Here is a 72,089-nt window from a genome sequence, read left to right on the forward strand (position 1 = left end):
CGGGACGAAGACGGGCGCGTGCTTGGACGGCCTGAACGAGCTCGCGTCGGGCCTGGACGACGCCCTCGCGGTCCTGCTCGCCAGCCTCGCCTCCCGCCTGCCGGGCTTCACCTACTCGCTCGCCGACTACTACGGCCTGTCGATGGCCACCTTCGACGACCCGGGGGCGTCGGGGTACACGGACGTCGCCGACGCGTGCTGCGGGGGCGGGAGGTTCGGCGCCGAGGCGGACTGCCTGCCCAACGCCACGGTGTGCAGCAACCGCGACCAGCACGCGTTCTGGGACAGGGTGCACCCTTGCCAGCGCGGGGCGATGCTCACCGCGCAAAACTTCTACGACAGCCGCCCGGGCCGATACACAGCGCCCATCAACTTCAAGCAGCTGGCTTCCACCAGTTTATGAATTATGATGATCTTCATATGGATAGAACAAAGGAAAACCACCGTACGTCGAGTATATACACAGGGCCTATCCTTAATTATTATCCCTTAATTAATTTATTTTCCAACCTTCAAGTTTATACGTATAGTATATTTAATGTCTATGGAACACTATGTAACAATAATATGAAAGTTTTTTTGACCTGAAATTGTAAGAGAAACCCTCAAGCTCAAAGCATGCGGTGGATTTAATTTTCACAGACGGATTCAGTCGCCAGTGTTATTTGTAATAGCGGTTACTTAATAAAACCGACACTAGAAATCATATTTCTACATACGGTTCGTTAAGAAGACCGTCTATTGAAATTCATGAATTCTAGTGGCGATTTTTTATGAAACCGTCACTAGAAATCGAATTCTAGTGACGGTTTTCATAAGAAACCGTAGCCACAAACAACCTCGAATGATAAAACTAACAATATAAAAGTTGTAAATCTTGAAAAGTTATAAAACTTTGTAGTTGACAACCTTTTCATTTGAAATCACCTCGGCTCTCAAAAATTGCATTCGAATTTGTGAAATTCAAAATGCAAATTTTGCAAACAACCTCGGATAGAAAAAGTATCAAAATAAAAGTTATAGAACTTCAAAAGTTTTAAAACTTTGTAGTTGAGAACTTTTTCGTTTGAATTCGTTTACAACCTCAAATAGTCAATTTATAGTTGGATTGTTCTAATATATGGGCAACAAAACTGCAATATAGACAGAAATCACGTCATAGGTGGAGGGTGAGGTTGTGGGTTTGATTCCCACCTACCACGTCACAAAAGATGATGTGACTTCCTCCATAGTTGATGCATAAACGAAAGTATATTTTGTTAACCATCCTTATTTCTGGACCTACACAATCTGGAGTTGACATGGATGTATTTTTGAAGCCCTTAATGGAGGATATGAAAATATCGTGGGAAACTGGTGTTCAAATATTGAATGAGTAACGTAAAGATTCATTCACGTTGAAAGCAAATCTTTTGTTACGATCAACGATTACCCTACCTTCTTCACATTATCAGACCAGATTAAGGGAAAGGTTGGTTGCATAGTATACATTGATGGAACTACTTATGTGTCCCTTTCTGCATTTAAGAAGATATTGTACATGCAGCACAACCAATTTTTATTGGAAGGACACAGGTACTGCATGAGAAAAATGGATAAGTACTTCGACAATAATGATGAACTACATTCTACTGCTCCATCGGGTAACAATAAAGGTCAAAGAGTTTTTGAAATAGTCAGGAATATTATATTTGTTTTCGAAACCAAAGGAAGTAGAATGCCAAACCAAAGACGGAAATAAAAGAAAGGATGCCAAACCAGCTCCTGGGGTTACTGTCACGGAACCTCCCAAGGTATTAGACCCACCTACAGATGTCCTTGTCCTAAGGACCTCAGACAGTCATGCAGGTGCGCATAATGACTCGGCAAGTTCGATTATCTGTATCTTCATCATATCGCCCAAGAGCGCTTAACCCGTCACACGGACATTACACATAATCGGAGAAGAGAACGAGCGGAAAGGATTACAATAATATAATTTACATTCATATCAAAATATAGAGAGAGTAATTATTACATAGCCAGGTGTACGAGTGTGGAACTTATTATTACATAACTGGGAGGCAAAACATCCCCCCAAATAAGTTTATTGATCTTCCTCCTGCTTTGGCACCACCTTTGAGCAGGAACAACAAAACTCGGTTGTTTCATCACCTACAACAACATGGGTTCGAAAACCCTGAGTACGGAGTGTACTTTCGCAAGTCTTACGTGTCAAAGGAAAAAGACTCTCAAGGATATGCTGGCTTTTGGGAATCAAGGTAAAGTTTAACAAGATTCAAAGACTGTTTGCAGAAAAGCTTACTATACGTGGATCCTTAAAAATCCATTTTTATTATTAGGTTAAGTAGTTACCTGCATCTAGAGTTCTTTCTATCCTAGATCAGGCACTTAGCCTATGCTAGCCGTCTTTTATCATTCCTTCGATTCACTTGATTGCTACGTGTAGGGCAGTGACCAAGTCTTCATGTCCGAGAAGTAACGGCGATCTGAATCGATTAATACCCAGATGGGGATCTCCAACCACATGACATATGTAGCACTTAACCCTTACATATGTCAACTCACCACCAGGTTTCTCAAGACCAGAATGGGTTCACGCCAACCGAGAGCACAGATACTCCACCGTCCAGCCTCTTGCCACGGAGGGTACACTCTACTCTCGCCATCTCTCCACTCCCATTACGTGGTGGCCTTTCTGGTATTGGTCCGACCGAGGCAAAGCTTACCCATGACGAGGCATGTGGCCAGTTAAAAGGTCCTCGATCATCAAGCCTACATCGGCTCGGTCCTTAAGCGACTCAGACGGAGACACTACACCGAGACTTCCTTCTCGTGCAAGTCACCCGCCCGGTCTCATCTTTATCATTTACATCCCAAAGTTTGGTACCTAACAGAGGTACATCTTTTCTGATGTTGAACCCATCATGGCCATGATGGATTCACCATCATAAGTCTTTTCTTTGTAAAAATTCTCATCCCATATGAAGCATCACCTTTTGTTTAAAACAAAGCATTTTTTTGTTTTCTAAAGCAAAGCTAAGCATCAAAAAGCTTTAAGTAAATCAGGTAGCAAGGAATGGTAATCAGTTCCAAGGAAGGGAATGCATCAATTGTTTAGCACACAACTCTTATCACCTAATGCATCATATAAGGTGATAAAGTTTTTAAAACATCAAGGAAAGGGGATAATGCACCGGGGCTTGCCTTGTGTTGCAGGAGGTTCCAGGTCTATTCCACAAATGTCGAAGTAGAAGTTATTCTCGGCTGGTGGATTCTCAGCTTGAGGGACAACTTCTTTTTCAACTAGAGTCTCTTCCTCGTTTTCTATACATAACAGTACATATACATGAATGCTTATGTGATGCTATGAATATGCAGTTACATAATAGAAACATACTAAGTTGTATCTTGAATACAACTTTCCTTCATGGTACACACTAATCACTAGGGTTTCCTAAGTTAGTATTCTATCAGTATTAGGCAATTAAACCCTAGGAGGCTAGTTTATTGGGTTTGGGACCAAACATTGTCCCAATCATTTCAAACTTCACCCAAGGTCTTTAATCATCATACTAAACCTACCCAAAATGTTTTACCATTTTTGGAGCTACTAAATTATTTCTAAAATTCTAAAAGGCTTAGTTTGAGCATCTTTAAATGCTAAATAATTCTAGGCTTGGGATAAAAACCTTGGAACTATTTTTATTGAATACTAGATGATTTTAGAAGTCTAACAAAATTAGTCTCATATTTTTACCAATTTTCTATTATTTTCTACATTTTTTCTAATCTGGCCGTAAAAAGAAAACGAAAAAGAATGAACAGTGATGTGCCGAATCTGGCCCAAGTCAGCCTGCGAACAGGGAGAAGCGTCCGCGCTGGCGGCTTTGTGCAGAGGCCCATGGCCCTTTTAAATAACTGGTAAAGAATCCGTGGCACTATTCATGTGTCTCTCTGACATTTGCACAAAACCCCTTGCACTTCTATCTCTTCATGACTTGAATCCCCGACCACGCACAGGTTGAACACCTGGCCGAAATTGTGCATACTCACCGGCGGGGACCTGTTCCACTGGCGTTGAACGTACGGGATCAATCACTGATGCTATCCGAACATCTCTCTATACTTAATTTGACTAGTCCGTCACTTATTCATGCTAGTCCGCGACGACCGCGGAACAAATGCTCCGGTGAACCCGTTCTGGGTTACATGAACTGGTAGCGTTCAATCAAGCGCCTAGGAAAGAGTAAGTGGCTTGCTAGAACTACTTTGTTTGCGTGAACTTGGATAGAAACACCCTGGAACGACCGGTCGACGGAAGCCATGTCCGCGTCGGCGTTCCCGGGTAATACAGTCCCGTTCATGATGCTACGACGCGGTAGAGTTCATACGGTGGAGCCGATGAGCATCACAAGCGCAAGAGGGTGTAAAAACACGAACGAGATGGACGCGAACGGACTTGTGGGTCACTGGCCACGACGCGGTGTCTCACGGCGGCGTAGATGACCAATTTGGGGGAAATTCCAAATTCGGGGGCTGTGGTGGTTAATCGGCGGTGAGGAGCAGTGTACTGGGTTCGTAACGAGATAACGTAGCAGGCCGAATAGTCAATTTATAGCGATCGCTTGAGTATTTCGCGAATTTGGGATGGGATGAGCTGGAGGTTGGAGAGGAGGTGAGTCACCAGAGCATAACTACCGTGGCGCTCATCGGGGCAAAGGCTCAGGCGGCAGATGGGCTATCTACTGCGATCTACTGTGACGTGGTAACGCCTCAAAATACGTGGCATCCTTGCGGCAAGCGGCAAACTCCAGCGATGGCATCTCGACCGGTCGCGGGGCAAGTGGGTATGACGGCCAGCTCACAATCTCATCCGCGGTCAAGATCTTTTCACTGGTCCGGTAATATCCACGCCGCGCCGTGCACAAATCACAGCGGCCGACACGAATCCACATGCAGAGATCACCAGCGGCGAGTTCACTGAATCTGGATTTTTATTCATTTACTGTACCATCGCGATCCAATTCAGTGGTTCTGACAGAGCAACTTGCAGGGCCTCATTCTCTAATTTTCGTGTGGCAACCCACTAATCTGTTCGTAGCAAACTTGTTCTTCTATAAACTAGCTTTAATTTTGTTATAACACCCTCAATCAAACATCCACTGGATCCTATGCAAAATCGATCTCAAAGTTCATCCCAGTTCATTGACACTCAAATTTCAGCATTGGAGTTGACTGACCGTCCAACTTCAAGTCCATTTTTCTTCCATTTCCATGTAGCTCCAAGGCTTAGTCACTTAATCATACTTGAACTACTAACATGGCTCTACCAATTTGTTGTAATGACTTGGGGCAAAATCTTCATGGATTAAGAGATATAAGGGCATAAACTTGGCCTGATCACACTGATTTCAGAGTTAGCCATATGGGTGCTCTTGGGGCTTTTTTCAAATTACTCCAATTTGTTCCACTACACTTGAAACTCTTCCAATGTAAAAGTTGCTTAGTTTTTGATGCTCTACTACTTTGATATATGCACTTTGGTCCAAAAGTGTATTGAAATTGAAATCACCTTATAGGGCACAAATTAGGGTTTCTACGGTTCTTATTAGAGTTTTGAGTGCTCTAGGGTTTATGTGCCACTCAAATCCATCAAGCTTAGTCTCTTATGAACATTTCCACTAACTTTTGAGATAATACTCAATTTGGTATCACACACACCCACATACCTCTATCCCTTGGTTAAGTACCCTATCCTAGGGTTAAGGATTCATTTCAAGCCATCACATCACACTTGTTTTGAACTTTTAGCCTTATGGATGCACTCTAGGTGTAACGTACATAATGAAATGTCAATGCATATGATGTTATGCCCAAGTTTTAGTTCTTGTAACACTAGGGGTGTTACAGTTACATTCAAGAAGTCTATTTTCTTCGACTATTTGCCTTACTAGAAAGAGTTAGATGTGCGACACACAATTGATGGTATGCACGTTCAGAAGAACGTGTTTGAAAGAATAATTGGCACCTTGCTAGACATAAAGGGCAAAACAAAAGAATGGCTCAATTCACGCATGGACTTGGTAAATTTAGGTATAAAAAAAGAACTACATCCTATTTTTTAAGAAAATGGGAAGTACCATCTCCCAGCAACAAGCTACAGTCTCAATGTAGATGAGAAACATGCGATGTGTGTTTGGCTCAAGAATTTGAAAGTCACATTCGGATTCTGCTCTAGCATACAGAGTATTGTGTCAATGAAAGACCTGTCAGTCACCAACTACAACTCACATGATTTTTATGTCGTGCTGACTACATTCCTAGGTATTGCCATTAGGGCTATAAATCCTTTGTTCTTAAAGATGGCAATCACACGGTTGTGCTACTTTTTCAATGGGATTTCATAAAAGGTAATTAATCGTGATGAGTTAGCATCTCTTTAGGAATTCTTAGTGGGGACAATATCACAGTTTGAGATGCGTTTCCCTCCACCATTCTTTGATATTATGGTGCACCTTATGGTGCACTTGGTGCCACAAATAGAGGCATTGGGTCTCATGTATTTGCATGAATTGTGGACGTATGAGTGTTTCATGTCAATACTGAGTGGCTATGTATCAACCCGTGCTCGTCTCGAGGCATCCGTGATAGATGGGGTATTGTACCAAAGAGGCCATTGAGTCTAGAGGTCCATTCTGCAATAGTATCCTAAAAGACCAAGCTGCAATAGGTTTACCTCCATCATGACACGAGGGTAGATTGTTGTCACACCCAGTTTTAGAAGGCAAACCGAATGTGAACCATGTACGTGCCAGGATCAGCAATTCACGTGCACATCAGCTACATAACTGGACATCATCACACAGTGCTCAAATAATAGCATAAAAGGGTAATAATAGTCGATTACATCATGATGTCCAAGACATCCACATAGTCTTTAACAATAATCAAAGTGCGAAAAAGAAATGTAGATACACACGGCCTACATAGGTAGCCGACTAGGGGTTTGCCGCTAACCCACGCCTAGAACTCATCGTACTCTTGGAACTCCTGGAAGTCCTCCTCCACGACTTCATCTTCACCTAAGCAGTGGTTCCAACACGGACAACCTGGGAGGTTTGGTGTGTAAAGCAATGGTGAGTACACATCAACATACTCAGCAATATGTCCCGTTTGGCTGTAGTGGACTAGCTTTATGTGGAGTTAAGTCAAGCAGTTGCTTTTAGTTGGTCAGGTTATTATTACTAGTAGAAAGCCAGGTTTTAGCATTAACCCAAGTTATTAACCCAAAGTACCCTTTCCAAACGGAAAGAATACCACTTACCATTACCATAAGCATAATCATAACCATCCTCCTCATCACCACCTGTAAACCATGCATCTCTGATCAAGTATCTCTAATCAATGGAGCTCCCTTGGCCGCTCATAACCGCGAGCATGGCTGATATATCTGTTTCATAACACTCTACAGAGGTTGCGCACTTTACCCACAAGCCATGATTCCCTCTTGCCTCAGGCCGATCAAACCCTTAAACACTACCAAGGTGAATAGGCAGGGTCTCACTACGTAGACTTTACAAAGATTCCCTGGGGTTGTAGCCGCCCGTTAGGTTTCCTAAATGCACCGCACTCCTCCCCAAGGGGCGAACCAACCTTGGCAGAGCGAGCCGCATACACTGAGCCACATTAACGGCACAACAACGAAGCGAACTACACCCCAGTTCCTCTAATTACTCAGCTAAGGGCGTCCCACTCCACCCTCATGGTTGCACTGTTTTCCCGGGCGGTCATCCAACGAACCAGTCCTTACGGAGAGGCACTCGAGAAACAGCTCGAGTCCCCTTAAATGTCACAGTACCATCATCATAATCAAAAGGGAAAACAACGTATCATAGATAATCTCATCATGTTCATTGATTAATGTAAAGCACTAGCATATAGCTAAACCAAAATAAACCAACAAAAATAGGTAAACAAGGACAAGATAAACAAAAGCTAGTCAATCCTTAGGTACAAACTGTGTAAATGCGGGGAGTGAATTATAAAATGTATAGGACATAGATGGGTCAAGGGACACTTGCCTTCACCAACCGACTGTTGCTTAGGGTCTTCACCTGCAACTCATTCGGACTCCACCAACTGACCGTTACGGAGGCCTTAGTCGTCTCCACTTGTGCACCCAAAGCCCCACCCGAGCCAGTGATCACCGGAGTTCATCGTGGAAGGCAAGCACCACCGCCCGCCACCACTGCCCGAGCACGGCCGCCGTGGCCAGCCATTCCCGTTGACCCTTAGCCTCGCCCGAGCCCTTGGACGGCTTCCCCGTGAAGCTGTGAAGCTTTCCCAAGCTTGAGCCGAGACCCTGCCTCGCCGGAGAAGCGAGCGTAACCTCGCTGGACTTTGGCCGCCCGCCACCGCATGTAGACCGGGCTACCAGGTAAACCATTTTCCAATTACTTGCGCCTACAACCTCCCTGACCTCCCATGAAGCTCCCCAACTCACTGGATTGAGCTATCCCGCCGTGATTAGGCTGGAATCCTCACCGCCGACGAGCTCCCCCGCCTGCGCACAAGGTCCGACCAACTCCGGCCATCCCCGACGCCGACCCGCACATCGACGTGACCATCGCGACCTCCCCAACGTCATCGACCACTTCACCAGAGCTATTTCGCCGCTGGTGAGTCTTGCCGCCATAATCTCTGCCCCGGTCACTGTTACGAAAGTCCAGGGTTCCGAAAGTCCACAGACTTAGAATACGGTTCCCCGAGGACAAAGGCGTACGACGACCGAAGCAACCAGACCAGCCGAGAAGACTCGCTGGACCAGCTGGGAGAGGCTCGGGACATGGCCTTACTACACTCGGAGCGGTATCAGCAGTCTCTGCGATGCTACCACGCCCAAGGGGTTTGGCCCCGAGACTTCCAGGTGGGAGACTTGGTACTTCAGCTACGGCAGGACGCCCGAGGGCGCAACAAGCTTACTCCTCCCTGGGAGGGGCCATTCATCATCGCCAAGATTTTGAAGCCCGGAACATACAAGCTGGCCAACAATCAAGGCGAGGTCTACAACAACACTTGGAACATCCGACAGCTAGGTCGCTTTTACCCTTAAGATGTTTTCAAGTCGTTCATATACCCCGTTCTCTTTACATACACAAATAAAGTCAAACCATCAAGGAAGGGTCTGCCTTGCCTCAGCAAAACCCGACCCTCCCTCGGGGGCTAGAAGGGGGGAACCCCCTCTGCGTCAAAATTTTCCTCGGAAAAAGTCTTTCTGCCAGAGCATCTTTCGCGCTTTTCGACTCCTTCGATAGCGGGATCCTGAAAATGACGGAGTACACGTAAGCGGCAAGGCCGATCGAGCCGAGGGATTCCTACGCCTCTGGGATACGGATACCTCACTCATCACCTTCCGTGATAAGTAACTCACGCTCAGATAAGCGATTCTGCTGCCGAACAAGTCTTAACGCTCGAAAACTTTTCTGCCAGAACGATTTTCGTGCCTTCTCGACTATATCGATGACAGGATCCTACAAACGAGTAAGAGTGCACGTAAGCGGCGAGGCCGACCGAGCCGAGGGACTCCTACGCCTCTGGGATACGGATACCTCACTCATCACCTCCCACGAAAAGTAACTCTCGCTCGGATAAACAATTCTGCTACCGACGAACAAGTCCTGATACTCAAAACAAGAGGAAAGGAAACACAACTTTATAACACAACAATAATATGTTTGGGCCTCGGTGGCCGCAAAAAACATACGCATACTACAGACAAACTGTCCCTACAGGTTCAGACATCAACAGAGGGAGCAGCAGCACCCTCGGCGTCGTCTCCACCTTCGGCGGAATCTGGCCCGACCTCGGACGACGACACAGGCGGAAGGATCTCCACCTCGAAGGAGGACGCCAGCACCACGCTCGGGCCATCATAGCCAAGGTCTCCGCAAGTGTCCCGGCTCGGGCAGACACCTCGACCGGCCGCTCCGTAGCCTCAGCCAGCTGTCCCCCGAGGACATCAGCCCAGCTCACAGCCTCGGCAGCGTGACTCCGGGGTTGGTCCCGCTAGCGAGCGACCTGGCCAAGCTCCAGCTGCCGCTGCTGCACCTCCTCGGCAAGGGAGGCCACGTGCTCCTGGGCTGACGAAGCTTCTTCTCGAGCCGACTCCGCCTCTGTCCACGCTGACACCGCTGCCTCCGGCTCCGGCTCATCGCAGAGTAGCCGAGGGTTCTATAACTGAGCAAGGGAAGCCTTATGCGGCAAGGCCGACCGAGCCGAGGGACTCCTACGCCTCTGGGATACGGATACCTCACTCGTCACCTTCCACACAGGGCAACTCATGCTCGGTTAAGCGGTTCAGCTAACCGACAGGCGAGTCCTAGTGCTCGAAATGAGGAAGAAACACGGTATTGCACTCAAATACCTAGATGTTCAGGCCTCGACAGCCATAATGAACAAACATCGGCACTCAAGGTGCCATCACAAACGGAACTCCGGTTCCACTTTCGCGGGTATGAACAACCTCCACATCGGAGGGCCTGCGGGACGACAAACTCCAGGTGGCTCACCGCCGACCGCTGCACCAGCAGCGACAACGACCTCCGCTCCGTGCGGCTAAACAGCAGCAGCGATGACCTTAGGGCAGACGCTGCTGTGGCAAGGCCCTCGCCCACGTCCCCACTCGAGGGGCGAGGACAAGCTATCAAAGCCAAAGAGCCGGAGTTCCGACCGCAGGTGGCGCCGACAGTCTTGTCGGCGGAGAAACCTCCTCTGGTGACCACCACCTCCAGCATCGACGACAGCGGCCACCTGCGCGTCGGCGCTACGCCAACGAAATGGCGGCCGCCCCAGCCTACACCGGTAGATCCCCACTCAAGTACTCGCGGAAAGGCAGGCACTGACCTCCGCGCGGAGGCGTCGTGCCGGAGTGAGGACAGGACAATCCGAGAACACGAACGCCGCCCTAGCGGTGTGCGACGTCTTGGACGGCGCACGGCGCAACAGCCGCCCGTACGGTGGGCGGACAGCCACGCTCCGCCCCAGCGGTGGGAGGTGGCACCGGAAGCAGCGCCAGAGCCAGCTGAGCCAACGAGCCAGGCATGCTGGACCTGACGACGCTTGCGACCGGCCGGCCCCATGTTGTCGAAGTCCGCCCCCTCCGCTAGGCCGGTGAGCACCCTCTCCCCTGAATGTTGAAGGAAGAGGTGGCCCGCTGGCCCATGCGGAAGGTAGAACTCCGGCTCAGCTCGCCCCCCGCCACAGCAAGGATGATGAAGATCCTTGAAGCTGAGGGCGGGGCAGAGCCCGCAGCCCGGCTTGCTTCTCCCCACCAACGAACTGGTGGTCACCATCCTGGGTGACCATTGGTGAGGGAATGCAGCCGGGCTACCTGATGAAAATCCTTGAAGCCGAGCGATGGCTGAAGGGTGCCCACCTCCGTGAGGTTGCGCTCCTCCAACAACAAGACGAAGGCAACGCGGGCGCTCCCCGTCCGGGGGCTCAGAAGGTGGAAGGACGCGATGCATGAGGGGAGTGCGAAGGCATGGCTACCACCCGGGGGGTCGATCCCTTTTTAAAGGCGGCTCTCCCCACTCGCGTCCTCAGGCGTCGCAGACTAAGTCTTCACCGACGTGCTCCAGGGTCCTCCCCCTATGACACGGGGGCTGGGTCCCACACGTCATGCAAGCTGGCCTAGAACAGAAGAAGCCAAACCGCCGCGCGCGGAGCGTGTAACCGCCCCGCGGTTACAAGCACTCCTCCGTCCTCGCCGAAACCAGCGGTTGAAAGGGCGGACCGCCATGCAGGTGGCGTGCAACCGCACCACGGGGACGTACCCCTTCGACTTCGGCGCATCCAGCATGGAGGCCCAGGCCAACACGTCATGTAACCGACGCGCCGGTTACTACGTGCGAGAAACTGCACCGCCACTTGCGCCAATGTCGCGCCTTCTCGACTGCGGAACCAGTGCCGTGACTCGAGGCAACCCTGCGCATGGCCCAACAGTGCCAATCGGCACATCGGTCATGGGTCAGTCAGCCGTGGGAGAAGGCGCAACGGTCGATATGGCCAAAAGTGGGCCAGCAGTAATGGCGGCAGCAGGCGAGCGGAAGTAGTAGTCAAATCGTCTGCAGGCTCACTTCCCCTCCTGGAGCAGCAGGGGAGCCCTCTCCCACGGCGTGAAGACGACGCGCTCGTGTTCCATCCCTCGAACGGCTCGCGCAACGACCGCCCCGCGAACCACCCGTCCCATCGCATTAACTTCGCGGTAGGGCAAGCGACACCTTTGGCAGGCGAAGCGGGCGACGTTTCACCTCCGCCATGATGACCGCGTCAAAAAAGGTGCGCCACACCGTTTAAATTAATATCCTTTTCTTCTTCCCCTTTCTCTCTCTTGCTACAGGGACCGGGAAAGGGGATATTTTGAAAGGGATCCTTCTCCGCGAAGGAAGCGGGCCCCGAGCCCTCCTACTGATCAGGGGTTCGAAGGCTGGCCCCTCAGAAGGGTTCGACAGCCGCCCCAGAGCACTCGGGCTTCAGGCTCATTACTGATCAGAGGTTCGAATGCTGGTCCCTCGGAAGGTTTCGACAGCCGTTTCAGAGCACTCGGGCTCCGCGCCCACTACTGATTAGGGGTTCGAAGGCTGGCCCCTCGGAAGGGTTCGACAGCCGCCCCAGAGCACGCAGAGCGAGGGATGACTCTGGGTACGTCTGATACATGGCCGAGGCTCGGGCTACGCTCTCGAGGTACCCTAGGACATTTCCGAGACCAGCAGGAGCGATTTTGTAACGGAATCCCATCGGAGGGAGGCATCGAGCCCTCGGACCCTATCGAACGGGACCGGGTCTGGCAAATCACCTGCAGGTACTTTTGGAGCGTGCCTCTGGGCCACCAGCCGACCCTTATCAAACGGGGCACGAGCGTCCACTCGGATCACCCGTTAGCAACTCACTGGAGACACCATGTTTGGTGCCCTCCGAGGGCAACATGGTGTTTTCCCCCCTTTCCTCCTTGCGGAAAGGTGACGAAGGGGCGTATGATAAAAGTCGAGTCAGTCCTTGATCATCCTCTTGCTCCGTGCAGAGGCTCGGAGGTTGCTCTCGCAAACCCGGCTACGACCAAACCGTTGACAGCGTCAACAAACCAGCCTGAAAACTCGGAATCTGACCATGCACCCGGGCTACGATCAGATTGCATGAGGGAACAACCAGACTGGCCGAGGCATCACGAAAGGCATTAAGACCTCAGAGGAGTCAAACCACTCCTCCGAGGCCTCGGGGGCTACACCCGGCGGGTGCGCTCGCACGCACCCACCGGAACAAAGTGTAACCGAGAAGGGCCGGTCCCCTTGCAAAAAAGCGCGACAAAGCCTCCAAGCGAGTACCAACACTCCCTTTGAGGCTCGGGGGCTACTGTCGGGTACCGTAATTAGGGGTACCCCCAACACTCCTAAACACGGCTGGTAATCGCCATCAGCACAAGCTGCAGAGACTGATGGGCGCAATTCAGGCCAAGGCTTCGTATACTCAAGGGACGCGATCTCGCCTCGCCCGAGCCTAGCGTCGGGCGGGAACAGTAGTCCAGGCGAATTCACGCCTCGCCCGAGGGCCTCCTCAAGCAACAGGCGCGCCCTCAACTCGCCCGAAGCCCAGCTCGGGCAGGCTTCGTTGTGAAGCAACCTTGGCCAAATCGCCTCACCAACCGATCGCATCGCAGGCGCATTCAATGCGAGGATCGCCTGACACCTTATCCTGACACACGCGCCTCAGTCGGCAAGGTCGAAGTGACCGCAGTCACTTCGCCCTTCCACTGACCGACCTAACAGGAAAGCAACGTCGCTCGCCCCTCTCCGACTGTTGTGCCACTCGCCAGGGTAAGGCTGACAAAAGCTAAGTCCAGCCTCAGGTGCAACAGGAAGCTCCGCCTCGCCTGACCTTGGGCCTCGGCCTCAGGAGGAGGTCTCCGCCTCGCCCGACCCCAGGGCTCGACCTCACCCTCAGCATCGGAAGGTGGCCTCCGCCTCGCCTGACCCCAGGGCTCGGCCTCACCCTCGGCCTCAGAAGGTGGTCTCCGCCTCGCCCGACCCTAGGGCTCGGCCTCACCTCGACCTCGGGAGGAATCGCGTCCTCGCCTGACCTCGGCCTCAGGAGGAGTCTCCGCCTCGCCCGACCTTGGGCTCGGACCGACCGTGCCACGGAGGATACATCATTACCCTACCCCTAGCTAGCTCAGGCTACGGGGGAACAAGACCGGCGTCCCATCCAGGCTCGCCCCGGTAACAAGTAATGATGGCTCCCCGCGTGCGTCCATGACGACGGCAGTTCTTAGCCCCATACGGAAACAAGGAGACGTCAGCAAGGTCCCAGCAGCCCAGACAGCTGTGCTTCTACAGGGCTCAAACGCTCCTCCGACGGCCATGACACCACGTACACACGGCTCTAGCACCTCTCCGACAGCCACGTTGGCATGTACATAGGGCTCTGGCTCCTCTCTGTCGGACACGTTAGCGTATTGCTACCCCCCCATTGTACACCTGGACCCTCTCCTTGCATCTATAAAAGGAAGGGCCAGGGCCCTCATACGCAAGGGTGGTCGCGCGGGAGCACGGGCCGACGAGCAAGCTCGCTCTCTCTCCCTCGCGAACGCTTGTAACCCCTACTGCAAGCGCATCCCCCCTTGGCGCAGGATAACACGAGCCGCGTTCTTCCCCCCTTGTGTTCCATCTCATGCCAACCCATCTGGGCTAGGACACGCAGCGACATTTTTACTCGTCGGTCTAGGGACCCCCCAGGGTCGAAACGCCGATAGAAACCATTTGATGCATTGGCTACATTGAAATCTATTCCTTTTATAGATACTTTTGGTGAAGTATCAAATATGATTTACAAAATTGCTTAGCCCTGCCTAGAGGTAAATCTTGTAGATAGAGTTTGTCCTTTGAACTAATGCCTAGCTCAGGTTTATCCTGAGGAAGGATGGCTCTACCTACAAGAATATTTTCACCGGGATCATTGGGAGATCTAATGCAAGGTTCCCTATGATGTTTTAATCATCCTAAGGAAGACAAACAATCCTAAGGATGGAAGTACTTAAATCGAGACTTGGGCTAGGAACAGGTGATGTTCTACCCAGGTTTATTAGGATTATAGGGAATGTAGGCCTGCTGACCGAGGACCTTTTAATTGGCCATATGTCTCGTCATGGGTAAGCTTTGCCTCGATCAGACCAATACCAGAAAGGCCACCACACAATGGGAGTGGAGAGATAGCGAGAGTAGCGTGTACCCTCCATGGCAAGAGGCTGGACGGTGGAGTATCTGTGCTCTCGGTTGGCGTGAACCCATTCTGGTCTTGAGAAACCCGGTGGCGAGTTGACATATGCAAGGGTTAAGTGCTACATATGTCGTGTGGTTGGAGATCCCCAGCTGGGTATTAATCGATTCGGATCGCCGTTACTTCTCGGATATGAAGACTTGGTCATTGACCTGCAATCTAAGTCATGGATGGAATCATAATGAGCAAAAATCATGTTGTATGGATTAATGTGATGATGAAATTAGACTAGAAGCCAACAAGGTCTATTAATACTTAATCTAGCATTAAAATGTTGAAAGTAAGGAGTCATTTTAGTAAGCTTTCTGCAAACTATTAATGTTGATTCTTGCTAAAAGCCTTTCCTTGATTCCCAAATCCAGCATATCCTTGAGAGTCTTTTTCCTTAGTCGAGTAAGACTTGCGAAAGTACACTCCGTACTCAAGGTTTTCGAACCCATGTTGTTGCAGGTACTAGATTTGTGTTGTTGTGGATGGTGTTAAGCGCCGGTGGGCACGACCTTCTTATAGGTTAAAGTAGCTCTTCTATGCTTCTTATTGAGGATTGTCATTGAGCTAGCATATATTTCAAACTTATAAATAATTTATAACATTTCAAAGTTTATTTCTTTGAATCACTTTTGTAATCACTCCGATAAATATAATGTAAATTTGTTGTAATCTATAACTTTTTGTAATAAAGAAATTCCACTGCAAAATGTTGGTGTGTGATTTGTGTTTACTTAATCTTGCGATCCTGGTTGTAAGTGGTTTATCCGGGGTCCATGGGACACTCGGACGGATCCTGTTAAGTTATCTAGTGCACATGCATAGTCGTCTGAGGTCCTTGAGACAAGGGCAGGTGCATGTGGGCCCAATAACTTGGGAGGTTCTGCCACACTTCTCGTCCACCATTGTCCTCACGTGGACATGGTGCTACAGCGAGGAGGATGGGGATGGCCTCAAACAATGTCAGTGACAGTGGCTGTGCTATTGGTACGTCTACGCAGGTGGCCTTATGGAAGTAGATAATGTTTTGGATCCTAGGTACAAATTGAAATTCATGAAAGCTTTCTATAGCACCATTTATGGGGAAGAGAGTCCAATCAAAAGTAGTGAGTTGTCTAGAGTTCGGAGTTAGTTGTATGAGCTTGTATTGGAGTACCAAGTATCTATGGAGGGTGTGGCAACAACTGATGGTGTAGGTGCAGCTACTAAGAATGTTGCCCTTAATGAAGGTGATGACCTTATGTTTGGCATATTTGATAAGTTCTTGTCTGAGGAACCAGAATCATCTTCAACCTATATGTGCACTGAATTATGTTTGTATTTGGAAGAGCCAACACTACCAAGAACTCAAGAGCTTGACATCATTACTTGGTGGCAACATGCATGAGTGAAGTATCCAACTCTTAGAAAAATTGCTCAGGATATCATGACAATACCTCTAACAACAGTGGCATCAGAATCTGCTTTTAGTATTGGAGGGAGGGTAATTAGCCCACATCAAAGTAGACTTGCACCAAAAACAGTTGAAGGTTTGATGTGTATGTAAGCTTGGTCTCGTGCAGACATGTTAGGTGATCAATCTTTTTTTATAAATGCACTAACAATTTGTTTGGAGGATGAAAAGGAACAAATGGTAATAGTGAATTTTTAGCATTCATTTGTTTCCTTTGACTAAATACTTATATTCACTATTTTTTAGGATGAACCAGATTGTTGATAAGTTGATAGATTTGAAGTTTATGGCTCGACGTTGAGCCAAGGTAATAATATTTTTTAGTATCATTTTATTTGCTTTGATTAACTACTAAATACTTACATTTCCTTAATTTCTTTGCTTTGTTGTCTGGTGCCCAAGTGTTGTCTGTTGTTGTCTATCCAAGTGACCAAGATCAAGTATTCAAGTGTGAAGTTGTTGTGCAAGTGAAGTGTTGTTGGCGCCTGTGCAAGTGACAGCCTATGATGATGTCGCCTTGTTGTCTGGTGCCCATGTGAAGTGTCGCTGTTGCATGTAACCTGTTGGCTCTGTATTAGTCATGGGCATTGCCTGTTCCTGTCCCTATGGAGTACCGACTGTTCTCATTCGCCTGTTCATGTTCGTGAGTGAAGTCATGGGTAGTGTTGCCGTATTGGCTTGGGCGATTGGCTGTATTCTTAATTAAACCTACATCATCTTATATGTGAGGTGTCAACTCAGTTACAATTCCTAGAATTTTTGTGAACAAAAGTTCCTTTGTTATGATTGTTGCACACGTTCAAATCATTTCCTCAGTTTTCAGTGATGAGTACAACTATTCCTTATATCGTATTGTCTAACAAATGCAGCTTTGTGAACTTAGTTGCTTGTGGTACTGTGCTGTTAAGTTTTCTAATATATGTATCCGCAGGTGTCGGCGTTTCGGACCCGCGAGGACCGTCAACCGACCAGTGAATTTGTTGCTGCGTGCCCCTGCCCAGATGGGTTGATGCAAGATGGAACACAAGAGGGAAATGAGGCTTATGTTATCCTGCACCGGGGTGCTCGTAGTAGGGGTTACAAGCGTTGCGAGAGAGCGAGAGCGAGAGCGAGAGAGATAGAGAGTCCCTGCGTGCGTCCGTCTCTGCCTATCTCATCTGCCCTGCCTCCCTCTATGTCAACGTGTGTCCACGTCGTCAACGTCTGTCAACATGTGAACCTGAACGTCTGTCAACGTGTGTCCACGTGAACGTGAACCTCCTAGGAAGGCCCTAGACATCCCCTTTTATAGATACAAGGAGATGCCCAGCTGTACAATGGGGTCTAACTATGTGCTAACGTGGCTGACGGAGAAGCGCCTTGAGCCCTATACGTGTGCTAACGTGGGTATCGAAGAAGTGCCTTGAGCCCTGTAGAAGCATAGCTGGCAGTACGGCATTGATCCTGCTGACGTTTGCTTGCTTTCGTAGGGGGGTTGAGAGCAACCGACGTCATGGACGCACGCGGGGGACCATCATTACCTGTTACCGGAGTAACCTTAGATGGGACACCGGTCTTGTTCCTTCGTAGCCTGAGGCAGCTAGCTAGGGGTAGGGTAATTGTTGGGGACTTGTTCTCAAATGCTATGAATTAAGAACAAGGCAACATAAAATGTTAAATATCAATGCCCTTCGTCCGCCGAAACATTATCTCCATAAGGATTTAATGAACTTCGGACGAAGGTCACGAGCATAGTATTACGAAGGTTTCACCTTCGTAATTAAACTCATAAAGATAATATAAAGTAAAGTAAAACATGAAACATTTAAAGGTAAATATATTGAAAACAAATGACATCATTCACATATCTTATTATATGAATTTAAGATCTTTGAATACAACGTTTAAGTACATTTATACCTTTGCCTTGACAAACAATAATTCCCGAGTGATGCGTTAGCAATTACAGGAATGCGTGAACAGTAAAGGAATAATGTTCACTATTTATAGGCACGGGACACAGCTCATGAGGAATTACAATTATGCCCCTCATAAAAGTTTACAACAATGACTCAGACCCTTACGGGTTAAAAGGTCATTCTATCTTTAAGTCGGTTCGACCCTTCAGCTTCGGATATGCTGTAGTTCCGAAGCTTTGTAAACGGTGTCTTCGTCATCATGTTCAAGCAGCTTCAGCCAAAGCTGTTTCTTTCCGCAGGACCTTCGGCGACGAAGCATGGTCCCAAAAGTAGCCCCTTCACGGTGCTAGATCGTTTTTCGTAACGAGCTTGATCCGTGAAAAAAGTCTCTTAGGCTTCAGGAAGCCGAAGGTCCGAAAAACACCTTCCCTGAGCTCGTTGTCGAGAAACGATACAGTTTCCGAGCGCAGAGCGGTCCCACCGTGCAGGTTCACTATTCTGGTTTTTGCGGCCCACCGTTCAGCGGGTGCGAGCAACTGTTTGCCTGGTGTAAAAATTCTGACGATTCACCTTCTTACCTGCAGCACTATATAAACAGACGGGTAGGTGTGAAGTTACCACAGCATTCATTGCTATTGCACTGTTTTGCTGCTAAAATTTTTAACCATAGCCGAAGCTTGACTTTCGCATTCAAACGAAGCTCCAGTTTGGTGTTTGCTTCGTCAGAAGAAGAGCTTCGGAAGAAAAAGGTTATTAATTTCCAAGAAATTTTTCAAGAAATTCAAAATTAAATGGCCAGAGTGCGCTCTACTGCTAGAGTTGAACGCGAGGGAGACGAAGCCGAAGGTGCAGAAACTGTTCCTATCTTTGAAGCAATGAAGCGATCTGGATTGATGACATCGAAAGACATCCCTGCTGCTGAAGCAGAACAAGCAGATATTGAGGAGGCTGATTCTGACGGTGATTACAATATCGCAGTACCGAGCAAGCCTAGCCATCTGGACTTCAGAAAGTCGACCATCTCGAAGGCTGATTTCCCAAAGATGGTGAAGTTGGGCTACTTTAACGAAGATGAGAAAAAGCTGATTCGCTTTGGTGGAGAAGAAATTACCCTGAAGCCTCAGAAAGATGAAATAGTGATTTTCAAGAGTTTCCTCAAAGCTGGTTTGAGATTTCCTTTGAATAGGATGATTGCTGATGTGCTAAAAAAAGTTCAGGATCTATTTTCATCAACTAACTCCTAACGCTATTGTTAGGCTTAGTGTTTATATTTGGGCTCTCCGAAGCCAGGGGTGGAGCCATTTGCCGAAGGTTTCTGCCGAGTACACGAGTTACACTACCAAACCAAGGCCAGAAAGGATGGACTTCATGAAAATTTTGGTTGTTACAATTTCGCCTATCGGAAAACTACAAAATTTCCTGTGATCAGCTACCGAAGCAAGTGGCCGGCAGGCTGGAAATCGGAATGGTTCTACATCAAAGTTGATGACGACAAGGAGAAGCTTGTACAGAGTCCGCTTGAACTAATCTTCGGAGAAACCCGACCCCAGTGCAATATGACACCAGAAGGTCCAACCCAAACAGCGTTGGCTGAATTCAGAATTATTGCAGAGCACATTGGCACTAGGGATTTGGTGCAGGAATTTCTGGCTTTCAAAGTATTTCCAACTATGAAGGAATGGGCTATACCGAAGCTTAAAGGAGAGAAGAAAGAGGGAGAGCTTGTCCGACTACCCTATCATTATAAATTCAAGAAATATTTTAAGGCACCCTGCCAAGAATGGCTCGAAACAATCGAAATAATGAGCACTGAAATTCTTGGAAATTACTCTAAAAAAGAGGACCAATTGATGACAGCAGCCTTCGGCACCCGGCCGAAACGAAGGCTAAACAGAGTACTTGATGCTATAGGCTTTGAATATCCTGATTATGGTCGATTGGGCGGAGATGCTGGAGGTCCGAAAAGAAAAAGAATTACCAGCGCCGTTGACGAAGAAAGCACCAAAGTGGCCAAAAAGAAAAAGGAAACTTCTGAAAAGCTGAGCCCTGAGCCGAAGGTGGCTGCTGCAAGAAAAAGGAAAACTGCATCTCCAGAACCGAAAGCATTGGTTCAAGAAGAAGAAACTCCTGCGACACCTTCTGCTGCCGAAGTAGAAGAGATTCTGAAGGTAATGACTGAACCCTTGCCTGTCAAGCTAAGTCCGCTGGCGCCGGAACTGACGAAGTTTTTTCAGAAGGACAAAGAAGCTTCGGCAGCAGAAAGTCCTGCACTGCCGAAGAAACGAAGAATTATTCAAATAGCAGATGTGATTCATCAGACACCGCCACCGGCGATAGTGTCAAAAATGGTTTCTGCCGAGACCGCTGAAGCCGAAGGTGCCACAGCCGAAGCCACCAGAGTGGAAACCACTGAAGCTGAAACCGGCGAAGCCGAAGCTACCGGGGCCGAAGCCGAGACCACGGAAGGTTCAAATCTGGAAACCACTCTTGAAGTTATTGACAATATACTCCTGAAAATGGCTGAAGAAGAAGTTGCTGTGGCTGCGGTAAACACGGCAACTAAAAAGGGAAAAGAGCAGATCGACAATATTTTAGAAGAAGAAAATTTTAACTTTCAAGATTTGCTTGGACAAGAGCTAACAGGCGCGAAAAAAGAAGAGCTGAAAAAATATGCCATATCTTGCGGGTATAAGCCAGGGGCTACGCTATTTGGTGGGGTCAACGAAGGGAAGTTAAGATGCCTTCGGAACCGCACCGAGGCCAAAGTTGTTAGAACCCTCTCCAAAAGCGTTGGCCTGCCGAAACTAGAAGCGGACCTCTGCAGATATCAACGACACCATATCGCCGGAAGCCTGCTCTATGCTAATTTTAAGGTAACAAATTTTATTATTATTATTATATTTATTTATTTTTTAGGTCGTTTTCTGACAAAGATTGTTTTGGCAGAGTATACTTTTGAGTAAGGTTCTAAAAATGCAACAAGATCTCGAAGAAGAGAAGAACAAAACTAACATCAAAGATTTGGAAAAAAAGTTGAAAATTACGAAGCTGTTTTGAAAAAGAAGGACTTCACCATCCAGGACCTTGAAATCATGGCTAAAGAACACGAAGGTGCATTGGAAAAGAAAGACTTTGTTATTCAGTCTATGGAAGGCTCCTTGGTTGAGGTCCAAGCCGAGAATAACAGTTTAAAGAATGAATTGCTCAAACAACTAGAAAAATATGAGCAGGAGAAGAAACACCTTGAAGCAAGTCTTAAAACTGAGATGGAAAAGAATTCAAATTTACAAAAAACCTTGAAGGAGCTTCAAGAAAAATGCCTAAGCTTCGGCAGCCGATGCGTGCAGCGGCTGAAGGATGTGTTTCATTCTATTGGAGTCAGCTCTGAAAAATTTACACCTTCAGCTGAAAACTTGCCCAGCACATTAGAATATATTGAAGGCGAGGTTGATGCTCTTGACGAAGTTATTGGTGGCCATGCTGACTTCTGCGCCCTGGTAGCTTCTCGGGGCACAGCTACCGCTTTTCTGAAGGCTGGCTGCACGCACGGAAAAATTGTGAATAGGCCAAACTTCAGCTTATCATCATCAGATCTGATAGATATTCCAAGCCTAGCCCGAAGTATCGGAAATAGATTTATGACCCAGATTTGGGTAAACGGCGGGCGGAAAATGGCGGGTGACGAAGCTCGAAGTCATCTTAAGCCGGTAAGAAGCTTATATTTGTTACTTTTACCTTCTCCTTGAAATTTGCACCTTTCTTATTCTATTCTTTAATATACATAGGATGACGAAGCTGAAGTATAACGAAGCTGAAGTATGACAAAGCTGAAGCTGAAGTATGACGACCTGAAGCTTGATAGTTGCTACAATATTCTTTCCTGCAAAAATTCTGGAGAGAATTTTGTAATATCATTATGGAAAAACTTATGTAAATTTGTACATACCTTGTAATATATTTTGTTTCCGCTATCTGTGTACAATCTGCTTTGTTGTGGACGAAACTTCTTTTTTGAGTCGAAGGCGAAAAACACCTTCCCTTCTTTTTGTACATAACGAAGCATAGAAAATTTTCCTTTTTCGAAGTCTTTCCTCATTGTCGAAGCACCTATCTTTTTTATGTGGTATGATGATGATTCTATATATGTCTAAATGAATGTTTATGAATGCAAATGACATGATGGAATGTATTGTGGAGATGAATATTGGGAATGATTCAAATCCTTTCACTTTTCAGCTTCATCGTTTACTTTTTGGTGTATCAGCGTTGACTTTTCGCTGTAAGCCTCCCTTAGGAGCTGCTTCGCCTTTTACTTTCAGTGGAATCAGCATTGACTTTTCGCTGTAAGCCTCCCTTAGGAGCTTCTTCGCCTTTTACTTTCAGCGGAATCAGCGTTGACTTTTCGCTGTAAGCTCTGCATTCCCTTAGGAACGACTTTTGAGCTTCTCCCTGTTTTCTTTTCTTTTCCCTTGGCATTTACATTTACATTTTTTGGGGGATATCACTTTTATAGAATTGAAATAAGGAAAAGAAGAAATACATGTTGTGGCCCCATTTAAAACCTTTCTCCCCCTTTGGAAAGGAAAAGGGTGCCACAAAAAAGAATAGAAAAAATTACATCAAATTAAACATAATATCGCCGAAGCTCATCCGCATTCCATGACCTAGGGATGTCGTTGCCGTCCATATCCTTCAATCTATAGGAACCGGGTCTTGACGAAGATATTACCAAAAAAGGACCTTCCCACTTCAGCTGTAATTTGCCCACTGTCTCAAGGTTGGCTACTCTTCGAAGCACCAGATGTCCTGGTTCAATGTTCTTCAGCTTAACCTTTTTGTCCCGCCATTTTATTATTTCGGCTTGATATTTATTGATGTTTTCCACAGCTTGAAGTCTGATCCCTTCTATGGCATCTTTTTCCACAGAGCAATCAGCTTCGTCTTCACCTTCTGCCGAAGCTACCGTTCTTATTGATCCTGCTTTGGCCTCTTCCGGGGTTATTGCTTCATCCCCAAACAATAGTTTGAAAGGCGTAAAGCCTGTTGATCTTGACATGGGTGTGTTATGGCTCCACACCACTTTGATTAACTCGTCTGGCCACTTTCCCCTGGGCTGATTGAAGATTGACTTCATTATTCCTGTCATTATGATCTCGTTAGCTCGTTCGACAAGTCCGTTTGACTCCGGATGTCGAACTGATGCAAAATGGATCTTCGTGCCAATTTGATTACAAAATTCTCTGAAAGCTTCAGAATCAAACTGTGTCCCATTATCCATAGTAATGGCCTTCAGCACTCCGAAGCGACAAACAATATTTTGCCAGAAAAACTTTTGAATAGTAACCGAAGTTATTGTGGCTAGAGGCTTTGCCTCAATCCACTTAGAAAAATATTCCACTGCCACTACAACATATCTTAAGTTCTCCTGTGCTGGTGGTAATGGACCTAGTAAATCAAGGCCCCACCTTTGCAACGGCCAAGTGGGCTGTATTAATTGAGTTAAAGACGAAGGTTGTTTTTGATCTCTTGCACATTTCTGACAACCTTCGCACTTTTGGACTAAATCCGCTGCATCTGAAGCTGCCTTTGGCCAATAGAATCCTTGACGAAAAACTTTCCCGAGCAAAGGCCTAGATCCAATGTGAGATCCACACAGGCCTGCGTGTATTTCCTTCATTAATTCTATACCTTCGGATCTGGATAAACACTTGAGCAACGGGGAACAGACCCCACGCTTGTATAGCTCCCCTTCTATTATGACATATGGTCGAGCTCTTGCTTCTATCCTTCTGTTATAAGCTTCATCGTCTGAAAGAAAATTACCCTGAAGGAAAGAGATAATTTCAGTTCTCTAGTCTTCACTATACACAGGGGATATGTTGAGGATCGCTCTTTCAAGAAGCTCGACCGAAGGTGCTTTTATTATTTCAAAAAATACTTCCGAAGGTAAAGGCAGCCCCTGTGCTGCTGACTTGGCCAATAGATCAGCATATTCATTTTCTCCACGAGGAATATTTTTAATAGAGAATCCCTCAAAGGAAGCCTCAATCCTTCAGACTGTATCTAGATATTTTTCAAGCTTCGGATCTCTTGCTTTATAGCTCTTGTCAATATGACCAGAAATAACTTGGGAATCAGTTTTAAGGATGGCCCTTCTGATCCCCATTGCTTTTAACTTCTGAAGACCCAAGAGCAGAGCTTCGTATTCAGCAATATTGTTTGTACAACTGAAATCAAGTCTTGCCGCATAACAAGTTTTAACTTTGGAAGGTGAAACCAACACAGCAGCTGCCCCTACTCCGAAGGTTCCCCAAGACCCATCACAAAACACTGTCCATGCTTCGGCATCTTTATTCGTTTCTTCCATTTAAGCCCCTGGCGTCCAGTCAGCAATGAAGTCTGCCAACGCTTGGGACTGAATCGAAGATCTATGGACATAATCAATACAAAATTCATTGAGCTCTGCAGCCCATTTTCCGATCCTTCCAGTAGCTTCTCGATTTCTCATAATAACCTTCAACGGTTGTGAAGAAGGAACAACTATGTTGTAAGCTTGAAAATAATGCCGAAGCTTCCTGGAGGCCACCAAAACAGCATACAGTACTTTCTCCAATTCTGTATAATTTTTCTTTGATAAACTAAGAACTTTGGATACAAAATATATTGGGGCCTGCTTCTTGACTTGGCCTTCAAGCTTCTCCTGGACAAGCGCTGCACTTACCGCTGAGTGCGAAGCTGCCACATATAATAACAAAGGAGCCCCTTGTGTTGGTGGAGTTAGTGTTGTTAGATCTATCAAATATTGCTTCAGTTCTTCGAAGGCTCTTTGCTGGACTGGTCCCCATTGAAAAACTTCGGCTGACTTCAGCACTTCGAAAAATGGTAAATTTCTCTCTGCTGATCTAGATATGAATCTGTTGAGAGATGCCAGCCTTCCTGTCAATCTTTGAGCCCCCTTCTTTATGCTTGGTGGTTCCATTCGAAGTATAGCTTCGATTTTGCTTGGATTAGCCTCAATTCCCTTTGTTGAAACTAGGTGAAAGTCGCCTAGAGGGGGGGTGAATAGGCGGAACCTGAAAATTAAAACTTTATCCCCCAACTAGATCCCTTGATTAGTGGTTAGAACAAGATATACAAATATCGGAGAATAGAAACTAAGTTCTTGCTTGAAAAGAGTATTGCTAAATAATGCGGAAGTGATAAATCAATACAACTAGTAAGTTATAGAATAACTGAGCAAGAAGCCTTAGATGAGAAGAGCACTAGGACAAGTTCTTTCTTGCAACGTGTTGCTTCACTAAATGGGAATTTAACTTGAAGCAAAACTGAATGATATTAGCAAATAAAGGTGCAAGAAAACTTAGAGCAAGGGAAAACAAACAAATCACAAGTAATAAAAACAATGGACACGGGTGATTTGTTTTACCGAGGTTCGGCCCTCGAAGGCCTAGTCCCCGTTGAGGAGTCCACTTAAGGACGGGTCTTTTTCAACCCTTTCCCTCTCTCCCCCGATCACACAAGGATCGGTGAGCTCTTCTTCTTCTCAAGGATCACTCTTGATCCCACAAGGACCACCACACTATTTGGTGTCTCTTGCTAGCTTTTACAAGCCTCCAACACTTTGGAGGAAGTTTGAATGGGAGTCAAAACTCCACACGCAAATAAACACAAGGATGAAGCACACACTATCTCTCAATGTATCTCACAAGGCACTAGGGCTAAACTCAATTGAGTAGCTCTCAATTGCTCGCTCTTTTTTTTGGCACTTGTGTTGGTTGTAGTGGACTAGATCTTGTGTATAGGATGTATCAATGAATATAGGTGGTTGGGAGGGCTTGAGTATGTCAACTAGATGACTTGGAATGTTGCTTGGACTCCCACACCTTGAAGTGGCCGGTTGGGGTGGTATTTATAGCCACCATCCAAATTTGTAGCCGTTGGAGAAGCTGCTGGCGATGGGCGCACCGGACAGTCCGGTGCACACCGGACATGTCCGGTGCGCCAGCCACGTCATCCTATCCGTTGAGATTGAAGCTGGTCGACCGTTGGAGGCTTTGTCCTCATGTGGCACCGGACAGTCCGGTGCAGCACCGGACAGTCCGGTGCCCCTCTGACTTCTGCTCTGACATTCTGAATTCAACTGTACACTTTGCAGAGTCGACCGTTGCGCGCAGATGACCGTTGCTCCGCTGGCACACCGGACAGTCCGGTGTACACCGGACAGTCCGGTGAATTTTAGCGGAGCGACCTCCCACTTTCCCGAAGCTGGCCAGTTCAGAGCCGCTTCACTCTGGAGCACCGGACACTGTCCGGTGGTGCACCGGACAGTCCGGTGAATTATAGTGGGCTGCGCCTGAGAAACCCGAAGGTGAAGAGTTTGAAGGCAATCCTCCCTGGTGCACCGGACATGGTCCGGTGGTGCACCGGACACTGTCCGGTGGCACACCGGACAGTCCGGTGCGCCATACCAGGGAGCACTTCGGTTTCTCTTTGCTCCTTCCTTTTGAACCTTGTCTTGTTCTTTTTATTGGTTTTGAGTTGAATCTTTGGCACCTGTAGAACATGTAATCTAGAGCAAACTAATTAGTCCAATTGTTTGTGTTGGACATTCAACCACCAAAATCATTTAGGAAAAGGTTTAAAGCCTATTTCCCTTTCAATCTCCCCCTTTTTGGTGATTGATGCCAACACAAACCAAAGCAAATATATAAGAGAATAATTGAACTAGTTTGCATAGGATAGGTGCAAAGATTGCTTGAATTAAACCAATATTCATTTCATAAAATATGCATGGATGCTCTTCTTTGTTTTTAACATTTTGGACCATGCTTGCACCTCAAGTTTTGTTTTTGCAAATGTTTTGGAAATTCTTTTTCAAAGTCTTTTGTAAATAGTCAAAGGTAAATGAATCATAAGATTTGGAAATTTCTCACCCTGTTTCAAATGCTTTTCCTTTGACTAAACAAAACTCCCCCTAGATTAAATTCTCCTCTTAGAGTTCAAGAGGGTTTTAAGATATTGATTTTTTGAAATACTACTTTCTCCCCCTTTTGAACACAATAAGATACCAATTTGAAATTTACCAATTGAAAATCACTAATTTTAAAAATTAGGGTGGTGGTGCGGTCGTGCGGTCCTTTTGCTTTGGGCCAATACTTTCTCCCCCTTTGGCATGAATCGCCAAAAACGGAGTCATCAGAGCCCATTCCTTTGGTAAATAAAACATATGAGTGAAGGATTATACCAATGTGGAGAGATGGTATGGAGTGATGGCGAAGGGAGATAATACCAATAGAGTTGAGTGGAAGCCTTGTCTTCGCCGAAGACTCCATTTCCCTTTCAATCTACGACTTAGCATAGTAATATACTTGGAAACATATTAGTCGTAGTCATGGTACGGGAATAATAGGATATATGCATTTGTACCAAAATGAAAGAGATATGATCAAGAGATATGTCAATTAAGCCTGATCATAGTTCTATATAATATAGATTTCTCCTCCTAAATATGTGCCTTGAGAGGAATACATATTTTGGCCTTAAATGCCAAGTGCACATAATTAGATTAATGAGAACAAGTCTATATCATAGAGAAAGTGAAGTGCATTGTATATGTGAGATGCTCAAGACAGTTTATGCACTTATGAAAGCATGTTGTAAACATTTTAAGCATTTTCCTTTAAAGATTTCAAAGAGACTTAAGGACCATCCACCTTTGGAACAAAGGTAGCTTATCCTCGTTACAAGGTTAAGCTTTAAGCTCTTTGACAATAGAACCACTTCATCTAGTTTTAGCAAAGATGCAATAATGCATGAGTGAAATTTTAAGAGGTTAAACTAGGTATGAAGCAGGGATAAATGCTAAGGACATGCTTTCTCTTCCTTTTATACAAGATATGCAAAGAGTGTATATAAGAGGAAGATTTTAGGTACATATGTAAATGATAGGAATAAGTTTTACCCATTTTGTACCTTTACTCGTAGATGCTCTCTTCATTGTGCTTTTGTCCTTAGTCTTGTTTGCTTAAGACCTATGCTCAATGACAATGTGTGAAAGTATTTTGCACAAGAGAGAGTTCTTACAACTAGTGATCCTTTTCTAAGTCATGGTTAACATATATTAAGTGGATCACAAATTGTATAAATGAATCATGAATTCTCCTTTTAACTTAGTGCATATCAAGAGAGGTATCGATTGGAAAGAATATGAGGCACTAAGTGTCATTTGATGTTATTCTATGATCAAACAAACAATGGATGCGATCAAGAGAGTAACATATTGAAATAGGAATTAAGCTTAAAATAGGAGAATCCAATAAGCATGCTACTTTAGTAATGAGAGCAACAATCCTTGATAAAAGCAACATTATTTTAACAAGATGGATTGATGTGTAGTAGCATACTTCATGAGAAACTTATTCTTATGCAAGAGACTATATGAAATTACTGAGATAAAGCAATAGTCTCAACATAATCAAGATAAAAAGGCTCCCCCTAAAGATATGCATCAAGTATTTGAATGAATTGAATGGATGCATTCACTTTAAAGACAAATAGAGAGAAGCATTATACATCTTGATCAAGGCTCATTAAATTTGTAATGAACAACTTGAGCCTAGTATTCTCAATATGAAAGGGTTTATAATACTCACAACCACACCATTGATTGTTTCGTAGAAGTAGGTGGTGTTGTTCTTGATGTTCTCTTCTTTCATTTGAGAGTCCTTCCTTTGTAGTGGCTTCTTTTTCCTTTCAAACTTATTGAAAATACTCAAGAAGAATGTTAGTAATGCAAGGGAGTATAAAGTGATGAATGATTTCTAGGAAATAAGCATAATTCATCATCCATGAGTCACATAGGCATGAAGTAAATTCCTTAACTTTAGTGCACATTAACAGAAAAGAGGAATGAGCACCATTTTAATCATTTTTGATCAATCAAAGGAATTTTACTTTTTCATATTGAATTTATTATCATGACTTAGAAGCGCATCAATATGAAAATGGATATAGCAAAGGCATGAATTAGATTCTAATGGACAAGCGCATTTATGAAAATGATATTGAATGCACACTTAGTTAATTTCGGTCCAATAAAGAATCTATTCCTCACAAGGGTAGAATATGATAATTTAGATTAAATACCCATTGAGATGGGAACCAAACTTAAGAAGATGAGTTCCCATACCTTTGCTTTTTACCTTTCTTCCTTTGGGTGAAGATCAACCCATGAGGCTTGTGCACTTTCTTTCTTGTAGATTTTCATAATTGAACTCAAGAGAAATGTTAGTAGCAACACAAGCACTAGTTTCCATTTAGTAATCATTTTTGATAGGGAATGAAAAGCTATATTACTAAAAGCATGGAAACTTCATAGCATGAACTAGATTATCCATAGATGATGTTATGCTCAATTTTAACTCATAAAACAAGCATAAATAATCCTTTAAGATTATGGGAATAAATCTAATTCATGATTTGGAAAGCGATAAATGTGAAAGAATCATATCCAATTTTAAGCAAGTAGAAATACATCATAAAACATTGGATTGATTTTTCTTTTCATGCTAGATTACACGCTTCCAAAGAGAAACTTATTCTCTACAAGTGAGACTACTTTGGGTTACTTAAATAAAATCAATAGTCTCACTAATCTAGTTATAGAGAGAGTTTTCCTTTTATAAGTGTCCTAAGGATTTGAATTCCTTACATAACACCTTGTTCTTTTAGGAACTTGAAAAATCTCTCTATATCTAGATACATGGCAATAATAGAATAACTTAGCGAAAAACATGCCATGTGGTACTTCCAACAATTTAAAGCATGTAGATTGTCATAGGATGGAAATGATGAGTATGCAATCTACCATATGATAGAAAATTCTTCAAAGAATGGTAACATAAATTTAAAGGTATTTGAAGTGCTTCAATTTTTCTATGTGACTACACAAGACGCATAAGAAATGATATTCTAAAATACTTGCACTTAAAAAATAAGTGTTACTATCCTTTGGCTTTCCTCCATGTTGTAGGCCTTGATTTTTGCACATGATATCTCTTCACTTCCTACAACATATAATAACTTCCTCGAGATGATATGAGTTTAAGACATAGCAATTTGAAAAATAACCTTGGGTCAATCATATATATAGATCATTGAAGATTGATAGCTTGAGTTGATAACAATTGGATGAACTCTCTCAAGCACCCCAAAGACTTCATATCATCTCCTTCTCCTACAAATCTTGTCAAGCATATTTTGGTACCCATCGCTTGATGGGTCCATCATGGTTAGTTAACAGAGATCTAGGAACCCAAAAGTCCTTTGTGTTAGCACTAGGTAAAATTTCCTTTCTAGCACAAGTTGCAATTTTGGGTTGCCTAGTTATATGAGAATTAATTGACAAGTTAGGAGTGGAATTGTTACCAATTGGACAATCCTTGCATTGATGTCCCTTCTTTCGGCATGTATAGCATAGGCGTTTTTCAAGTTTTGAAGTTTTCTTCTTTCCTTGTTTGTTGCTTGCTATATGGTTAGTAAAAACTTTCTTTTCTAACCCTATGCCTTTTTGTTTTAAATGGGGACAAGATCTAAGCAAGTGTCCCTTCTTGGAGCATTTAAAACAAGGTCTATCATCCTTGTTAATGATCAAGCCATTTTTAATGTAGGGACATGACCTAATCAAGTGCCCCTCTTCAAAGCATTCACTACACCTCTTAATGTGAAGTGTGGCTTGATCATTACCTTGGATGTTACCTTTTGTGGAGGCGTAGTTGAGGCTTTTGTAGGAGGTGTTGAAATTCATCTTTTGTTTCTTCCTCATGGCAATCCTCAATTCCTTGACATTTTCTTCAAGAGATGTAGTGCATGCCACGGTTGTTCCCGTCTCAAGCTTCTTCACCATGTGATCACGGTTATCTTGAGAAGGTTGGGCAATGCATTTCCCTTTTAGTTGTGTCAAGCTCTTCTTTAGCCTCTCATTTTCTTCTATGAGCTTTTGATATGAATCATCATTTGTTCCTGCAAATTCTAGCTCAAAGGAAGATTTGCTTGTCGACAAACAACAAGCATTAGCACATGGTAATATAGTATCAATTTGAATACATGTGCATGAGTGAGGTTGTTGGGATTTTAAGTTTTCTATCACAACCTCATGAGCAATGTTTAATATGATATGATCATCCTTAAGATTTTCATGAGAACATAGAAGCATATCATATTTTTCTTGAAAAGCTAGATTTTCAACTTTTAGCTTTTCCACTTGGTCCTTAAGCAAGGTATTCTTATTTACTAATTGAGCGATACAATGTAAAGCGTTATCTTGCTCAATTGAAATAGTTTCATACCTTTGGACCAAATCAACATGAGAGCACTTTAGCTCCTCATGTTCTTTAGTCAACTCGTCAAAGTGTAGCATTTTCATGGAGAGAATATCTTCTAGCCTTTGACGAGCTTCGCTTTGCTCTCTCGCTCTTTCTAGAAGTTTGAGCATGACCGCCTTATCTTCTTGGCTTAGGCGAGCGTAGAGATGCAAGAAGCTTCTTTCTTCCTCCTCATCCTCATTTGTCCTTCCGCTATCATTTGCATTAGCCACACAACACATGTGGGAATCGAAATGGGAAGACAAACCTTTTGGAGAGGTGGATTCATCGTTTGGTCTCCATCGTTCATTTTCTTCTTCTTCCTTGCAAGGGTTAGTATCACAAATACCAAAGGAAGTAGAAGCACAAAATGGACTATCATAATAGGACTCATCAAATTTGCTTCTAATTCTAGTCCAAATATCATGCGCATCATGGATTGATTCGTCATGATTTGATATGAAGGCACGATAATCTTCTTTACTAAGAGATTTAGTTAAGATGTCAAAAGCTAGATAGTTTAAGCGATAACATCTTTGATCCTCCTCGGAATTAATTTTTCCATTGAAATTAGAGGGAAAAATACTCTTGTCTATAATTTGTTCTAATCGTGGATCTATGGTTCTAAAAGCATTTATCATACTAGAGGACCATGAGTCATAATTAGAACAATCATCAGATAATACTTCAAGAGTTACCTCCTGTTGAGTTGCGTTTGATGAAGGAGTCTTCTTGTTCTTTTGGGATCTTCTACGAGCCATCACTTCGAGTTGTTAGACTCAAGATGAAGTGCCTAGCTTTGATACCAATTGAAAGTCGCCTAGAGGGGGGGTGAATAGGCGGAACCTGAAAATTAAAACTTTATCCCCCAACTAGATCCCTTGATTAGTGGTTAGAACAAGATATACAAATATCGGAGAATAGAAACTAAGTTCTTGCTTGAAAAGAGTATTGCTAAATAATGCGGAAGTGATAAATCAATACAACTAGTAAGTTATAGAATAACTGAGCAAGAAGCCTTAGATGAGAAGAGCACTAGGACAAGTTCTTTCTTGCAACGTGTTGCTTCACTAAATGGGAATTTAACTTGAAGCAAAACTGAATGATATTAGCAAATAAAGGTGCAAGAAAACTTAGAGCAAGGGAAAACAAACAAATCACAAGTAATAAAAACAATGGACACGGGTGATTTGTTTTACCGAGGTTCGGCCCTCGAAGGCCTAGTCCCCGTTGAGGAGTCCACTTAAGGACGGGTCTTTTTCAACCCTTTCCCTCTCTCCCCCGATCACACAAGGATCGGTGAGCTCTTCTTCTTCTCAAGGATCACTCTTGATCCCACAAGGACCACCACACTATTTGGTGTCTCTTGCTAGCTTTTACAAGCCTCCAACACTTTGGAGGAAGTTTGAATGGGAGTCAAAACTCCACGCGCAAATAAACACAAGGATGAAGCACACACTATCTCTCAATGTATCTCACAAGGCACTAGGGCTAAACTCAATTGAGTAGCTCTCAATTGCTCGCTCTTTTTTTTTGGCACTTGTGTTGGTTGTAGTGGACTAGATCTTGTGTATAGGATGTATCAATGAATATAGGTGGTTGGGAGGGCTTGAGTATGTCAACTAGATGACTTGGAATGTTGCTTGGACTCCCACACCTTGAAGTGGCCGGTTGGGGTGGTATTTATAGCCACCATCCAAATTTGTAGCCGTTGGAGAAGCTGCTGGCGATGGGCGCACCGGACAGTCCGGTGCACACCGGACATGTCCGGTGCGCCAGCCACGTCATCCTATCCGTTGAGATTGAAGCTGGTCGACCGTTGGAGGCTTTGTCCTCATGTGGCACCGGACAGTCCGGTGCAGCACCGGACAGTCCGGTGCCCCTCTGACTTCTGCTCTGACATTCTAAATTCAACTGTACACTTTGCAGAGTCGACCGTTGCGCGCAGATGACCGTTGCTCCGCTGGCACACCGGACAGTCCGGTGTACACCAGACAGTCCGGTGAATTTTAGCGGAGCGACCTCCCACTTTCCCGAAGCTGGCCAGTTCAGAGCCGCTTCACTCTGGAGCACCGGACACTGTCCGGTGGTGCACCGGACAGTCCGGTGAATTATAGTGGGCTGCGCCTGAGAAACCCGAAGGTGAAGAGTTTGAAGGCAATCCTCCCTGGTGCACCGGACACTGTCCGGTGGCACACCGGACAGTCCGGTGCGCCATACCAGGGAGCACTTCGGTTTCTCTTTGCTCCTTCCTTTTGAACCTTGTCTTGTTCTTTTTATTGGTTTTGAGTTGAATCTTTGGCACCTGTAGAACATGTAATCTAGAGCAAACTAATTAGTCCAATTGTTTGTGTTGGACATTCAACCACCAAAATCATTTAGGAAAAGGTTTAAAGCCTATTTCCCTTTCACTAGGCAACCAAGAAATTTCCCCTTCTTCACTCCGAAGACACATTTTTCTGGATTCAGCTTTAAACCAGCCTGTCTAAAATTAGCGAAGGTCTCCTGTAGATCAGCAATGTGATTATCTTGCTTCGTGCTTTTTACAATGATATCATCAACATAAGTTAGCACATTCCTGCCTATCTAAGAATGGAGGACCTTCGCTGTCATTCTATGAAGCTTCCTCCAGCATTCTTAAGCCCCTCAGGCATCCGAAGGTAACAATATGTTCCACTAGGAGTTATGAAGCTGGTTTTCGGTTCATCCTCTTTCTTCATCCAGATTTGGTGATAGCCTGAATAGCAATCCAGCAGACTCATAAGCTCTGATGAAGCTGCTGCATCGACTAAGGAATCTATCCTTGGCAATGGAAACTCGTCCTTCGGACAGGCCTTATTGAAATCAGTAAAATCGATACACATTCTCCATTTACCATTGGCCTTCTTCACCATAACGGTGTTAGCCAACCATTCTGGGTATTTTACCTCTCTGATAACTCCGGCACTGAGGAGTCTCTTCACTTCATTCCGAGCACCTTCGGCCTTGTCATCAGACATCTTCCGAAGCCTCTGCTTTCTGGGTCTGAAGGATGGATCGACATTGAGCGAGTGCTCAATAACATCCCTATTAACTCCGCAAAGATCATTAGCTGACCAAGCAAAAACATCTTTATTGTTGAACAAAAACCTTATCAAGGTCTTCTCCTGTTCTTCGGACAGTTGAGATCCCAATAGCACCTTCTGCTCTGCTATGTCCTCACATAAGAGCATGGGCTTCGGCTGATCAGTCGAAGCAGCTTTTTCCCTTCTGAACTTGTATTGCTCACAGGCTTCAGCTCCATCTATATTATGGATTGCTTTTGAGTCTGTCCAATTTCCTTCGGCCCTTCTGGCAGCTTCCTGACTTCCATGAATAGCAATGGGCCCTTGGTCCGAAGGTATCTTCATGCAAAGATAAGCTGGATGAAGAATTGCTTCGAAGGCATTGAGAGTACCACGACCAATGATTGCATTGTAAGGGTATTCCATGTCAACAATATCAAACACAACTTGTTCAGTCCTTGTGTTGTTGATAAATCCGAAGGTCACTGGCATTGTGATTTTGCCGAGTGCTACAATCTGCCTTCCTCCGAAGCCGCAAAGGGGATGTGTGGCATCATGAATTTTGTCTTCGGGCTCTTGCATCTGTCTGAAGGCCTTAGCAAATATGATATCAGTTGCGCTGCCTGTATCAACCAAAACATTATGGACCAGAAATCCTTTGATCACACACGAGATAACCATAGCATCGTTGTGTGGGTAATCTTTGAGTTGAAGATCCTCTTGGGAGAAGGTGATTGGTACGTGAGACCATCTTGACTTGATGAAGGGTCCTTGCACCCCGACATGTTGTACCCTTCTCTATGCCTCCTTCTTCTGCTTCTTGTTGGTTGGCTCTGAGCATGAACCGCCTGTTATCGGGAGTACCAACTTCGGGGCCGAAGCAGCTCCAGCTTGAATGTTGGACGAAGCCATCAGCTCAAAAAGGTGGAAGTGAGTTCACCGGAGGTGGGCACCAATGTTGGGGACTTGTTCTCAAATGCTATGAATTAAGAACAAGGCAATATAAAATGTTAAATATTAATGCCCTTCGTCCGCCGAAACATTATCTCCACAAGGATTTAATGAACTTCGGACGAAGGTCACGAGCATAGTATTACGAAGGTTTCACCTTCGTAATTAAACTCATAAAGATAATATAAAGTAAAGTAAAACATGAAACATTTAAAGGTAAATATATTGAAAACAAATGACATCATTCCCATATCTTATTATATGAATTTAAGATCTTTGAATACAACCTTTAAGTACATTTATACCTTTGCCTTGACAAACAATAATTCCCGAGTGATGCGTTAGCAATTACAGGAATGCGTGAACAGTAAAGGAATATTGTTCACTATTTATAGGCACGGGACACAGCTCATGAGGAATTACAATTATGCCCCTCATAAAAGTTTACAACAATGACTCAGACCCTTACGGGTTAAAAGGCCATTCTATCTTTAAGTCGGTTCAACCCTTCAGCTTCGGATATGCTGTAGTTCCGAAGCTTTGTAAACGGTGTCTTCGTCATCATGTTCAAGCAGCTTCAGCCAAAGCTGTTTCTTTCCGCAGGACCTTCGGCGATGAAGCATGGTCCCAACAGTAATGATGTATCCCCTGTAGCGTAGTCGGTCCGAGGTCTAGGTCGGGCGAGGCGGAGACTTCTCCTGAGGCCGAGGCCTGGGGTCGGGCGAGGCGGAGACCTTCTCTTGAGGCCGAGGCTGAGGCCGAGGCCTGAGGTCGGGCGAGGCGGATCTCCTTGTTGCGCCCGAGGTCGAACTCGTGAGAGGTCACGACTTACTGTTGCTAGTCTTGCCCTGGTGGTTGGCACAGTAGCCGGAGCGGGGTGAACAGTGTTGTTTCCCTGTCAGAGCGGTCAGTGAAAGGGGCGAAGTGACTGCGGTCACTTCGACCTTGCCGACTGAGGCACGCGTGTCAGGATAAGGTGTCAAGCGATCTTCGCGCGCATGCGATACGGTCGATTGGTAGGGCGATCCGGCCGAGGTCGCTGCACGACAAAGTTCGCCCAATCTGGGCTTCAGGCGAGCCGAGGGTGCGCTCACTGCCTCGGGAGGCCCTCGGGCGAGGCGTGAATCCGCCCGGGACTACTGTTCCCGCCCGAGGCCGAGGCTGGGCTCGGATGAGGTTGCGTCTCTTGGTAGACGAGGCCCTGACTTCAACCGTGCTTTATCAGCTGTTTATGGTTTGTTCTGAAGATGTTTTTCAGCCGCGTTTAGGAGTATTGGGGGTACCCTTAATTACGGTACCCGACAGCAGGTATCTGAAACCTGCTCGATACCCGACGGGTACGGACACGGTATAAATTTTTACCCAGGGTACCGTCGTGGACGGGTATGAATAATCTCCGCTGGTATATACCCAACCTGAACCCGATGTATTAACATCCCTAAATCCTAATATGATTTGGTTGAGTCTTCCGATTAAATATAATTAGGGCTATTGCATGGTTGCATCTACTTGATGATACGACTTCAGTTTTATCTATATTTTTAAAAATTTTACATACATGTATCTCTTTCTTTGAAACAAACGAACAATTGGCCCCTATTTCTTTATCAACACTTTATATTGTTAACTTAGCCTGTAAAATGAAGTTAATACATCTACATCATTACCCCTTCTTTTATCATCTATTTGTAAATTTGCCTCAGTTTAATATAAAACTTTAGAATATAATTATGTGTAAAGCTGACCATAAAAACTGATGAAAATAAATTAAATTTCACATTAAACTTTAATAAAATTGTCAATGTTTTAGTTATAAATTTAAAAATATACTAGGTAAACACCTGTGCGTTGCTATGGAGTGAACATGTTATGATAAGATATATTGAAATTAAAAAGGTCTTATTTTCATTTTATGTTTTTGTTATCATCTTTTAAAGTTCTTCGTTTTGTTTTCTTATAACAAACCTATTTGGTGGACCTACATGTGCTTGTACTTAGATGCAATACATGATAGCATGTATTATATTTTTTTACTTTTTATTTTTCTACCTTAGCATAAGGTGGTTGCTGCTCATTGTCCAATTTTGGTTACTTCAGGTTACAAGAGAAGATTACTTGAGTGGTCGATAAGCATTGCATTTTAATGTATATGGTGAAATTTATTCGATGTGTAATACTTATGTAAACATTCTTAACTTTAAAAGACATAACAACATAAAATGGAAATTAGAATTTTTTTAAATTTTAATATATCTTATTATAACATGTTCACTCCACAGCAACGCACGGACGTTCACCTAGTTAGTTATTAAAAAGACGGGATTGACAAAATGCTTTATGCAGGTTTTAAGCCCAAAATAATACAAGAATAATAATCACATGTGCATAGGTCTATGGAAATTGAAATATGAGGGCTCATGCCCAGTAAATCAGAAACTACATTGGTTGGCAATTTGGCATCACTCTTGTTAGTCGTCTATTGCAGGCAGATATCATATTCATGCTAAACTAAATTATGAATGTTTCTACTTGGATGAAGTTATGGCTAGGAGACTTCTCTATACCCATGCTCTTCCCATCTGCCCTCTTATTTTCTTTGTGTCATCCCACTGACCACCTTCAGCATGTAAGTTTGAGATCAGCACACGTGCTCCCACATCATAGGAGCTAACTTAATTACAAGCTGAAAGAAGTGACCCCAAATTACATGATTACACACCTTTAGATTTGCTTGCAGCTTATTATTGGAGTCTTGAGAAAAAACTGACCCAAGATTTTGCGATGTGTGTTGCCGATTTCTGTGACGGTATACTGACGCATTGACCCTAGACTTCCTAAAAAGAACCACACGTTGAAGCCTTCCATGAACAAAAGCAAATAAATAGTTGCAATAAGTGCAAAGAGTAGCATTAAACCTTTTATGTTTCTCATACTTCAACTTCATGTCTCTTTCTTTGCATGGTGAATAACGTGGAATGCTTGATGGTTCATAGGTGTATGGTTCTGTCCTGAAGAACTGAATCCATAGAAAATAACAACTTGATAAGCACAGCTGAACAAAGAACCACTTTTCTTTGTTTCCAACTAAAAACTGATATCTACGGTACACGAATGCAAACTACACTAATCCATGCACAGTTTAACAAATGGTATGGTTGTCATGGGTTACTTTTCACACAACAATAACACTTACATAGTTTCGCAGTTTAACTTCTCAGTAGATAATTAATTGTCTGTGCAGAGTAGTCAAATTCAAAGGGTATAGTAAGAGTACATGATATTTTATGCTTGGAGCAGATGAGAGAAAACAATGGTCAACAAAGAACAAATTGCAGAATGTTAGAGAACCAAAAACATCAGATCAGATACTCAATTGCATTGTGTTAGAATGCATCAAAAGCACAACAGATATCACAATCATACAGATAAATTGCAAAGCATATTTCAATTCCAATAATCACAGCTAACCAAAACATTATCGAAAACAAATAAAAGCAGACTTATTATTTGCCAAAACCTAAATGTAAGCCATAAGACTACAAATTTTTAGGCCTCGGAATAGCCTTTAGTTAGAGATCAATCATTTATGTACAAAAGCATTTTCTAGAAGAGAAGAGGTACATGTGCATCAATCCCATGAAAACTCAGTTGATATACTTCATATACTGATTTCTCATCAGATTGTTTTTAGAATTGGAAACATCGTTCAATCCTTTTGCATGCTGCGGACCTCACTCGACCATGCTGTAATGGATTACAAAATGGTAGAATGAGAACATGAAAAATAACTCCCTAGCTGTTCAACCTCTCTGAACTTATGCCATCAATAAAGAAGGCAAAAAAATACCTTAATGATGACAAGAAAATTTACTTAGAGCATGTATGTTGAGAAATTTTATTCACGGTGTGCCTGCAAGAGGTATCAAAAGTGAGATCACAATGATATATATTAAAGGAATAAAAATGAAATGGGATCAAATGATTCATATATAATCTATTGATGAATCCATCATTCTTTCCTCTAAATAAAATTTCCATGGTGTGAAAAACAACTAAAGTAGTTATTTAACATAAAACCATAAAGAAGGTTTGACTCCTAGATTGCAAAGGAGGGCCTGTTATCAATAGACAAAATGCCAAAATTGTGAAATTCTCTTTAATAGATCTGATTAGATATTTGGTTTATTATGCTCAGTTCATGATAGCCCTCAACCTCCCATAGAATTGTGCTGCAGGAGCAACCTCTTCAAATAGTAAGCCTATAGATTGAGTTTATATTCAATAAGAGTGCGACAACTTTCGTCCTAACTACCTCTTGCAAGCATATTGTGAACAAAATTCTCAACATACAAGATTCAGGTAAACTTCTCGTAAATATTAGGATACTTGTTTGACCCTTTTTTATGGCATGAGTTCAGAGAGATTGAACTGTCAAGGAGTTACTTCTATTGTTCTACTTCTATCGTTTCACAATCCTTTACTGAGTGGTCGAGTTAGGTTTGCAGCATTGTTTACTCATCTGATGGGAAAACAAATCTGTTGTCTTCATTGACCAATCAGAGGTTAACAAATCATCAATTCCATCTTTGGGAACACATAACAGCGCTGAAGGCATGAACCAATAATAAAAAATGCTCTTACTATTTTACTAATATCTCGCTTCAGATAAGTCTAATATATATCACATGCTTATTTTTGAAGAGCATACCCATCAACTCTCTCCCCTAAAAAATATTTTGATTATTACCGAAACCAAGAAACCTACTCATAAACCCACTCATGGACCCAATATCTTACTCAAACGTAACCTAATACTTGCACATAAATCCGCAAAACATAATCTGGTCAAATGAACAAAAATGTCCAAACCGTTCCAATCGTTCACAACAAAAATGCCCGACAGTTGTGCTCACGACTGAGGTAAACAAGCATGAACATCTATTCCTGCACACATCTTAAAAGGGACATGTAGGCACTGAGTTAACCAAAGGTGTTTGCTGTAAGCACCAAGAAACTAATATAAGATCTTAAGCATATACAGTCTATAAGGGGAATATGATAATTAGCCTTATCCTACGAGACCAGGTTCAATGACCAAGATGGAATAAATTTGGTGAAAGACAAAGCCACAAACCTGAGACAGCAGTTCCAAGGCTTCCCTACACTTCAGTGGCTGGTTCTGATTCATAGATACACAACGATCACATAGTTCCATCTGAATATAAAGTTGCTCGTTCTCAAACCAAGAGGTGAAATATCAAACTACATTCTCAAGAGAACCTGGAAAGACATGGTATGGATGTTATAATCATCCTAGCAAATGTAGCTAAAAATGAAGAACCAAATGCAAAGTTTAGTGTGTGACCTAAGGCTGTCGTAGCTTAGACTTCTTTCACTCTTATCTTCAAGAAAAGCAGCCAGAAAATTACAAGACATTTCTAAACAAAATCAAATCTACCACAACCTATAGAACAAGTAAACTTGTAACTAACTTAGTTCACAACTATCCTAATAACCAATAATAGACCCAAAATTCTGAATTGTTTTTGTTGTATGTAAGTCAAAATAAGAACCAGTGTAACACATGACACATTTATATATAACATTGTTTAAGGTCTATCTCAATTCAATAGGATAACCCTAAACTTTCGATCCAAAAATAAGTTTATCAACCATAGCGACTATTTTTTCCAATGCAGTGCCCATACACTCTTTAAGCTCTAACTGTTTACTCTGTTTCTGCATATTCCATGCGTGTATGTCACCACCCTACTAATATTGAACATGAAGTTTAAGAAAAAACTATAATGACAAGCAACAATTGATCTACCAAGTTCCACAAAGATTCAAAACCCCGGAACTAAATGTGGTACCGGAACTGTAAACAACATTTAGAGCAAACATACTGAACATGCATCGCTTGTTACAAAAAGGAATCATATTGTACAGACTACAGACTGACGCTACTGTAAAACCAACGAATAAGAAGAATAATGTCCTGAAAATTTTTGTGATACTGGCCATTTGCATTTCAAGAGGACCAATATTGTTCTGTGGAATAAAACCTTGGAGAAACCCCAATTCCACATACAGGTCATTTGCATCAATATCAGATTGTAAACTCTTTTTATCTAATGACCGCAATGCATCAGAACTGAATAAGAAACCAAATATTTTTTGATAACCTTGATGCTGTTCAAATCTCCTTGTAAGTGAAGAAATAGCATGATCAACAATAGGCATAAATAGTTGTTTCTAAAAGATTCCTCTTCAGACTGTCAATCTATCCTTGGGACCTTTCACAATTGATAGGTCTCTTTTTGGTCCCTTTACTACTAAGATGTCAACTTGTCGAGGATCTAGTGAATCCCAATACCTTAGATCAAATATATCAACATGAAAAGGTGCATCATCAATATTTGCAGCAGAACTACCCAAGTTATCATCAAAGCTAGCATCATCAACACTATTAGGAGCTTGGCCAACAACATTTGTGGGGTCTCTATCTCACTATCATTAATATGATTAGGATTTTCTGTATCTTCTGCAGTATCTTGATCAAATATCTTAGCATTGTGAGAAAAAAACTTGTGGTTCTTTAATGATAAATCTCTCCATAGCCCCTTTCTGAGATTGAGTTAATTCCTCCACTCTTTGCTTTTTAACGCTTTTGATGCCTAGACTCAAATTTTATAATCCAATTTGAAGAAGACATAGTTTTCTAGATGGTACAATTGGACAATAGTCAATTAATTTATCTCTACTAACTATTAAAAGAGTAGTGTATACCACATCCATGCCCCCGCCTCTCCCCTCCCCACTGCGGCTTCTGAGACAGTAACTACCGCCTTCCGCATCAACAGCACGACACGCCCCCACGTGCACGCTTCGCGCAGCCCTGGCCAACCAACCATCCGCCTCCCCTCAGCACTTCTTCCTCCTTCATCCGTCGACTTCGATCTAGGCACCGCCGCCCGAGTGCCCAGACCCCAGATCGCGCTCTATCCCCCTCCCCACTTCTTCCTCCCACAACCACCGGCAAACGCTGCACGAGGTCCTATTCTTCCCCTTCGTGTTGCTGTTTTGCTCATCTCCCCCTCTTCTCTCCCTGTGCCAGTGCCGCTGCTCGCGAGAGGAGAGCCTTGAGCTCTAATCGAGGCGATGAGATGTGTGGCGGAGGGGCTGGTTGAGGGGAAACCAGTTTTGGAGGGTGCGTCAGGTGGGCGGCAGGAGGGATAAATCTGAACCCACCTCCATGGTTGGGGCAAGATCCAGAAGAAGAGCCACGTCGCTGCGGGGGGCGAGGAGGGGCGGTCGACCGTAGCGTGGGATCCCGTTCGAGATGTCCAAGGGGCAGCACATCCTCCTCGTCCGCCTCCATTGTTCCGGTCTTCCACCCCAAGAACTCCTCCTCCTCCTGCCTCATGGGCCGCCGCAACCCCTCCTCCCTATAGATCCACTCCGCCGCGAACATCGCCACCAAGTGCCGCCACCCCCTGCTCCCCGGCACCGCCAACTACCCCTTCGCCAACAACGTCTGCCCGCCCTACGACGTCGTGTACGACTCCACCGTCGGTCTGCTCATCGCGACACCCAACTCGCGCCATCTCGGACTTCGTCCTCGGATGCAGCCTCGTGTCCGTGCACCAGCCACCGTTGGGCCTCGCGGGCTTCGGCCGTGGCATGCCGTCCGTACCTGCGTAGCTCGGCGTCCCAAAGTTTTCCTACCGCCTCATGTCCGCCGCTTCAACGACAACACCGCCATGAGCGGCTCTCTCGTCCTCGGTGGCACCGAAGGCGGCGAGGGCATGCAGTATGTGCCCTTGGTGAAGAGCGCAACGGGTGACAAGCTATCGTACGACATGTACTACTACCTGGCGTTGAGGGGCGTGACGGTGGGCGAGAAGGCGGTGTGGCTCTCGGTGCGGGCGTTCACGGCCAACGCAGCAGGGTCCGAAGGCGCCGTCGTGGACTCCGGCACCACGTTCACGTACCTGGACCCGACCGTGTTCCAGCCTGTGGCGGACGCGGTGGTGACGGTGGTGGGCAGGCGGTACAAACGGGCCAAGGACACGGAGGTCGGGCTGGGGCTGCACCCCTACTTCGTGTTGCCGCAGGTCGCCAGGTAGTAATCACCGACTTTGGATGCTCCGGGGCTAGAAATGAGGGATACGACCCGACCATCATCCTTGGTAGCTTCTAGCAGTAGAACTACCTCGTGGAGTATGACCTGGAGAAGGAGAGGCTAGGCCCTGGGGTTCTGCTGGCAGACATGCATGTCGTCGTCGGCAACAGGGATCGGAGTGGAGGCTACTAATTACTCCAGAGTACAGTCCACGTAACACTGTAGCAGCAAAGGTCATTCCAAAGCTGGTTATTTGCTCTTTTATTAGTTCTCGTGCTTTGCGGATTGTACTGGTAATAAAAACCTAACCAATCGCATCCTCGAGGCGGTGCTACATGGTTGGTATGTATGATGTGCTGGTATTTCATCCCATTTTTATTGAATAACTGTTTTTATTTACCAGTAGAAAATAAATTATTGCTTATATATGGCTCTCACGTCTGAACTCATTCGGTAGGTCATCAAAGGATTGAAGCCAACAGAGCGTTGTATGCTCCTAAAGTTTGTGGCGAGGTTTTGGTCTTAGTAGTATTTGCTTTCAGTTTATAGATGATCTATGTACCACACTTAAAAGCTGGCGTGGTAGTCGTTTGTTGTTAGCTAATTCCACTACCACACATGAAATTTCTAAGGTTTTAAAATCAACTCAGATTTAGGCAATAAAGAAAAGATTATCGGGTTGGTTTTGTATAGTTGAGCATCACGATATATTTTGTTCGGCTGGTCTTAAAAGGTGCAGAAGATGCAGTCAGGTTGGTTGCTGCTTTACTTGTTCCTTGTAGTTGCTGCTGTAGCACATCCTGTGAATAAATGATTGTCTATTTTATTAGAGTAGTACTTCTTTTTTACGGGTGTATTGCAAAATTTAAGGTATAAAAACCTTTTTATAAAAATGGCAATACCAATTTCAAATATATCTATTTGCACAAATGTACATCCAGCACATCCTTCACAAGTAGCATGTATGTATGGATCTTCTTTGCTTTTCTAATTTGTTACCACCTGATTTTAAGTGTAGGACTGCACTATCCCAATTAAACAAGGTTTATTTATGTGATATATAGGATCCGTAACAACGTACGAGCACCTAAATATTATTTATAAAAATCATATCTCTACTCCTATTAAGAGGCAAAGGAGGGCGTGCACAGGGGCCAAGGCCACGCCCTTCCCCCGGTGCCCCCTCGCCCTTGTTCTCCCAATTGTCGTCCCCGCCCGCTCGTTGCCCCAAAAACCTCGCTGTCGCCCCCCACGAACTCCGTGCCGATAGTTCCGCCCATTCGGGTCGCTCGTCGTTCCATTCCGTCCCCGCCCCCATTCTTCTTGTATACGGCTGATTGCGACCCTCGCCCTCGCCTCCCCACACCACCAAAACTGACCCCCTCCCCCCGCAGCCCGTGCTGCCTCGGGGACGCCGTCGGCGGCGATGCGGCAGGAGCATGCTTGCCCGCTCCACAGGTTCCTCTCGGTGTGTGGCGGGTCTGGCCCACCTCATTGGCTCCTGGTGCCGCGGTCTCCTCTGGGGACGACTCTAAGGGCTGCGACGACCTACTCTGGTGGCACGACCTCATGCGCTGCCATGTCGGCAACGTCTCCGTCACCGTAGCCTAGGCCACCTGGTGTTCGAGGACCTTTTCTCGTAACAGTATAAAACACATTCGTATATAAGCTGCTGTGATATTATATGTTCCCGTTGCAACGCACAGACACTCACCTAGTTAATACATAAAAAATAAAATAAGTAGAGGAGGAGCCCAACCAGCCTAGCACGTACAGGTTCAGAATAGAAAACAAATAAACAATCCAACATCATATTGAGGGAGCTCGTTCATGTCTCCATGAACAAATAAAAATGCTAATATGCTACGGAATTGATAGGCGCTAGATTAGAATAGAATGCTGTGTGCGGTCTGCAGTTTACTACAAAATCAAAACGTACCTCAAAAGGGAAAACAATGGATTGGTCCGTTGATTGCTGATTGGGCTGTCGTCGGCGGATGAATCATGTCAAGTACAAGTCAAACTGTGGCAGAAATCAGGATCAAGGAATGGAGGCACACGCCCGACGTCTCAGGCAGGAGCAGCGACGGCGTACGGATCGCGACTGCCTACGGGATGAAGTCTCTAGGGTTTTTCCTAGATGGGCATTATATAATTTAATTGATAGATATGCCTCATACGTTAACCAAATAACGCAGCACAAGCAGGCTATCGTGGCGCAAATATATTGTATTATATCGGCCAGCCAAAGATTGCGGTAGCAACTTATAAACCTTCCTGCTACAGAGGAAGCCGTCAGCTCATGTAATCAGCTCTTGGTATTGTCAACTTGTGTCGAATTTTTGCGCGCGCGGATGGGACGGGGTGAAAAGGGCACGACTAGCAGGTTAGTATGGCGATGGACGATCAAGATTGAACAACCGCGATGAACGATCCAGATTGAACGAAGACAGAACAGCAGACTACCCTTACCGGCTTAATAAGTATTAGAGATTATTTGACTATTTGCCCTCGGCCATCATCAATAAACCCCTTTTCTCCTATCCCTGCACTCCCCCCCCCCCCCCCCCCCTGCTGCCCCGCGCCGAAGCAGGTGTGGCGGCGCTGCGAGCCTGCAACCATCTCCGCAGACTCCGCTGCGACTCATCTGGGCTACGACCCACGTCAAGGTACATCTATTCCCGCCGGCCGTCGTCGCCTACCTAACCCTTGTCCCTCGCCGCCGACTCCCAAACCTCACACTCGACCAGCGCGCCGCCTCCCGGGTGATTGCTTGATACTATTGTTCTTGTACAGCTTAACATGTCCTTTTCGTGGATTGGCTGCAGGCTGCTAGTTGCGTTCGTTGGAGTTGCGGCTTCCGCGAATCCCCCAATCCATCCCAGTCATGGCGTTCTGGGGTGAGCGTCCTTGCCATGTTTAGTTTGTTTCATCTGTTATCTGCTTGGCACGCGATGAATTGTCCGATTGATGGATGCAGGGGTGGAAGTGAAGCCCGGGAAGCCCTACACCCACATCCATCACGCTGACCATGGCCGCCTCCGCATTTGCCAGGTTGGGCTTTTTTTCCTTCAAACTTGTCATTTGTCCAATCAGTGACAGAGCTTGCATGTAAATCCAGCAGGAGTTCAACAATGAACTACGATTGATAGATTGAGTATTTACAAAGGTTAGCTAGTTGATGATGTGTACATCTAGTGGAGTTTGCCTCACTGAAGCACTGCCCCTATGTCCAACTAACGTGTGACTTTTGCCCTTTGTAGTTTCCTACTCCTATGCTTTGGTTTTGTTGGCATGGGTATATGTTCTGTTTGATTTCTATCTATCATGTTTCATAACAGAGAAGGTCTTGAAATCAGGATGGTATATTCTATGAGTGTAATTGCTTTTGATTGTCTTCTGATGCAGAAATGTTTTCCAGTCAGCCTATTTGGTTACATGACCTTGCTACATTAAAATCAATAAAAAAAATATGGTTATACTGCATTAAACGAAGCTTGTTTGAACTAAACATTAAGATCGATATAAAATTTAGATTTACACTGCACTAAATGGAGCTGAATGCCTTGTTAGTTCCTTTTCATTTGGTTACTATATGATACTTCAGTTAACTATTCCTATCTTGCCGCTGGAATTGAATGAATGTACTTGGGAGGGATCAAAACTTCAATTCTAAGCACCACCCTTTTTAACAGTATCGAATGTGTCTGTAACTAAATCTTTTAATTTTTATAGGCTACACTGGGCAACTGTGATGCTGCTGCAAGGACGGTGCTGCAATGCAATGTTGGCAACAAGATTCCCATCAAACTTTGTAGTCTAAATCCGAAATTGGCCGAGACATGCCATCTAGAGGTTGAGTTTGAGGAGGTTGATGATGTTATCTTCTCAGTAATTGGTCATAGTTCGATACATCTCTCTGGATACTATGTCTGTGCAAGCAACAGGTCTAATGTGGGGGATGATGAATCGTATCCATTTCAATAGTGTAATGTCTTTGTTTCAATTATGTAACTTTCAGACTGTGAAGTCATCCTTAACATGTAACTAGAGAATCTTATGGGGAAGATATTGGGCACTCCAGCACCGATGAGGAGCATGATACCAGTGAGGACAGCTATGAATCTGACTTCATTGATGATCGTGAAGTTCCATTATCTGAGAAGTATGGGTCTGGTTCTATAGATGACAGTGATGATGAGTGCACCCAACGATGCCACAGACAAAAAGGTAAAAGGTTGATCCATGTAACTGGTTTTACTATTTGATATTTGTCTGGACCTGATCCTACATATCTTGAACCATATGTACCTGCATTGAACCAGAATATTGTACTGTTGGACAATCACTTAGATAGCTTCTGACTTTGATGTGAATTTAACATTGCCTTTGTTGTTATATTCTTACTATTACCATTATACTTAATTTCTTTCTTTATGTGTGCTTATCTGTCTAAGCAGTTTTCTTAAAGGGGTGATACTAGAGTGTCCTATGGTGGTACACATGCACCAGGGAGAAGGGAAAAAATCAATATCAACTAGCTCATTTTAACCATACAATGTTTTAGATATTTACTATCCATGCACAAGAATAGCTTATGCCTAGTTTCGCCCCTGCTTGCATGTTTATTTACATATAGCCATTGTACATTTCCATACGTTTAATACAGATACCTGCCTACAGTTCTATATTCATGTTCTCTAACAAATTTCCAATTTTGTGTAATTAGCTGAAAAAACGACTCAAAATGCTGAAAGACGGCGGCGCTTGAAGAAGCACCAAGTAGGTAGCACTGATTACGATGATGATGATACTCCAGTCATGAAACATGTTGCGAAGCGCTGTGCTCCTAAAATATCTGATAGTGGTGATGATGACACTCCTGTCACAAAACCTGTTGTCAAACGTAGAGCTTCAATATTTGATAGTGACAGTGATGAAGATGATAATGTACCTATTTCTCTTGCATTGGGTAAGAAAGACAATGCTAAGGTTGCTGAGGAAACTGAACATCAAAATGGACAGGCAAATGGCATCACCAAAAAAAGGATTATTGATGTCAAGAAAAGAAAACAGTCTTCCATCAGCGAGGATCCTGCATCGTCAATGTATACCCTTGGTTCCTACTTAGGATTATGTATTTCACATATCTACGATCCACTGATCTATAACTAATAACATCTCATGATCAGGGATATGACAGATGCTAATGCACCATCTGTTTCAAAACAAGTTGATGAAATAAAAAAGAAATCAAAGAAAAAGATGAGAAATCAATCAGGGGAAAATAATGAGAAGCAGTCCAATATAAGAACATTGGATGACGGGTTGGTGGTTGAATATTTGTCAATGGGAAACAATGATGCAAAAGTGGCTTCTGATGGCTGCAAGGTAGCTGCTTTTAGTTCTTTGCAGAGTTTTGGATATGCTTTTAGTTGCAAATTTCATATCAATAGGCTTGATAAAGTTCTCTCTGATGACCTTTCATTTGTCTGTCACACAGATTTCTACTGATAATGTATTGTTATCAGTTATTTGATCATGTGTGGCTTTATGGTCTAATACACTCATGAGAAAAGGAAATGATGCAAGCTATCATGCATTTTTTGTGCAGGTCTATATCAAATATGTTGGCATGTTGAAGGATGGGAAAATTGTTGAGTCTAATGTTAGTGAAAAGCCTTACAAGTTCAAGCTTGGTATATATTTGCAAACATGCTCACATATATACTAGTCTTGAACCTCTTAATATAAATACTAATGCTGTATCTTGTGCTGATTAAGGTGCTGGAAAAGTTATCCGTGGATGGGATGTTGGTATTCATGGTAACCATTGCAGAGCTTGATTTTTTTTATTCAAGGGCATTTGAGTAAGTGTTATAAATTATATTTTCATAATTTATTGTAGGTATGCGTGTTGGCGAGAAAAGAAAGCTTACAGTTCCACCTTCAATGCTGTACGCATTTGACATCTTGTTCTTTTTTGTTGTGTATACACGTCCCCCCTAGAGAATTTCTGTATGAACACTTCAATTATAGTGCTTATTGATGGTTTCTATTCTGCAGCTCTGGCGGTAAATCAGTGGGAGAAGTACCCGAAAATTCTTCAGTCATATATGAAATCGAGTTAGTGAAAGTGAAATAAAGAAAAAATATGTCAGGCTTTTGCATGTGCCCTATCTCAGCAGCTGCAACAGTTGCAGGAATTTTGTTGATATACAGATGACTCATGCTCATGTTTTGCTTCCTTCTGGAAGAATTTATATGTGCCACTCGTGCCACACCATAGGACATCGAGCAGTGAACTGCAGCGGGTGCTTTATCCATGCATGCCTTGACTGGATACTTGGTTTTGCACTATCTGGCTACATTACTTTGTAAACTGCATACGATGGTTGAAGCACTATTGTGGTCTGGTGATTTGCCATATGTTTGTGACTACTTCGCGGTTCACTGCTTTGAATCATGTTTGTTTTGCCAATATTGATTGAGTTCTGTAATAGTTTGATCAGGGTCTCTTGGCTTACGTGCCAGTCTTTTACTGTAGAAGTGGATTTTTTTTTTCCTTGTTACGTTTGGCAGACGTTGAACTGGTGCAAGGCCTTTAAAGTAATGGCTAATATATCGTCCGTGCGTCACGAGGATACAAATTATTCAAAAGAATATTAGAGCAAAATGATTACTTAAAAATAAACAATATATATTGTCATTGATCTTAATGTCTCAAATTCTTTGTCAACAATCAATAGCATGTATATGTATTGGTGCAAATCTCCCCTCCATTCCCACGTACACGTACATGCCTAGCTAAAATTAAATTAAAAAAATAGGCTCCAAGGGAATTTGAACCTGCAACCCCTCAAGTAAATGTGCTCATGGCTACCACTACACCACATGTATGTTTATGTCTAAATTTATTATAGTAAAAACATATACTACATCTCTTCCGAAGCCCATCTGCTACCCTTACACAATGTGTAGTAGTAGATAAGTATTACCGAGATTATTAAATTATATTTTTGGATTGAGGGACTAGTATTTAAAGAAGAGCCTTGAATGCAATTTCTTTTGTTTGAATAATGTTTTCAACTTAAATTCTTTTTTTGCATGTGTGACATTTATTCTCCGTAATATTTTTCTATGGATCTGACTTATAAGTCATTTCCATAAACCAATGCCAAAGATGAATCCATGTTTCTTACTTGGAAACCCCGAACAAACACCACTAGAACGAGGCGCTCGCGTTGGCGTCGCTCATCGACGACGAGAAGAAACTTGGCGACTGCCAGTTCGACCTCTGAAAGCAGTCCTACGTGTCCCATGCGACGCTGTGTATGGTAAGCTCCGGCGCAGCCGCCGCTTGGACGCGGTCCAGAGCGGCTGCACCACGCTGTCCATCGTCAAACATGAGACCTCATGGTCGTCGCCAATGCCGACGACTCTCGGGTTGTTCTGGGCACCGCAACCGACGACGACGTCATCACGCCGTCCAACTCATCATCCACCTGAAGCCCAACCTACCACGTAAGTCGCTACTGACCGGCCATGAATTCTTGTGCGTTGGGATGATGGCCATTGTTGCTGTTGTGTGAGTGTCCTCGAACAAGATGTATGTAGAGGAGTAGCACATCTGGTGGTGCAATGACCAGGTGTACTACCTCGCTGATGAGTCGAGGGTGCACTTCATTTGGCAGCCCAGCCAAGAGTCATCGGTACTTACCATGTCGCGCGCGTTCGACGACTACTATATAAAGGATTGTGGCGTTATCTCGGCGCTGGAGGTGAGCAGAGGAGGACCGACAACAATGACCACTCGCCATCGTCGGGGTAGGTTTTGTGACGGCCTGCCTTTAATTCTCTTCGCAAACACACACTTGCATTTTTTTGTTTAAGCAAGCGTGTATGGTGGTGCGTGCCTGATGACTAACAATGTACGATGGAACTTCTACCGATAGGTGTGGCACGTGCTCTCCAATGATGAGACCATGCAAATCATGACATATATCGAAGTCTGCATGATACTGATGGTTGCAATGTGGTAGTAAAACAACTAAATTAAAATAACAAAATTTATGTATGACTAGGATCACAAATGGATTATGAAATATTTTCTTATAACAATATAAGACACATTTTGTATATAAGTTATCATGGTATTATATGTTGTCATTGCAATGCACGGGTACTCACATAGTCTTATTATATGTTTGCATATACAGTAGTAAAAACGGTGAAGATTAAACAAGAAAACGTAGCTAGAATTGATAAGTGTAGCATAGCGAAGATATTATATGTCTAACAAAAAGTACATGTACACGACTATCTATCATAAATAAATAAAAAGAATCACTTTCGAGACTATCTATCATAGATAAATAAAAAGAATCACTATAGATCCATCATTGTGCCATCTTTCGGGCGGGTTTATTGACCACTGACCAGGGAAATGGAGGAGAACCATAGAGGAGGAATTACCTTCCTATTCATGAGCTCACATAGTGTTGGGTACCGTAATTAGGAGGGAACATGCGTAAAACACGCTCCCGACCATACCAAAGCAAGGGATCTAAATCACGCCTTGCCCGAGGCCAATCCCGAACGGAAGACCCTAGTCATGAACTCGTCCGAGGTCACCCTCGGACGGAAGACACAGTCGCAACTCGCCCAGGGTGTAACACCCTAAATTCCTATTTTTAGAATGTTGTAAAACTCTCTAAATGTTTTTAGATTAAAAGCACATTGAATAAGAATTTTTCTTACCTTGAAGTTACATGTCCGAAAACCAATATGGTTTTTAATAAAGATTTAATAAAAAGATTTTTGGTTATCCCTTTGTTGAATAATATATTAATATCCTCTAAAGAGAAATTTAACCTAAACACCCTTGTGATAGTGGTCATACCTTAGAATTATTTTCTCCTACGACAATGAATAGTGATTTTTAATGAACTTTTAGTTAAGCAATATATGGTAAGGAGTATTTGTTGCATATTTGAATCATTTACCTAAACGGATACAAACATGAAATAAAAATATTTTATATAATTGCATAGCATGATGGATTTTTGATTTTGCATTCAAAATAATGGAATTCTTTGTGATAGATAATATGGGAGGCATGTGAGAAGCAAATTACCTAAAATAATGGGACTGGGATAATTAATATATAAAAAGTATATTCTTTGCAACCCATGCTGGAGTTTTTAATTGTGCATTTAGGTTGAGTGAGCATTTAAAAATCAGATTTGAATTTGAATATTTAAATCTGAAAATAGGAAATAGAAATAAAGAACTAAAACAGAAAAAATAAGAGAGATACCGGCTGGGCCCAAATCCCCTCACCCAGCCCACTTCCTCATCAGCCGGCCCACTCCCATGTAACGGATCCAACTTTGGGAATTAGGAACAATTGTCCCAAAGATTTCAATAAACGTGATTTCTATCAAAAGGGGGAATAGAAAGGCTCCTTATGTGGGTAAAATCATTATTTTATTAAATAATATATTTAGACCATTCTCTAAAATATGTAAGTTAGAATATCCCTTAACAAAGATTTTACATCAGAAGATAATTAACCTTAAAAGAAATAATAAGTGATAAACACTATTTTTAAAATAAACTTTTAGTTTGACTACTTATTCAATATAATGATTCCTTTAGCATGAAACAAGGCGTGTGTTGCATATTGAAGACATTTTCTTAAATAAATAGGCAATAAACTTTTAACTTTGAATAAAGTTCACACTTATTTTATTTAATCAAAAAAATATGAAAAGGGGTCCTTAATGATTAATTGTGTGATTTATTCTTTATTAAGTTTACATGTTTTGAAACATTTGCTTAGACAAGTAAAATAATAATAATAAATATATATATATATATATCTATACTTGCATCATGTTGGGTCTCTTGTTTTGTTGCATTCATATTTAAAATGCTAACTCATATTCGAATTTATTTAAAATTGAAAATAGAAATAAAATTTAGAAAACATAAACTAGAAATATAAAAGAAAAAGAAAACAAGACCCCAATTGGGCCAACACCTGCTCTTGGCCCAGTATCTCCACTTCTCCCTCGCTGCCGCACGGTCCATGGAAAAAAATCACTAGCACCAACGTGTGGGGCCAAAACGTCAGCCGTGCTGCGCTCTGTGCTCCTCACTACCATGTGGGCCCCATGGCCAGGCACAGAAGCCGCGTGCGCATCACAGCCCCACACTGGTTGACAGAGCCGGTCCACTGGCCAGTGTCATTCACCCCTACGTTTCACTGACTCGTGGGCCCAGTAGACCAGCTCCCTCTGTCCCGCACACCTTTTCTCCATTGCAGTGTGGGCCCTTGCGCTCCTGTAGATCTTCCTCCTCTCCCTACCCGTAACAGAAGGTCGTGTTTGCCGGATCTCGTGCGTCCAGCTCGGAGCCCACCCGACGCCCTATAAGTATAGAGCGGGCGACCTCCTTCTACCAGGAGCTTGAAACTCGGCCACCATCGCCGAGATCCGGGGGGCGATTGACCCTGCCGCAGGAAGAGGATCATGCCGCCATGTGGGAATTTCGGCCACACCGCTGCGTATCTCTCGACGTGTGGTTGGGGGTGTTCGTGAAGGATACCCGAACGGAGACGTGGCACTCTCTAGTCGAATGGGCGAGCCAAGGCCGGAGAATTCCTCGCCGTTCTGCACCATCACCGCAAAGCCGCCACCCTCCGTCGTCTGGGCTCTGCACTGCTCGTTTGTGGGTAAGAGCTTACTCTTTTGTCTTGTGATTCCCAACTCTTCGTCTTATCTAAAATTGCGACTCAGATCGTGCACCAGGGCGCCTAATCGGCCATATCCGGCGAGTTCCACCAGGACGCTCCTTATTTCCATGGCATAGTTATGACATGAGTCGTTCCACCCTGGCCTCTAGATCCCCTATTGGATCATTGCTTCCGCTGATGCTCCCCTCATACCTAGGAGCCAACTAGTGCCGGGCACACCACGAGGTCCGGTTGCCTTTCGTTGGGTGGTCTTGGTACGTGCCATACCTCCATAAGAGGGGAATATTTATTTAGTATAGTTTGAACATGTTGCATGCATGACCTAATAATTACGGAACCAACCTTTTCGTTGATCCCATACGTCCTACATATACTATTATTTGGCACTCTGTTACCCGATTCCAGAGATAAGTACTACCAGAAAGTGGCAAGATAAGAATGAAAGAATGTTTCAAGGTAAGTATTTAAAAATCTTTTGAAGTACTACGTAATGTCCGAAGAGACGGGCTTCGCTCCGATACCAGCTGTGACGGAACCTCCCAAGGTATTAGTCCCACCTACAGATGTTCTTGTCCTAAGGACCTCAGACCGTCATGCAGGTTCGGTTAATGCCTCGGCAAGTTCGGTTATCTGTATCTTCATCATATCGCCTAAGAGCGCTTAACCCATCACACAGACATTACACATAATCGGTGAAGAGAACGAGCAGAAAGGATTACAATAATATAATTTACATTCATACCCAAATATAGAGAGAGTAATTATTACATAACCGGGTGTTCGAGTGCAGAACTTATTATTACATAACTGGGAGGCAAAACACCCTCCCCCAAATAAGTTTAGTGTTCTTCCTCCTGCTTTGGACCACCTTAGAACAAAAACAACAGAACTCCGTCATTTCATCACCTACAACAACATGGGTTCGAAAACCCTGAGTACGAAGTGTACTTTCGTAAGTCTTACCCGTCAAATGAAAAAGACTCTCAAGGATATGCTGGCTTCTAGGAATCAAGGTAAAGCTTATCAACATTCAAAGACTCTGTTTGTAGAAAAGCTTACTATGAGTGGATCCTTAAAAAGTCCATTTTTATTATCAAGTAAAGTAATTACCTGCATCTATAGTTCTTTCTATCCTGGATCAAACACTTGGCCTACACTAGCCGTCATTTATCATCCCATCAGTTCACTGGATTGCTACGTGTAAGTCAGTGACCAAGTCTTCATGTTCGAGAAGTAACGGTGATCCGAATCGATTAATACCCAGCTGGGGATCTCCAACCACACGACATATGTAGAACTTAACCCTTGCATATGTCAACTCGCCACCGGGTTTCTCAAGACCAGAATGGGTTCACGCCAACCGAGAGCACAGATACTCCACCGTCCAGCCTCTTCCCATGGAGGGTACACGCTACTCTCGCCATCTCTCCACTCCCATTGTGTGGTGGCCTTTCTAGTATTGGTCTGACCGAGGCAAAGCTTATATATGATGAGGCATATGACCAGTTAAAAGGTACTCGGTCAGTAGGCCTACATCGGTTCGGTTCATAATCGACTCAGACAGAGAAACTACACCGAGACTCTCTTCTCATGCAAGTCACCCGCCCGATCTCATCTTTATTATTTAAAACCCAAAGTTTGGTACCTGACAGAGGTACATATTTTTAGATGTTGAACCCATCATGGTCATGATGGATTCACCATCACAAGTATTTTCTTTGTAAAAATTCCCATCCGATATGAAGCATCACCTTTTGTTTTAAAATAAAACATTTTGTTTTTCTAAAGCAAGGCTAAGCATCATAAAAATCCTTTTCATAAAAGGGTATCAAGGAATGGTAATCAATTTTCCAAGGAAGGAAATTCATCAATAGTTTAGCACACAACTCCTATCACCTAATGCATCATATAATGGTGATAAAGATTTTAAAACCCAAGGAAAGGGATAATGCACCGGGGCTTGCCTTGTGTTGCAGGAGGTTCCGGGTCTACTCCACAAATGTCAAAGTAGAAGTTATTCTCGGCTGGAGGATGCTCAGCTGGAGTGACAACTTCTTCTTCAACCACAGTCTCTTCCTTGTTTTCTATACATGACAGTACATGTATATGAATGCTTATGTGATGGCATGAATATGCAGTTACAATAGAAACGTACTAAGTTGTATATTGAATAGAACTTTCCTTCACGGTATACACTAATCACTAGGGTTTCTTAAGTCGGTATTCTATTAGTATTAAGCAACTAAACCCTAGGAGGCTAGTTATTGGGTTTGTGACCAAACAGTGTCCAGATCATTTCAAACTCCACTCAAGGTCTTCAATCATCATAGTGAGCCTACCCAAAAAGTTTTACCATTTTTGGAGCTACTAAATTATTTCTAAAATTCTAAAGGGCTTGGTTTGAACACCTTTAAGGGCTACATAATTCTAGGTTTGGAATAAAAATCTTGGAACTATTTTTATTAAATACAAGATGATTTTAGGAGTCTAGCAAAATTGGTCTCATATTTTTATTATTTTTATACTATTTTCTACATAATTCTTAACCTGCCAATAAAAAGAAAAAGAGAAAACATGAATAGTGCTAGGCTCAATTCAGCCCAAACCAGCCTGCGAACGGGGAAATACGCGCGCGCCCACACCCGCGCTGGCGGCTTTGCGCAGAGGCCCCTAGCCATTTAAATAACCCATAAAGAATCCCTCAGCACTATTCACATGTCGCTCTGACCAATGCACTTAAGCCCCTGGATTTCTATTTCTTCACTAAACAAGTCCCCGGCGACGACACACTCATCCTCTGGCCACCCCTTCGCTGAGATTCACTTCAAACAGCGACGACCACCGAAACCGAGTATCAGATCATCATCCCCGATCCCAGATGAGCCTAGTCCATGCCCTAATTGAACTAATCTAACCCGGAATTCCCCTGCCCACGACGACGGCGAAAACCGAGGATAGACCGAGCTGTTCTCGACGACCAAGCACGGTAGCGTTCAATTTATCGAATCTACGAGCAACAGGAGACCCTAAGGATGCTAGAACACGAACCAGAGAAGCACGAACCGACCTATGGATGGCTGGCCACGACGAGGTGTCTTACGGTGGCACGACTAACCGAATTGGGGAAAACTGGAATTCTCGGGCTACGGTGGCTAATCGAGGGCGAGGACTGGTGCACTAGCTCCGTAACAAGTTAGTGGAGCAGGCCAAACACTCAATTTATAGAGGGCGACCAGGAGTACGACGAATTTGGAAGGAGAAGAGCTTGCGGTGATAAGAGAATGAGTCACAAAAGTTCATCTATTGTGGCACCCGCTGATACATTGGCTCAAGAAAGGTAATTCCAGGCTTGCCACAGTTATAGCTACATGGTGAAAGGGTCACGACATGGTGCAATCGCGAGGAACGGCGACCACCACGGCGATGACCATCCGACCATGTCACTACACAAGTGGTACGACGAACTGAGTAGTAACAGTGCCCAAGCTCATCCCCACGCCGAGATCTTTTACCGCAAGCCGTTATCCGCGCGCCACTGGGCACGAATCGCAGCGCCGGCATGGATCACGATGTGGGTTCACCGGCGGCGAGATTCACTGAATCTGTGATCTTCTTCAGGTCACTGTGCCATGGAAACCTCCTTCAATGCGCCTGAAAGAGCAAGTTAGAGGGCTCCGTTCTCCATTTTTCTTGTGGAAAGCTACCAATCCATCAGTAGCAAAGTTGTTGCTCTACATACTAGCTTTGTTTTTGTTATAAAGATATTGATCGAATACTAACTAGATCATGCGAAATTTGACCCCCAAAGTTCATCAGAGCACACTGACAGTCGAGTTTCAATCTCTGATTTGACTTACAGTCCAACTTTAGGTCTATTTTTCTCCAATTTCTATGTAGCTCTAGGGTTTAACCACTTAATCAAACTTGTACCCATATAGTAGCTCTACAAATTTGTTATAGTGACCTATAGCAAAATCTCCATGGATTAAGAGATAAAGGGTCCCAAAGTCAGCCCAATTACATTGTTTTTGAGGGTTAAGTCACATGGATGCTCTTGAGACTTTTTGCAATTTACTCAAAATTGTTCCACAAAACTTGGAAATCTCCAAATGTAAAAGTTGCTTATTTTTTGTTACTCTACCACTTTGATATATGCACTTTGGTCCAAAAGTGTATAGAAATTGATCCCATCTCATAGAGCACAAATTAGGGTTTCAAGGGTTCTTATTAGGGTTTTGAGTGTTCTTGGGTTTATGTGCCACTCAACTCTCCAAGTTTAGTCTCCTATGAACATCTCCACTACACATTGAGATAATACTCAATTGGTTATCACACACACCCACATACCTCTATCCCTTGGCTAAGCACCCTATTCTAGGGTTAAAGAGCACTTCAAGTCATCACATCACAACTTGTTTTGAGATTTTAGTCTAGTGGATGCACTCTGGTGTAACATACATAATGAAATGTCAATGCATATGATGCCATGCCCAAGTTTTAGTTCTTGTAACACTAGGGGTGTGTCGGGGACCATAATTAGGGGTACCCCCAAGACTCCTAATCTCAGCTGGTAACCCCCATCAGCACAAAGCTGCAAAGGCCTGATGGGCGCAATCCAGGTCAAGGCTCCGTCCACTCAAGGGACACGATCTTGCCTCGCTCGAGCCCAGCCTCGGGCAAAGACAGCCGACCCAGGAGGATTCACGTCTCGCCCGAGGGTCTCCTCAAGCAACGGGCACACCTTCGACTCGCCCGAGGCCCAGCTCGGGCAGGCTTCGCGGAGAAGCAACCTTGGCCAGATCGCCTCGCCAGCCGACCGGATCGCAGGAGCATTCAATGCAAGGATCGTCTGACACCTTATCCTGACGCGCGCTCCTCAGTCGGTAGGGCCGAAGTGACCGCAGTCACTTCGCCGCTCCACTGACCGACTTGACAGGAAAACAGCGCCACCTGCCCTGCTCCGACTGCTATGTCGCCCGCCAGGGTGAAGCTGACAGTAGCCAAGTCTAGCCTCGGGCGCCATAGGAAGCTCCGCCTCGCCCGACCCCAGGGCTCGGACTCAACCTCGACTCCGGAAGATGGTCTCCGCCTCGCTCGACCCCAGGGCTCGGACTCCACCTCAACCTCGAAAGACGGTCTCCGCCTCGCCCGACCCTAGGGCTCGGACTCAACCTCGACTCCGGAAGACGGTCTCCGCCTCGCCCGACCCCAGGGCTCGGACTCCACCTCAACCTCAGAAGACGGTCTCCGCCTCGCCCGACCCCAGGGCTCGGACTCAACCTCGACTCCGGAAGATGGTCTCCGCCTCGCCCGACCCCAGGGCTTGGACTCAACCTCGACTCCGGAAGACGGTCTCCGCCTCGCCCGACCCCAGGCCTCGGACTCAACCTCGACCTCGGACGACGGACTCCGCCTCGCCCGACCCCAGGGCTCGGACTCCACCTCGACCTCGGATGACGGTCTCCGCCTCGCCCGACCCCAGGGCTCGGACTCCACCTCGACTCCGGAAGACGATCTCCGCCTCGCCCGACCCCAGGGCTCGGACTCAGCCTCGACCTTGGAGGAGTCACCGCCTCGCCCGACCTCGGGCTCAGATCGACCACGTCACAGGGGGGACCATCATTACCCTACCCCTAGCTAGCTTAGGCTACGGGGAATAAGACCGGCGTCCCATCTGGCTCGCCCCGGTAAAACAAGTAATGATGGCACCCCGCGTGCTCCATGACGACGGAGGTTCTCGGCCCCTTACGGAAGCAAGGAGACGTCAGCAAGGATCCGACAGCCCCGACAGCTGTGCTTCCACAGGGCTCAAGCACTCCTCCGACGGCCATGACATCACATGAACAGGGCAGCAACACCTCTCCAACAGCCACTTCGGCATGTACACAGGGCTCTGGCTCCTCCCCGCTAGACACGTTAGCATATTGCTACGCTCCCCGTTGTACACCTGGACCCTCTCCTTACATCTATAAAAGGAAGGTCCAGGGCCCTCATACGAGAAGGTGGCCACGCGGGAGAACGCGCCGACGCACAAGGCTCTCGCTCTCTCTCTCTCCCTCGTGAATGCTTGTAACCCCCTACTGCAAGCGCATTCGCCCTGGGCGCAGGACAACACGAGGCCGCGGTTCCCCTTACTGTTTTCCCCCTTGTGTTCCATCTCGCGCCGACCCATCTGGGCTGGGACACGCAGCGACAATTTACTCATCGGTCCAGGGACCCCCCGGGGTCGAAACACCGACAGTTGGCGCGCCAGGTAGGGGCCTGCTGCGTGTTGACGAACAACTTCCCGTCAAGCTCCAGATGGGTAGTCTCCAGCAACCTCTCCAACCCGGGACGATGCTTCGTTTCGGGAGTCTTGAGTTCATGTCCCTCGACGGCAGCTACGACATGATACTCCTTCCTCCGCCGCGCGACAACGACAATGGCAGCCGTCATCCCGCCCGCCGGCGGCGGAATCGACGACGTCTTCCCCGCGTGGCGGAAGAGCAACATTCGGGTCTGTCCCATCACCTTCCCCGCCAACGGAGGAGGAGGCGGGGCAGGCATGGCCAAGCAGGAGGCGGCACCTCGTCGGCTGTCGAGCGAGTCGACGGCGCCGGCGCCCCAACGGGGGACACGTCGGGCGTTGACCTCGCGTCTGAGACGAAGACGAGCGTCGTTTCCCCGCAACACACCAACCCCAAGTAGACGGACGACGCCAGCACGCTCGCGAAGGACTTGTTGGGCGTTAGCCTCGTTCCTGAGATGACGGTGCAGTCCGTCCCCGACGCGGCTTCGTCACCATCCGTCGATCAAGAGGTACCGTCCGTTTTTCATCTTGTGCCTTTTAGATTCAGCTTCAACCCACCAAGCGACCCCACTTCGGTGGATGCTTTCATAAAGGCATATCCAAACCTTCCGGGGTATCATATGTGGTCAACTTGGGACCGGCTGACGGCCGTCTCGACCTACGGGCCCCCGAGTTCCGAGGAAGATGACGAGCCCGACTCTGGTTGGGATTTCTCCGGGCTCGATAACCCCAGTGCCGTGCGGGACTTCATGACTGCATGTGACTACTGCCTCTCTGATTGCTCCGATAGTAGCCACAGCCTCGGCGACGAGGACTGTGGCCCAAGTCGCGAATGTTTCCACGTCGATCTAGGGGGTCTCGACGAAGGCAACCATCTTGGTATGCCGGAGGACGGCGATCCCCCTAGGCCTGCACCTCACGTTGACATCCTTCGGGAGCTAGCTGTGGTCCCAGTCCCTGCGGGGGGTCAGGACGCACGGCTCGAGCAAATCCGCGAGATGCAGGCTAGGCTCGACGAGGAAGCAGGACAACTTGTGCAGCTTCGGCAAAATATCGGGCAGGAGTGGGCAGGCCGAGCACCGGCCGGAGAAGCGCGTCATCTGGCCCAGGACGTCCAGCACCGCATCACCGATGATGCCAAGGCAAGGCTGCCCCCAGCTTCCAGTGGGGTCGGTCAGAACCTGGCTGCAGCAGCAATACTACTCCGAGCGATGCCGGAACCATCCACCACCGAGGTGCGGCGTATCCAGGGAGAGCTCAAGAATCTCCTGGAGGATGCTGCAGTCCGACGGGCCGAAAGCTCTGCCTCCCGAAGGCAAGGGTACCCCCCGGAGCATCGCGCCGCGACTTCCCGATTCATGCGGGAAGCCTCGGTCCACACCGGGCGCACGCGGAACACGACACCTGCGGCCCCGGGTCGCCTCGGCAACGAGCACCACCGCCACAACCATCGAGCCCACCTCGACAAGAAGGTGCGCCGAGGCTACCACCCTAGGCGTGGGGGACACTACGACAGCGGGGAGGATCGGAGCCCCTCGCCCGAACCACCGGGTCCGCAAGCTTTCAGCCGGGCCATACGACGGGCGCCGTTCCCGACCCGGTTCCGAACCCCGACTACCATCACCAAGTACTCGGAGGAGACAAGGCCAGAACTGTGGCTCGCGGACTACTGGCTGGCCTGCCAGCAGGGTGGAATGGACGATGACAACCTCATCATCCGCAACCTCCCCCTGTTCCTCTCCGACGCCGCCCGAGCCTGGCTGGAGCATCTGCCCCCTGCGCAGATCTCCAACTGGGACGACCTGGACAAAGCTTTCGCCGGCAACTTCCAGGGCACATACGTGCGCCCTGGGAACTCCTGAGATCTCCGAAGCTGCCGCCAGCAGCCAGGAGAATCCCTCCGGGACTACATCCGGCGATTTTCGAAGCAGCGCACCGAGCTGCCCAACATCACCGACTCAGATGTCATCAGCACGTTCCTCGCCGGCACCACTTGCCGCGACTTGGTGAGCAAGCTGGGTCGCAAGACCCCCACCAGGGCAAGCGAGCTGATGGACATCGCCACCAAGTTTGCCTCTAGCCAGGAGGCGGTCGAGGCCATCTTCCGGAAGGACAAGCAGCCTCAGGGGCGCCAGCCGGAAGAAGTCCCTGAGGCGTCCGCTCAACGCAGCACCAAGAAGAAGGGCAAGAAGAAGTCGCAAGCGAAACGCGACGCCGCCGACGCAGACCTTGTCGCCGCCGCCGAGCACAAGAACCCTCGGAAGCCTCCTGGAGGCGCCAACCTGTTCGACAAGATGCTCAAGGAGTCGTGCCCCTATCATCAGGGTCCCGTCAAGCACACCCTTGAGGAGTGCGTCATGCTTCGGCGCTACTTCCACAAGGCCGGGCCATCGGCGGAAGGAGGCAGAGCCCCCGACAACGACAAGAAGGAGGGTCACAAGGTAGAGGAGTTCCCCAAGGTCCACGATTGCTTCATGATCTACGGTGGACAAGTGGCGAACGCCTCGGCTCGGCACCGCAAGCAAGAGCGCCTAGAGGTCTGCTCGGTGAAGGTGGCGGCGCCAGTCTACCTAGACTGGTCCGACAAGACCATCACCTTTGACCAAGGCGACCACCCCGACCGCATGCCGAGCCCGGGGAAGTACCCGCTCATTGTCGATCCCGTCATCGGCAACGTCAGGCTTACCAAGGTCCTCATAGACGGAGGCAGCAGCCTCAACATCATCTACGCCGAGACCCTCGGGCTCCTGCAGATCGATCTGTCCACGATCCGGGCCGGCGCGACGCCCTTTCACGAGATCATCCCCGGGAAGCGCGTCCAACCCCTTGGGCAACTCGATCTGCCTGTTTGCTTCGGGACTCCCTCCAACTTCTGAAAGGAAACCTCACGTTCGAGGTGGTCGGGTTCCGAGGAACCTACCACGCAGTGTTGGGGAGACCATGCTACGCCAAGTTCATGGCCGTCCCCAACTACACCTACCTCAAGCTTAAGATGCCGGGCCCCAACGGGGTCATCACCGTCGGCTCCACGTACCGACACGCGTACGAATGCGACGTGGAGTGCGTGGAGTACGCCGAGGCCCTCGCCGAATCCGAGGCCCTCATCGCCGACCTGGAGAACCTCTCCAAGGAGGTGCCAGATGCGAAGCGCCACACTGGCAACTTCGAGCCAGCAGAGACGGTTAAGTCCGTCCCTCTCGACCCTAGCAACGACACCTCCAAGCAAGTCCAGATCGGCTCCGAGCTCGACCCCAAATAGGAAGTAGTGCTCGTCGACTTTCTCCGCGCAAACGCCGAGGTTTTTGCGTGGAGTCCCTCAGACATGCCTGGCATACCGAGGGATGTCGCCGAGCACTCGCTGGATATCCGAGCTGGAGCCCGACCCGTGAAGCAGCCTCTGCGCCAATTCGACGAAGAAAAGCGCAGAGCCATAGGCGAGGAGATCCACAAGCTGATGGCTGCGGGGTTCATCAAAGAGGTATTCCATCCCGAATGGCTAGCCAACCCTGTGCTTGTAAAAAAGAAAGGTGGGAAATGGCGGATGTGTGTAGACTACACTGGTCTAAACAAAGCATGTCCGAAGGTTCCCTACCCTCTACCTCACATCGATCAAATCGTGGATTCCACTACTGGGTGCGAAACCCTGTCATTCCTTGATGCCTACTCAGGGTATCACCAAATCAGGATGAAAGAGTCCGACCAGCTCGCGACTTCTTTCATCACGCCCTTTGGCATGTACTGCTATATTACTATGCCATTCGGTTTGAGGAATGCAGGCGCGACATACCAAAGGTGCATGAACCACGTGTTCGGAGAGCACATTGGTCGAACGGTCGAGGCTTACGTCGATGACATCGTAGTCAAGACGAGGAAAGCCTCCGACCTCCTCTCTGACCTCGAAACGACATTCAAGTGTCTCAAGGCGAAAGACGTAAAACTCAATCCCGAGAAGTGTGTCTTTGGAGTCCCCCGAGGCATGCTTCTGGGGTTCATCGTCTCCGAGCGGGGCATCGAGGCCAACCCGGAGAAAATCACGGCCATCACCAACATGGGCCCCATCAAGGACTTGAAAGGAGTACAAAGGGTCATGGGATGCCTTGCGGCTCTGAGCCGTTTCATCTCGCGCCTCGGCAAAAGAGGCCTATCTCTGTACCACCTCATAAGGAAGACCAAGTGCTTCACTTGGACCCCCGAGGCCGAGGAAGCCCTCGGGAACCTAAAAGCACCCCTCACAAGCGCGCCCATCTTGGTGCCCCCCGCTGCTGGAGAAGCCCTCTTGATCTACGTCGCCGCTACCACTCAGGTGGTCAGCGCCGCGATCATGGTCGAGAGACGAGAAGAAGGGCACGCATTGCCCGTCCAGAGGCCGGTCTACTTCATCAGTGAAGTACCGTCCGAGACCAAAATCCGCTACCCGCAAATCTAGAAGCTACTGTACGCGGTAATTCTGGCGCGACGAAAGTTGCGACACTACTTCGAGTCTCATCCGGTGACTGTGGTGTCATCCTTCCCCCTGGGGGAGATCATCCAGTGCCGAGAGGCCTCGGGCAGGATTGCAAAGTGGGCAGTGGAGATCATGGGCGAGACAATCTCGTTCGCCCCTCGGAAGGCCATCAAGTCCCAAGTCCTGGCGGACTTTGTGTCTGAATGGGTCGACACACAGCTTCCAGCAGCTCCGATCCAACCGGAACTCTGGACCATGTTTTTCGATGGGTCGTTGATGAAAATAGGAGCGGGCGCGGGCCTGCTCTTCATCTCACCCCTCGGAAAGCACCTCCGCTACATGCTGCGTCTCCATTTCCCTGCGTCCAACAACATGGCCGAGTACGAGGCTCTGGTTAATGGGTTGCGCATCGCCATCGAGCTAGGGGTCCGGTGCCTCGACGCTCGTGGTGACTCGCAGCTTGTCATCGACCAAGTCATGAAGAACTCCCACTGCTGCGACCCAAAGATGGAAGCCTACTGCGATGAGGTTCGGCGCTTGGAGGACAAGTTCTACGGGCTCGAGCTCAACCACATCGCCCGATGATACAACGAGACTGCGGACGAGCTGGCTAAGATAGCCTCGGGGCGGAAAACGGTTCCTCCGGACGTCTTCTCCCGAGACCTACATCAACCCTCAGTCAAGACCGACGACACGCCCGAGCCCGAGAAGGTCTCGGCCTTGCCCGAGGCGCCCTCGGCTCAGCCCGAGGCACCCTCGGCCCAGCCCGAGGCACCCTCGGCCCCCGAGGGTGAGGCACTGCGCGTTGAGGAAGAGCGGAATGGGGTCCCGCCTAATCGAAATTGGCAGACCCCGTACCTACATTATCTCCACCAAGGAGAGCTACCCCTCGACAGAACCGAAGCTCGGCGACTGGCGCGACGCGCCAAGTCGTTCGTCTTGTTGGGTGACGGAACGGAGCTCTACCACCACAGCCCCTCAAGCATCCTCCAGCGATGCATATCCATCGCTGAAGGTCAGGAACTATTGCAAGAAATACACTCGGGGGCTTGCGGTCATCACGCAGCGCCTCGAGCCCTTGTTGGAAACGCCTTCCGACAGGGTTTCTACTGGCCAACCGCGGTGACCGACGCCACTAGGATTGTACGCACCTGCCAAGAGTGTCAATTCTACGCAAGGCAGACACACCTGCCCGCTCAGGCCCTACAAACAATACCCATCACCTGGCCGTTTGCTATGTGGGGTCTGGACCTCGTCGGTCCCTTGCAGAAGGCACCCGGGGGCTACACGCACCTGCTGGTCGCCATCGACAAATTCTCCAAGTGGATCGAGGTCAGACCCCTAAATAGCATCAGGTCTGAATAGGCGGTGGCATTCTTCACCAACATCATCCATCGCTTTGGGGTCCCGAACTCCATCATCACCGATAACGGCACCCAGTTCACTGGCAGAAAGTTCCTGGACTTCTATGAGGACCACCACATCCGTGTGGACTGGGCCGCCGTAGCTCATCCCATGACGAATGGGCAGGTAGAGCGTGCCAACGACATGATTCTGCAAGGACTCAAGCCACGGATCTATAACGACCTCAACAAATTCGGCAGGCGATGGATGAAGGAACTCCCCTCGGTGGTCTAGAGTCTGAGAACGACGCCAAGCCGAGCCACGGGCTTCACGCCGTTCTTTCTAGTCTATGGGGACGAGGCTATCTTGCCCACAGACTTAGAATACGGATCCCCGAGGACGAGGGCGTACGACGACCGAAGCAACCGGACCAACCGAGAAGACTCACTGGACCAGCTGGAAGAGGCTCGGGATATGGCCTTACTACACTCGGCACGGTATCAGCAGTCTCTGCGCGCTACCACGCCCGAGGGGCTCGGTCCCGAGACCTCCAGGTGGGGGACTTGGTGCTTCGACTACGATAAGACGCCCGAGGACGCCACAAGCTCACGCCTCCCTGGGAAGGGCCGTTCATCATCGCCAAGATTTTGAAGCCCGGAACATAGAAGCTGGCCAACAGTCAAGGCGAGGTCTACAACAACGCTTGGAACATTCGACAACTACGTCGCTTCTACCCTTAATATGTTTTCAAGTCGTTCATACACCTCATTTACATACGCAAATAAAGTCTAACCATCAAGGAAGGGTTAGCCTTGCCTCGGCAAAGCCCGACTCTCCCTCGGGGGCTAGAAGGGGGGAACCCCCTCTGCGTCAAAATTTTCCTCGGAAAAAGTCTTTCTGCCAGAACATCTTTCGTGCTTTTCGACTCCTTCGATAGTGGGATCCTGAAAACGACGGAGTACACGTAAGCGGCAAGGCCGACCGAGCCGAGGGACTCCCACGCCTCCGGGATACGGATACCTCACTCATCACCTTCCGCGATAAGTAACTCACGCTTGGATAAGCGATTCCGCTGGCCGAACAAGTCTTAACGCTCGAAAGCTTTTCTGCCGAAACGATTTTTCGTGCCCTCTCGACTATATCGATAACAGAATCCTATGGACGAGTAAGAGTACACGTAAGCGGCAAGGCCGACCAAGCCGAGGGACTCCTACGCCTCCGAGATACGGATACCTCACTCATCACCTTCCGTGAAAAGTAACTCTCGCTCGGATAAACGATTCTGCTACCGACGAACAAGTCCTGATACTCGAAACAAGGGGAAAAGAAACACAGCTTTACAACACGACGACGGTATGTTTGGGCCTCGGCGGCCACAAAAAAACATACGCATACTACGGACAAACTGATCATGCAGGTTCAGACATCAATAGGGGAGGGCAGCAGCACCCTCGGCGTCGACTCCACCTTCGGCGAAATCCGACCCGGCCTCGGACGGCGACACGGTCGGAGAATCTCCCCCTCAAAGGAAGACGTCAGCACCGCGCCTGGGCCATCGCCGCCAGGGTCTCCTCCAGAAACCCGGCCCAGGCAGACGGCTTGATCAGCCGCCCCGTAGCCTTAGCCAGCTGTCCCCCGAGGACATTAGCCTGGCTCATGGCCTCGACAACTTGGCTCCGGCGTTGGTCCCGCCAGTGGACGACCCGACCAGGCTTCGGCCGCCGCTGCTACGCCTCCTCGGCCTGGGAAGTCCCCTGCTCCTGGGCCGACGAAGTTTCTTCTCCAGCCAGCTCTGCCTCTGTCCATGCTGACACCGCTGCCACCGGCTTTGGCTCATCGCAGAGCAGCCGAGGGTTCCATCACTGAGCAAGAGAAGCCTCAGGCGGCAAGGCCGACCGAGCCAAGGGACTCCTATGCCTCCGGGATACGGATACCTCACTCGTCACCTTCCACATGAGGCAACTCACACTTGGTTAAGCGGTCCAGCTAGCCGACAGGCGAGTCTGGTGCTCGAAAGGAGGAAGAAACACGGCTTTACGCCCAAGTACACACATGTTCAGGCCCCGACAACCACAATGAACAGACACCGGCACTCAAGGTGCCATTACAAACGGAACTCCGGTTCCACCCCCGCAGGTATGAACAACCCCCCACATTGGAGGGCCTGCGGGACGACAAAATCCCAGGTGGCTCGCTGCCGCCCACTCCGGCAGCAGCGACAACGACCTCCGCTCCGGGCGGCCAAACAGCAGCAGCGATGACCTCAGGGCAGACGTTGCTGCGACAAGGCCCTCGCCCACGTCCCCACTCGAGGGGCGAGGACAAGCTATCAAAGCCAAAGAGCCGGAGGCCCGGAGCACAGATGGCGGTGGCGACCTCGTCGGCGACGAGGACTTCTTTAGCCGCCACCACCTCGGCACCGACAACGGCGGCCATCTGCCCACCGGCAGATCCTCACTCGGGTCCTCCCGGACGGGCAAGCACCGACCTCCGCGCGGAGGCGTCGTACCGGAGCAAAGGCAGGACAGCCCAAGAACGCGAACGCCGCCCTAGCAGTGCGCGACGTCTTGGGCGGTCCCCCGGTGTGCGTGGCGCAATAGCCGCCCGTACGGCGTGCAGATAGCCGCACTCCGCCCAGCGGTGGGAGGTGGCACCAGAAGCTGCGCCAGAGCCAGCTGAGCCAGCGAACCGGGCATGCTGGAGCTAACGACGCTTGCGGCCGATCGGCCCCGCGTTGTCAAAGTCCGCCCCTTCCGCTAAGCCGGCGAGCGCCCTCTCCCTTGAATGCTAAAGGAGAAGGTGGCCCACGAACCTGTGTGGGAGGTAGAGCTCTGGCTCAGCTCGCCCTCCGCCCCAGCAAGGATGATGAAGATCCTTGAAGCTGAGGGCGGGGCAGAGGTCGCAGCCCGGCTTGCTTCTCCCCACCATCAAACTGGTGGTCACCGTCTTGGGTGACCATCAGCGAGGGGATGCAGCCGGGCTGCCTGATAAAAATCCTTGAAGCCGAGCGATGGCTGAAAGGTACCAACTTCCGCGAAGTTGCGCTCTTCCAACGACAGCAAGACGGAAGCAACGCGGGCGCTCCCCATCCGGGGGCTCGGAAGGTGGAAGGACGCGAAGCATGAGGGGAGTGCGAAGGCATGGCTGCCATCCAAGGGGGTCGCCCCCTTTTTAAAGGCGACTCTCCCCACTTGTGTCCTCAGGCGTCGCGGACTAAGTCTTCACCAACACGCTCCAAGGTCCTCCCCCTACGACACCGGGGCTGGGTCCCACGCGTCATGCGAGCTGGCCCAGGACAGAAGAAGCCAAACCACCACGCACGGTGTGCGTAACTGCCTAGCGGTTACAAGCACTCCTCCACTTTCGCCTAGACCAGCGGGTGAAAGGGCGGACCGCCATGCAGGCGGCATGCAACTGCACCAAGGGGGCGCACCCTTTCGACTTCGACACGTCCAGCATGGAGGCCCAGGCCCACACGTCATGTAACCGGCGCGCCGGTTACTACGTGCGAGAAACTGCACCGCCACTTGCGCCAGTACCGCGCCCTCTCGACTGTGGAACCGGTGCCGTGACTCGAGGCAACCCTGCGCATGGCCCAACAGTGCCAACACATCGGTCACGGGTCAGTCAGCCGCGGGAGAAGGCGCGACGGTCGATATGGCCAAAAGTGGGCCGGCAGTAATGGCAGCGGCAGGCGGGCGGAAGCAGCGATCAAGTCATCTGCAGGCTCACGTCCCCTCCTGGGACAGTGAGGGAACCCTCTCCCACGGCATGAAGACGACGCACCCGTGTTCCGTTCCTCGAACGGCTCACGCACGCACAACGGCTGCCCCGCGAAACACTCGTCCCGTCGCATTAACTCTGCGGCAGGGCAGGCGACACCTTTGGCAGGCGAAGCGGGCGACGCTTCACCTCCGCCATAATGACCGCGTCAAAAAAGGTGCGCCACGTCGTTCAATTTTGTATCCTTTTTTTTCTTCCCCTTTCTCTCTCTTGCTACAGGGACCGGGAAAGGGGATACTGCCAGTTTTGGGAGAACGTTCATCTGCGAGGTTCATGGAAGGAGGGGCTCCAAAAAGTTCCGGCTCCAGATGTTCCGGCTCCCATAGCTACAACTTAAACTACACTACTCCCCATCAGGTCCTCCACTAGCTGCTCCAGATGTTCCGGCTCCCATAGCTACAACTTATGGTGGTACATTCGGATGCAGTCGGTCGTATAACACGTGCACTTCCTCGTGCAAAGTGTTGCAATATGCTTGTAGATTCCCTAGGGATGCACTTAGTTCTGCTACCTGGGCTAGAGCATTTGCCTCACAATCCCAGCCGAAAGAGCGCGAATTTATGACCCAGTCAATAGCCGTGTCTCGTTCCGCAATTTCCTGCTGCAAGCGATTAACCTCCGGTGACAGCTCAGCTATGCGGTGGCTATCTCGCGCACGCTCCCTATTTCCATGGCGTAGTTCTGACGTGAGTCGTTCCACCCTAGCCTCTAGATCCCCTATTGGATCATTGCTTCTGCTGCTGCTCCCATCATGCCTAGGAGCCAACTAGTGTCGGGGCACACCACGAGGTCCGGTTGCCTTTCATTGGGTGGTCTTGGTGTCGGGAAGATTTATTTAGTATAGTTTGAACATGATGCATGCATGACCTAATAATTATGGAACCAACCTTTTCGTAGATCCCATACGTCCTATGTATACTATTATTTGGCACTCTGTTACCCGATTCCAGAGATAAGTTACTACCAGAAAGTGGCAAGATAAGAATGAAAGAATGTTTCAAGGTAAGTATTTAAAAATCTTTTGAAGTACTACGTAATGTCCGAAGAGACGGGCTTCGCTCTGATACCAGCTGTGACGGAACCTCCCAAGGTATTAGGCCCACATACAGAGGTCCTTGTCCTAAGGACCTAAGACCGTCATGCAGGTGCGCATAATGACTCGGCAAGTTTGGTTATCTGTATCTTCATCATACCGCCCAAGAGCGCTTAACCCATCACGCAGACATTACACATAATCGAAGATGAGAACGAGCGGAAAGGATTACAATAATATAATTTACATTCATACCAAAATATATAGAGAGTAATTATTACATA

At 46.7% G+C, this 72,089-nt stretch overlaps 2 protein-coding genes and 1 pseudogene across 2 annotated transcripts in view; all 3 read left to right on the forward strand.

Annotated features, from left to right (window-relative positions):
- Window positions 1–657, forward strand: part of LOC100194191 (GDSL esterase/lipase) — a 1,768-nt gene extending 1,111 nt beyond the window's left edge. The window contains exon 4 of the mRNA NM_001139236.1: window positions 1–657. This exon is cut by the window's left edge and continues 83 nt beyond it. Coding sequence (NP_001132708.1) covers window positions 1–403 — 403 coding nt within the window. The 3' untranslated portion in view covers window positions 404–657.
- Window positions 658–4,326: 3,669 nt separating this feature from the next.
- On the forward strand, window positions 4,327–44,434 carry LOC103633970 (probable aspartyl protease At4g16563; annotated as a pseudogene).
- Window positions 44,435–46,682: 2,248 nt separating this feature from the next.
- LOC100193972 (peptidyl-prolyl cis-trans isomerase FKBP43-like) lies at window positions 46,683–50,593 on the forward strand. The gene is given in 11 exon segments (NM_001139040.2): window positions 46,683–46,822; window positions 46,982–47,053; window positions 47,134–47,207; window positions 47,889–48,124; window positions 48,205–48,383; window positions 48,883–49,261; window positions 49,346–49,544; window positions 49,768–49,852; window positions 49,938–49,979; window positions 50,062–50,110; window positions 50,220–50,593. Coding segments are annotated over 10 exon segments (1,335 nt in total). The 5' UTR covers window positions 46,683–46,822; window positions 46,982–47,040; the 3' UTR covers window positions 50,299–50,593.
- The last annotated feature ends 21,496 nt before the right edge of the window (window positions 50,594–72,089 follow it).

Source organism: Zea mays, chromosome 7 (genome assembly GCF_902167145.1).
Source record: "Zea mays cultivar B73 chromosome 7, Zm-B73-REFERENCE-NAM-5.0, whole genome shotgun sequence".
Lineage (NCBI taxonomy): Eukaryota > Viridiplantae > Streptophyta > Magnoliopsida > Poales > Poaceae > Zea > Zea mays.